Here is a 72,089-nt window from a genome sequence, read left to right as displayed (position 1 = left end):
GAACAGAAAATTAGGCATTTTGTGTTATTTTTTGATGAATGCTCATGAGCGATTAGAATGTGATTAACAGCACATAAAACCACACCCATTGTTTTGCTGGTACCCGAATTTAAATTTCTTATTAATATTTTTATTTTTTTTATTAACATCGATTAACATTTTGTACGTATATGAGCGAACGCGTCACTGAAAATGTATATCAGAACATTTTTTGCAGTAGTGCGTCACAGTGGGAACTTTTAAAGATGTGTGTTTATACTTATAAATACAATAGGAACCGAAAATGCAGTTCCGAGTCTTCCGAATGTGAGAGAAGAATGTGCACACGCAATCAAATTACCATAACGAGTATCCAAGAAAGTGTTTCAATAATCAGGTGTTTCTCACGTGAAACAAACGCATTTTGCACGAATTCATGGAAATCATCAATTATCGCACCGGTTAATTGTTATGTTTCGACCAAATATTGTTGGGTTTGAAAACTTAATGGTTCAACGATGGTCTTACAAATTGGTAAATCACGAATTGATCTTCTTACAAGTACAATTCGTACGCCTACTGAACGCTCTTAAATAATTGAACAAAAACTGATACATAAATGAAAAAGCGAAACTTAAAGTAAAAAGTGAAATTCACTCCACTTTTCTCTTCCTCTCTCTGTCTCTCTGACAAATAATCAAAGCACAAAAATTTCATGCGAGAAGTAACACTACCGTGCAATTGTGATTACATGAAAGAGGCCATAGACATTTGACGTCAACAGGAAATGTGCTCAGCAACGGCTAGAATAAATCGGCTATGAGACGAAATATGAATTGTTTCGCAGAATTCGTTTGAATTTCTCTCTCTCTCTGTCACTGAGTGTTATTGACAAAGTAATTTTGCGTGTACCACACATACACGCATATATTTTGTTCACAACAAAGCAGGAAAGAGCCGTAGGAGCGTTAATGCGTTGCTTCGTTGAAAGCGGAAATTCTGTGTTTCAGTCGACCGCTTTCACAGGCCGCACCACATATAAATCATGATTACTGTTTCAATAACTACAAAAAAGCACGTAAAAGCGGGAGAAGCCTATAAAAACTGTTGAGTCTGATCTATAATTTCGTTTCATCACCTTATTTGTTTTAAATAGTGCGAATTTCATGATAATTTTTTGTTTTAAATTTTCAATGTAAATCATGTGTCAATTTTAAATTGCTTTTTTCTCACTTTTTTATAAATGCAAAATAGCTGGGAGGCATATGTTAATGGGCTCAAAATCAAATTAACCATTCAAATAAAAATGTTCGATTTGATTGTCGAATTCAAATGGATTTTTACGTGTGATTTTTACGATCTTGCATAAATTTTACGCACATAAAAAAATGACGAGTGATCGATGGGCATACGGCCAGATACGACCCAACTGTGAAACGAAAATGGGTGCGTGTTTAAAAAAAAAACGAACTTGTTTTTTTTTCGGTTTCAGTTCTCTAACCGCATTCACAGAGCGTCAAGTTTCGTGTAACCGATAATTATTACCGATTTGTTCTTTGATTTCACCGTTTCTCTGTGGCAGCGAAGTGTACTGGGTGTCGATTGGCAGTTGTGGTGATTGAATTTTGATGATAGAGTGTGAAATGAAAAATGAAACAAATGATGGAAGTTTATTTGATTGGTCACCACAAGCCTCACCTCATTTACCCAGCAATTATTGGCATATTCTAACGGTAACACACACCATTAAATTAGAGGTTCATGCTCCGATAAATCCAACGTTTGAACTTCGATGGAGTGGGTAATCAAATAATTGCATGTATATTATGCTATCAAAAGAATGCGCTGCAAATAGGAAAAAAATGCAGCCTTTTTCTATGTTTTCATAGATATGCAGTGGTAGAAGTCCGCAAATGATTACACATTTGGATGGCGCTTCAATAATTATGTGTTTTAATGTGACAGGCTATACCGCAATCGTCGATTCAGCTTTTGTTGAATTAATATTTTCTATATTAATTTGAAAATCTCTGCGGTTGCCTATCGAAATGAAAGTCAATTTGACATTCAATTGAAACCGAAACACTTTTACTTCAAGCATTTTCGAAACATTTGTAGCGATGCATAAACGATGAAAAACAAAACTGGACAGAGAGTCTTATCTGTTTATTTGGAAAATTGTAGACAATTTCTACATTTTTTCTATATTTCTGTCTCTTGACTCTTGAAAAGAATGAAATGGACCGAAAAAACCGCCATGACGATAAAAAAATGAAGACTTCCATTCATTTCAATGGGCATCACCGCAGTTGAACAAAGACCAAATCCGCAAAGGAAGACTGTTCCAAGCAACAGGAATTGTATTGCTCAACAGAATCATTATTGTGGTTGGAAGTAAATTACAAGCACTACGGAAAAATTATGAAATGAAATCGCGGAAGGAAGGCCACGAAATGCGTTGCCAAACAATTCGGAAGAGAAAAAAATTGAACCCCTCAAAGAAAAACTGAAGTATTACGTTTTTTTCTTGCTCGCACAGATGCATGGAAAGTCCAATTTCTTGTAAAAAAGGAAGAAAATATATTTTCTATACAATTTTAACAACAATCAGTACACGGCTTACAAGTTTTTCCCCCAAAAATGTTTACGACGTAGAATGTATACATTTTACAAATTACTGCGAACAAATAAAAAGAATCTACATGCTTATATGTAGCTATTTATTTTTTATTCTCGATTTTTTTTGGGGAAGGGTGGGAGGAATAGTCAAAACTACCAAACCAATACCACAAATCACAAGGCATTCTTGAGCTTTTGGAAAAAAGAATAAAGAATATCAAGAATAAAGAATAATCAAACTTTGGTCTAAAATTCTCAATTACAAAATTTTACTTGTCTATTGGCTGCGTTTCTGATGATTGGCTGCGTAATAACAAGTTTTCACAAGAAATGAATCTATATGATTCCACTGAAACGTCCATATCATCCAAAATCCTCTTCCATGAAAATGATATCTCTTCTACTAGTAATAATATGTGTCCCAGCCATAATCGATTAAACATGACTTTGGCTATAAAAAATACCATCAAAATCGAAATGACAATCATATTTCATTTTACATACGTTTCATGGATAAAGTTCCATTTTGCTCAGTTAGATATTGAATTCAGCAGCAGCATTTAAAATCCAGTAGCACATCATGCTGAAGTTGTTCATTATTATCTATAATCACTTTTTGCAATTGAATTGCTTCCCATGTTCACAGAACCGAGAACGTTTCATATTCGATGTCACCGTTTATTTGCCGATCTCATTTCTGGATGAAAAATCAGAAGCATTTACATTTTACAGTAGAAATAAAAATCGGAATTTGTATATTGTTTGAATATACACTGACAAAAAATGACCGTAAAAATGCCAATTTTGAAAATAATGAAATGTTATAATGCACTTTGAAATGGTTGTATTTTTCTGTGTGTAATAAAAGTTCTTAAAGTCGATGTATCTTGCCATGAAACGAACATGCTCGTCCATAATTCATGCCGTACATATCAATACAAAGTGTTGTTTCTTGCCACAATTTTATTAGTTTCATTTGTTTTGCGCAAAAGACATCGAGCGGAAAACATACAGACACACACAAAAATAGAAAAAGATATTTAATATTCAGTTAAGATCGAATGATTATGTATGGAGAATTAACGAAGAAAACTGAAACGAAGATGCGGTGTGAGGTTGCATCAATTTATCGTTGTCGGTGTCGTCGTTCTATACCCCATCTTCTGCAAATAAATATATATTTTTAATATCACGACATGCTCATGGTTATGACGTACTTGAAACAGAAGCACTATGAATTTCTGGTGATGTTTCACAAACTACACTTATTACGTCAATAAAATGGTTGTTTATGCAATGCCATAGTCGCTATAGTTCTTTTTTCTGCTGCGTTTTTTTGAGGATATGCAAAATATCACGAAGTCTTAAAAGTCGTCAGCATGCGTTGAATGACACCTTTTATGCTTTTTTCGGTCGAGATGAATAATAATAATATATTGTTCGTTTAATTACCAAAGGTAGCAAAACCATTTCAAATGTGTACTTGCACTTGTTCCGTCAAAGCCACAGACTGTAGGGCATGAAAAAACGCATGCAAAAAAAAAACAAACCACCATCGTCATCATCATCACATACATGTACAGTGCTGTGTTGTCATCATAATTTGTGGATCTGAAGAATACCACATCTCTCACTAACACGAGAGGAGTAAATAATTTTCTTCGAGACCGCAAAACCAATAAAATCAATTATTTTAAGTGCTTTCTGTCTCACATGCACCGAAATTCCAACGTACAACAACAACAACAACAACAACACAACAAACTCTCTTGTGTTACGCGCGCACACTCATTCCATCGTGCAAATAAAATCATGCGAAATATTTACATCGGAAGCATATTTCATGAGTGAATATGAATTCATGTATATCAAAATATTCAAAGTAAAAAAAAAACGCACCGAAATTTTTCCACAGAATGGATACAAGTAAAATTTAAAAAAAATTCTCAGCTTCTTGATTTTTATCAGCGTTTCGCTTGATTAAATGATCATTTTTTTCGTTTAATGATCGGATTCTTTTTAAGGTGTTTCGTTAAAAAAAAAATTGCCGATCGGATATGGAATAAAATAAAATATGAATATTTGCGTGTTCGTATTATGGTAAATTTTATCTCCGCACATAATTCTGGGTCATTAAAATATTCTTTTTCATGAAATTTTTTTTCGCTATGGATAACTGGAACCAAGGTCCATTTGACCTTTTACATATTTCATTACTTTCTCGTTTGGCCACATTGTACAATCCAAACACTCAAAATTGAAGCATCTGATAAACGGTCCAACGTTCAACGGTTGGCCCCTGGCTACTTCCGGATTACACCAACTAAAAATGTACCTTACATTTTACCCAATATGTAAAATTCATGTTATTTTGAGTCGAAGCATAAAAGATCTCCTCCAAAAATTTGAAGAAAATAGAGTTTTCTCGGGTCTCCGTCGTCCATTTACAAAATTACTCCTCGATAGCTGTTGATAAGACATTGGAATTCATCACCTTTTTCAAAATTATATACTGCATCAAAACGTATGTTGAATAATTTTGTAAAAAAGTCATATTTTTTATTATCCTCTGTTTTTCATAGCTGCTGGCACAAAGAAAGGTCATTCAAATCGTAAGTGAAAACCGTGAACTCCAAAACGTATGGTTAAAGAAAAAAAAATCAATTGAACCGATTTTTGAAATCGCACAAAAGGATGTTATGCAATTGATTGTACGTTCTTTTCACCATGTAAACCGGATGGAAGATCGACATAGCCCACGGTGAGATACCTCGTACGCAGTTGTATAATTTTAAAATTCCCCGAAACCATTTTCAACTTGACCAAATGTTTGACTTTCACACTTGTTCGTGGCTTTTGCAACGGAATGTTTCGCACTTGCTGTGTTTTCGGTTGTGTTTCATACGACGTTTCATATGTGCTTCATATGTGCTGCTTTTGTCGGGTGAAAATATGGCATTTTTGCAACATGCGTGAGTACGGAAGCTGTTCAATATTTTACATTTTTGAAGCAGTTAACCAGATAATTACGTGAATTATTTCGCTTTCAATTACACCATTAGACGAGATCAACCACAACGAAGATGACGAACAAATCGTTTGCTCGTAAAATGCATATTTTAACAAATATCCCAAATGGTTTCTTAACGATTTGATTTTGATGATTCATCGAAAATATTCATTGCAATGGTGAAAAATATCAAGTCCAGTCTTCAAATTGTTCTTTTGGAACTTTAGTTGATTTTATCGGTTAAAATTTAACATTTGAAATTTTCAGATTTGCAAAACCGTCAGTAGATAAAAATGTTGTCAATGTCCCAAGTGAAGATTACTATTTGCTGGTGATGACATGAAAAGAGTCAGTTAAATAAAAGTTATGGAAAAAGTGCCGAACAAAGATTCTGTCTCATTAGCACGTTGAACAGGGAACTTATAAAAACAAATATTGAACAATAAGCAAACTTGATTGATTGACATGGAACTGTTTTCTTCTTGTCTCCTTCAGTGTCTTTCGCATGATAGAATATTAATATTTTCATTCCCATTCTTTGGATTTTTTTTACTCAAATTTTGTCTATTGTTTCTTGGAGAATTTCCTGAGCATAAACATCTATTCCGTTAGTGCAAATTCGGTTGGTGTACAATATCGCTATTGTATCTGTGTTTGAAGCATTCATTTAAATTGCAACATGATAAACTCTGATAATAAAATCAATCTTTCCATTGTTTGAAGCTATCTCGCACAGTGAATCTTTTGAAATAAAAAATCGATTAAACACATCAATTCGGATTAACGTGACTGCCTTTCTTTCGTTTTGAAGAAAAAAAAATCGGTTTTTAAAGTGCAAATCCAGCTGCTCATCGAGTTCAGATTGAGAGAGGCGTTGATTAAGTTGTGAATTTTGCTGTTTTATGCGCATAAATTGCATTATTATAAAAAAAAACCCACAATCGTTTCAAAGTTTCGTTTCCTGACTGGTTATTCAAAATTATTTAAATTATGATGGTACCAATCGAGCCCAAATGATGATGTTGATGCTAAAAAATTTGGTTCTTAGTTGATAAGAAACTAGATTACATTAACGGCTAATGGAAAAGTTAACTCTCAACACGTACGCACACACGCTTGGCGTTTACTCCATAATACAAAAAATAAAGAAGAAGAAGAAGAAACAAGGTGAGAAATCAACGATATTACGAACATAAGATCGTTTTGTCTATCGCACAGCGGCTTATTTACATCAAAACGACATAAATATATAGTGAAACACAAACCAAAAGAAGGCAATCAAAAGACATTTTAATCACATTAACGAATAAATAAATCAACTCTTTTTTTTTCTTCAAAAAAATGCCATGAGTTAACCGAAACAAAAACAACAACAACGAACGAGTGGATCCATTCATCGGTCGACCGGTGTTCATATTCGGCTTCACGATCTTGAACGTTTTTGACAACATTCAAAATGTTATGATATTTCACTGAAGTGGATCCATCGGGTATTTAAGCCGATAAAAGATAAATAAACATGTTCGAAAGAAGGAAATGAAAATATCTCATTTCAAAAACAGTGTCGACCATTGAATTTAGATCATGCCGCGACCAATCAATACCGATCACAATATCCAAGAAAAGTAAAATAGTTCAAGTGCTTTGATGCGAATTCGTTGTTGATTTTTATAAATAAATACAAACAAGGCGATCACGATAATAAAAGCAAATCGTGGCTGAAAATTACGGTAATGATTTATAACGTGTGCTCGCATTCGCGGGCTTTAGATTGCATTCATCGAAAGAAAAAAAATTATTCCGAAATCGTGATATTGCCAACAAAATGATAGATAAATAATTAAAGCGTGCACATAACAAAAAAGGGTGTGAATTTCAATAGAAAAACATTTTGCCGATGAGACAATCACTTCAGATCGACTATTTTTTTTTGTCTCAATCTTGCTTCGACCGATCATCGCCTTTTTTCCATTTTCATTGTTCCAAATGAACTAGGTTCTAGTTGAGAAAACGAGCCGCAGTTCTTCGAAGTTTTGTATTGCCACTTCATTTGACGAGTCATCATCGATTTGGAATAATAACAACTCAAAAGATTCGTGTATGAGAGCAGAGACCCAAAAAAAAACGAGAAGAACTATGGCATATTTGAGATGGAATTACGTGCGCGAGCCGCTTGTTTATTTAAAAATAACATCGCTGAACAGCGATTTGAAAGAGGTGTAACTATTCGGTTCGGTATAATTCGTTTCATCTTGATTGTCATTATTCAATTGCACTATCATCGCTGTCGTTAACGTTTAAACAGTCTCCTCATGTGCTCTTTTCATCTTTTCAGCCGCGCACAATGATTCTCCAAAAAAAAACGAACGTTAACTCCACCGTTTATTTGAGTTTATGATTATAAATGCCGACACTTGCACTTCAAATCGATATGTTCAATCACACATGCATGTATAATACGTGCTGTGAGCAATCGAAACGGAGATGCTCTCCTTCCGATTGAATCATGGCTGTATGTATGTCTTTTGTACAATTCGATTTTACATTGCGAAGAAAATTTATTTGAAAATTGAGTTTCATAGTCGCGTGCATGTACTTCAGCTTCCTTTTTGCTTGGATTTTTACGTTATTTCAAATTACACTTATTTTAAACATGCATTTTTGAATGTGCCTCATTTGACTCGAATCCAAATCGATTTATCAAAACAGCTGAGAATTGTCGTGTCCATGATAACTCTCGATCAGAGTGTAGTACGTTTGAATGCAAACACTACAACCGAAAGCAGTCCTCTGAATCAATACACAAATTTATGCACCCTTTTCCTCAGTCAGTCATCACTCGTCCGCTTCCACAGAATGCATTTTTTTTGGGGGCATCAAGTTGTATGATGGTAAATGAAGTAGAACGACCCTTTTTCACCAATCACGACAAGAACAATATCGATGATGATGATGATGCGTTGCCGTTGTCAGAATCGCGGCTGCAAAAAGTCGGTACATATCAAAATTGAGGGCGACGCACTCACTGTGATTTAATTGTATGGGAGGTTGTGAACGTTCGAATTGCTTCGTTTATTTTCCACTTTGGTGTTTTATAACTCACTTACTGCGGCTATTTTCATCATTACAACACCGAAGATTTGATTTTCAACTGATGAATATTTATTCAAATAATCAAATTTAAAATAATCGTTTTTATATTGTTCGTCGGTGCTCGTGTCTTGTTTTTTTGGGTTTGTTTTGCGACTGAGACATACAGCCAGTTTTTGGAAAGAGGGTAACAAAATCAGTTGATGAAGTTACATTTTGTGTAACGATTCGTTCAAGACAAGTCAATCAAAAAACGTTGGATTCCAGAAGGGGAGTGTGTACACTGATTTTGCCACCGATCCGTTGGGAATTAACTTCATTCCAAATGTAATACGGTGGCTGTGTGTTTTTCGAAAATTTGATTATAGCCCTTGAATTATGCATTTTCGGCTGGTGTAACGTACTTTCAAGCATTGTTTACGATTTATCACTCTGGATTAAAAACACACAAAACTGAAGCGAAGCATATGTTTATGCGTATCATTAATGGTTGGTGGTGCTTCTTGATAAATCGTTGCGCATTCGAATATTTTTATGATGAATTTTTTCGCATTCGAAAGGGAAGAAGAGGAAAGATTTTTGAAAAGAAAGATAAACACACTTTTTATAGGAAAAAACGAAGTCAGGTTCTAAAAGAACTTTTTAGTATAGTTACAGCTTCTAATTAAACTTAATATAACCGTTCTTCTGATCAAATCGAGGGTATGCACAAAGTTTAAAATTCGAATAGACATTTTTTGTTCAATTTTCACATCATTAGTACTAATTTCGTATCTCATTTGAGGTCAATGAATTTAAATATTCGCTCAATCCGTGACCATTTAAAATTCGCACATTTTTTCATGCCGCCTTTTCTGCTTGTATAAATTTAAATTAATTGTGATGTTACCAGATTGATACCAAGAAATTGGTTCTCTCGCTGCGTAAATTATGACTATATTTACGACAAAAAATCGACAACTAAACAACAAATTTAAAATTCATACATTTATCTGAGTAGAAATTGGAAACGGCTGCATATTTCAGTTCTAATTTAGCTTCTCCGGTCACGGTGATTTTGATAAGACGGTAAATATCGAAATAGAAATAGAAAACGAAAAAAAGAGAACTGAGTGATTCAATTTTTAGTGCGGAAAACCTGATACGGCTGGTCCATTCTATTGATTTAAATTGTATGCATGAAACTTTATACGTTTGATCTCTTCCACGTGCATCCGTTGTAAGTGATACCGTTTGTCACAGAAGTACCATCAACATCGTCTTTAAAAGTCAATTTTAATAGCCAAACAATGTACCGACGCTGATAAATTTATTTATTAAAATTGAATTTTTATTGATTAAAACCACATCCGGCGAATGAGGTGTGTATGGCGTCAATGTCTTTATTGCTCTCTCTTTCGACATCGGACAAAATAAATGATTGATATTCGATTCTAGAATTTAATGATTTTTTCTTCTCGAAATTCGGTGGTATATTCGTTGATGGAAAAACGACGATATTGGACGATGGAAACAAATTTTATTGGTCATAAGATGCGTATTAGAAAGTAAACATTTTGTCATATTCGATTTTATTGTGTGCATGTACACACATGTCATAAAACAACATTGCTATTGTTTTGTGTACGCATTTTGTAACCATCGTCAAAATGTCCAAACAGTGAAAATTGAAATAAAAAAAGAAAAAAACTGTTAGAAAAATGTTGTTGCGGTCAACAAAGTTGGAACCTATGAATTATGTATGTGTGACTGGCTATTTGCATTTGTTTTGTCAACGCCGAACGGCGTTCGTGACCTCGGCAACTATATTTAGTATAAAAAGAATAGACAACGATAAAAAAAAATGTTTCGCATTGCGCGCCTTTTTTTCTTCCACAGACGGCCGAGATAGAAATGCCGTTAACAAAGGAATCTCGAGACCGCTATTCATCCCGTCAGCGCCGTATTCTTTTGTTTTCAATAAAACTCAAAACGAAAACTCTTTTATTCAATGTTATTGTTTTTGTTGCTCGTTATTATCCTCACGGTTTTTGTTAGCCATTCGCTGGGCCATTTGTTATAAGGTGTAGCTGTGTATTATCAAAAACTCTTTCGTCTCCTCTAAAAAAAGCAGATGTCAATCGGCTACTGTTCTGGTCATTTTCATGTATGACCGAATTGATTGCGTGACACGTTTTTTTTTTAAATCGAGAGACCTATTTGTCGTTGCGTATTTTACCGAGGGAAAAACAAACGAAAACGCATCGAATTTCAGTTGAATGTTTTTCTAAAGAAAAATTACACGTTTTGGATAAATTAAACAAAGAAAAAAACGGTGAAAAATCGCCGACGATGCGATCGTTTCGCTTGATTACAATCAGTCGATTTTAATGTGGCATTCGGAAGCTGTGTGAAACTTAATATCCAACGTACTAAAATTAATAACGAAAATGACGTCTAATAATTTCAAAGTCAATTGCGACGAATGTGTGAGAGTGTTTTGTGTTGGTGGTAAATGAGGATGAAAACTCAGACGCCAAACACACGACCAAGAGAGTAATTCAAAAACAGCGGGATACCATGACGGGTAACAAATATGTACAGGCCACACTCCCAGTGGCGAACTGAAAGAATCGATCGACTATGCACACAGACACAAGTCCACATTATCAAAACATAAAATCAATCAAAACAATTCATTACTTTTCTTATGTACATATTCTAGTTGCCCTGCTCATATTGCTTTCAATTTAGAATCCGCCATTGATACTGCTGCTGCTGCTGCTGGTGTTACTTAAACGCGATTCATGTTACACAGTCACAATACATTCGACGACAAATGGAACGTTCACTTAAAAAATTGCACATCATTTATTCACATTATCTGACTTGATCGGCTGGGTGGATATTTCGCATAGATAAGACTACAACAAACCAAACAAAAAATTACCGACATTCATTTTTGTCACTTTCAATTTGAACTTTTACATATATTTTTTTTTACATTCCAAGTGATTCAATTTATAATTTAGAGTTAAAAAGAAAAAAATTGCAATAATTCTTGTTTTCAAAGGTGAATGTTTCAATTTTATGTTTTTTTTTTTTCAATTTCAAACATTTTACGAAGAAATTAAGTATCAAAAAATTTTGACGAAAGTTCTTCCATTAAAATGACGCCAAATGTTGTTTAAATACGCCGTGTGTTTGTACAGATGCTACCAGTATTAAATAAACACCTTAAAATGCAATTTAAATCCTCTTCCAATTGAAATATACTCTATGTAAATTTTTTCAATTGACCTCCGGCTATAGACTCATTTGTGTATTTAAATTATTAATTTCCGAAAAAAATAAAAATATATTTTGCTCGTCGCAATTATGTAATCATTTTTTTCGGTGCAATTAAAAATGTGCTCTTTGAATCCATTCACTCTTAAACGAATACGAAAAATCAAGAGAGAAAAAAAAGTGAATCAAGCAATAAATTCAAGGATGCATTTCTCTATTTGCAATGAATGTGCAAGTTGAAGAGATGGTATTTAAAGTGCGTCTCAAATAAATGTCTCCTTTCAAAATGCTCTGAATCAATAACATATCCATTGCATTGAGTCTGTATGTGAGTATGAAAATTTTAATTATATCCTGGCATTTAAGCAGATCTGTATAATATGCAATGAGTTACGTTTTAATTGCGTCTCATTAAAACGCATTCACATTTTGGTTTGTTTGGTTTTCTTCATCCTTCTTGGATTTTGTTCATTCAAATGAAAATGTATATACTATTAGACAAGAAAGTAATGGCTTTTGATAATAGAAGACACATGTGGAAAATTGAAAAGAATGTTATCTCTGAAACCATCTGAAACAAATCGCTCAAGATGTGGATGCCGGAATATTTTATCATTAATTTTCCGCTGTTTGATATATACTACTGTGAAATCCTTGTTTTTTTCGCCTTCGTTATCAGTATGAATGGCAATTTGTACACATTTTACGAGCTGGCCATGTCACATTCATTTATAAAATATTTATCAATTAAAAACTAGCATTCATTGTTATGACACACGCTTGCACACTTATTTAATTGTAAATTCGAAGACAATGAGTTGAATTCCATGGCAGACAAATTGGTTGGTTTTACTTTTCAGAACGGATGCCTACTTGAAAAATCTTCCTATAATCATAATCATAGATATGATCATATTTAATGATTTTGTTGCAAAGAAAAATTGATCGATTGCCAGGAATGACGGCAAACAGGTTTAAAATTATAATTTTTTTCTCGGTCTGTTAAAGTGTTGGCAAATGATTCCAATTTTGACACGTTACGCACATGCAACGGCGATAACATTTACATTGTAAGTGTTATCGGAGTGGATTGACTTCAAAATTGGCACGCATGACAAATTACACAGGATAATCGAACTGTCAGTATATGTTTTTTTTTTGTTGTTGTGTGCGTGATTTTCCCGTCCACTGTTCTTGTGCACGCTGTACGATTCTGTACTTTATATAATGTGCAGTTTTAAAACGAAACCAGCTAAAAACCAGGCAGCATGGAGCTGACTGTGTCGGCTACTGGAAAAAAGGTGATTGTAATTGTTTCTTCTTAAAATTACACCGACAATTATTATCGGACGAACTCGTTTGTCGTTTGAATGGGGATCGTTTGCGTGCGATTGGTACACCTATTAAAAGGTGCTAATTGAGTGTCGATAATTTTATACAAAAAGAAACCGACCAAAGGTCGATATTATAATTTGATGAATTAACGCAAATCGGTTTCACATCCGATGTGAAATGAAAGCACATTTGAAAATGAGATTAAGGTTATCGGCAAAATGTCAATGAGCCAATTTAAATAAAACTGGGCATTTCAGCAGAAACACGGTGAAAGCATGTATTTGTCAACACATTCGATCGGCTCTGTCTTGTTAGCGATAAAAATGATTTTATGCAGTCGGCACTTTTGATGCCCGCCTTAGACGAAACACACAATTTCTTCCTTGCTGGAATTACATTATGTTTAAAGACGACAAGTGCTGACGACAGATATTTTGCGAAGTAATAGCGTTTGGGGTGAACAGATTTATTCAAAGGAAATATTCAACAGCAGAAAGCGATTCAAACAATTTAACGCTTGTTCAAGATCTGTCAGTTTTAAAAATTAAATACAGCAATTTGAAGTAACCAAAAACACAGTAGAACGAAGAAATGATTCACAATGACACCGTATTTAGTAGTTGTAATTTTTTCAAATGAAAGAAGTAATGTTACGATATGTGTGGCTAGTATGAGAGTTGATGTTCTTTCTTTTGATTGTCTTTGAATTTTTAGTCATAGTCGAGCAAAGAGATCACAAACCTTAAAAACCTGCATCGCATAAAATTCAACTCAGACCGGCTGCAATTATGAACTGTAAGACACCAGATTAAAAACACGACATTTTCTACACAAAGTAGTTACAATTTTATTTAATTAATTAATTTCGACATGATTTTTGAACTTGTTTTTTTTTTGTTTGCAATAAACTAAATGAAAATTGTTGATATTTGTCTCTTGACATATCTTGAGTCAATTTTTGCAGTCGTTTGATTCATTAAACCACTAAAAAGATGTTAATTTGACTGACTTCGATTCTGGGATGAATTCGTTCCATACGTAGAACAAGTATGGTCAATAGTAGTTGCGGTTTTTATTCAATGATATGAAAATTGTCTTTCGAGACGATTTCTTGAACTCTTTCAGAGTTGTGTGTATTCAATAATTGTTTTTGTTTTTGTGATAATAAAAATAAATGAAAATGGTTGATACTTATTGACTATCTTTCGATAAATTTAACATGCTTGTAGCTGTTTGATTTGAATACACACTCTTATATTGTAGGGATTACCCCAAACAAATTTTCGGATTTTTTTCTAATGTTACCCCAAAAGTAGTCAAAATGACTCCAAATGGATTAAATTATTATTTTGTGAACATAGAACTATTTTTCACAATAAAATTATTTTAAAACACCCAATAATGTACTGACAGTACTAATGTGGTGAATTTTACAACAGAACGTTTAAAAAATCTTTATGTCAACGAACGTTGTGAATAGTCCAACAATCGTTGTCGTTGTGAATACGTACAATATACAATGACATATGTATATTCACAATGACAACGATTGTTAGACAATTCACAACGTTCGTTGACATAAAGATTTTGTGAACGTTCTGTTGTAAAATTCACAACATCAGAGATGTCAGGGTGTTTCAAAAGTAATTCGTGCTTCCGTAAAACTTCAGAAAACAATATAAAAAATTTGACTATGAAAATTATTTCTTTGTTTACAAAATAATAATTTAATCCATTTGGAGTCATTCTGACTCCTTTTGGAGTAATCATGGTAAAAAATCCAAAAATGTGTTTGGGGTAATCCCAATAATATAAGAGTGCAATAAACAAAAAGTTTTACTTCGATCGAGGGATGAAGTCTTCCCGTACGTAGAACAAGACGTATGGTGTAATCTTCGTATCATTGATCAGTTGCTGCTGGATCTCTGTCATTGCGAATCGTCGTACTTCTTCTTTGCCATTGAAAATGTACCATGGGTTGATGGCCGGCTCGGGACGAAAGAACTTTTTTGTAACAGACTGACAACACTTCTGATATTGACATGGCGATGCTGGTGGTGGGTTGAGATCATTTTCGGCTGATCGAGCATAGACGATGTATTGACCTGAATTCGCTGTCTCACCAGTATGACTGACGAAACTAACCAAACGGTATTTGTGATTGGCCTTTTTATCGATGCATTCATTGCAGAAACAGTCGATTTTGAATGGTAAATCGACGGCACGTTCAATCTTTTTGTTTTGGTTGTCAAAACATTCCAATCGTACAATCATGACCGGTGGCAATGCTGGGTATGTCGTCAAATGTTTTGCTTCAGCCACTTGATGACAATTGTGACAATGATCCTTGCTGATACCAGTCAATATCACTTCAGCCATGCATGAATCCTATATCCAATAATTTTAAATGTACATTCACTTTTGATTCAGCACAATAATTACCCGAATAAAATCCTTCTGCAAAAATGGTCCGTTCACTTTGAAATCAAGCACGTCTTCTTGTAGTACACGTTCATCCTTGCATTGCATGCAAATTTCCTTCTTGACACGTTGCACCATGAAAAACTCGTGAACAAAGTCAAAGTTGAGCAATGAAATTACAGCTGAAACATCGTCGTGAATGCTAATTGAAAAATATAAAAGTTAAAATAAAAAAAAAAACAAAATTTTCAGTTCAAAATCTAACCTTTTAACCATGTTCGGGTTGTACGTGAATAAGTTCATGATGTCTTTGTTCACCGATCGAATGGCGTTCACCATGAACATCAAGAATGCATATGGATCATGTTCCGTTCCTATCTTGAATGCTGTTGAAATTGCATCCTTCAGTTTCTCTGGCTTGAATGGATCTCGGCACTTGTGATCTTCGTATCGGTGCAATTCGGCAAACATGAAGTGCAGTGCTTTGATCAATTCGACCTCATTTGACTTCAATTTGAGAACTTCAGCCAGTTCATCGGTTTCTGCTTTTGACCATTTGTCTCGATTCGATTCGAGTTTGTTGGTTGCATGCCATTTGGCGCATGATTCTGGTGTCAACTTTTCATGACATCCATGCCCGATGTATTTATCGCGTTCGCCACCGAGAATCAGTACATTTTTGTACAAATGATGCAATCCATGCATGAGTTGTGGCACAAAGCGTAATGCGTACAAGACGGCATTCATGTAACTGACATTTCCAACGTTTTTCAATACGGACGTCAAAAAGTCAGCAGTCAAATAGCCAGACCGTGTATCCTTATTCGGAAGCATATGATCAGGGAAACGATGGCTTTGACGATTTTGTGCGCGTTGCTCAGGTGTTATCTCATAAATGAGTTTCAGTTTGGCGATTTCACGTTCCAATTCGGCGTTGACTTCTGCTTGTCGTTGAAGATTGTGAAGGATCAAAATTTCCCGTTCACGTCGGGTCAGTTTGTTGTGATCTTTTCGATTCTTCGCTTGAATCGACTCTAATTCGGCCAAGAATTCTGGCGATCCGACTTTCGGTATGTCCATTGTTTTGCTTCGAATGTCTGCTTAAAATGACTCAAAGACCTATTTGCGAAATGCGACAACGAAAAAACGTTCCGAAAAATATGCCGAATCAACAAGTCACAAGCTGAAAATATAAAGATGCTGTTCACGTATTTCAATGTGCAAAAAAATGAAAACTTAAGATGGCTTACCGATTGGAACAATATGCACGATAAATTGACTGAATTTTTTTTAATTGTTGATTTTCCTCAATTTAATTGAATGGATTCGATGTTTTCAGCATTCCAAAAGTACATCAACTATTTTTGCAAGTGGATGTTTACCAAGCGCCAATTATATGACTAAAACATGAATATTTAATGAATGACTGTACTCTTATATATTTGCGTCTGCTGATTGTGCAAAATAATCAAAATGTCTTACCATACAAGCGTTCACATTGATCAAAGTTTTTGCACCACAATTTCACTTTAACTTCTTACAATACAATTACTCTTATTAATATATATATTTTTTAAATTAAATCGCAATTGGCTTTATTCTTCACTGAATTTTTTTTTCAGTTACATTGAAAATATACAAAAAAAAGTTCAATTGAATTGATCCAAAAATGGTCTGTATGTGTCGATGATCGGTGCAGTTGTGATGTCGTATGTCTCCCTCAATTTCGCTACTAACTGTTTATTAAAGCCGGTGTATGGCAGCACAAGTGTGTGGAATGCAATCGAACTAATGACAGTAAATAAAACCTTAGTAGGTTTCAACGGTACGTTGAAGTGTTTTCAAAAGCTTCACGTGGCGCCCTAATACAACGTGTGGATTTCAAACCACATCATTTGTCATACTCTACGGTACGACTTGTAAGACGTCAAACTGTCAGACTGAACAATATGTGCATTTATACATCGACCCACAAAAACTAACCTTTAATTTCGTAAATCTCATTTTAAATAGAATTCGTGTCACAATAAGGCACCTGAAAGAAAATCGGTGTTTGGGAGAAAACTGAAAATCCACCGACTAACAAAAATGTCCAACAAAGATGCATTCAATAAGTGGTTAAATAACAAATTGAAGAGTTTAAACACCGACGAAAATGTTTTTGGATCATACATACTGGGAATACTTGAAGGTGATGAAACAACGGATGAAAAATGTGAGGCTCTCGAAGGAATTCTATCTGCAATAATCGTACGTATTCAATAAAATACCAGGAGAAAAAATTCAATTTTTAATTTTTTTTTTAAATCAATTGTTGTCTTTGTAGGAAACTGACCTTGAAAATGTGATAAAAGAGATAACCGATGAATGGGAAAAGTGTGAACCAAAAAGCGATACGCCCGCAGCGGAAAGCGAAGATGTTGACGCTAAATTGGCACGATTATTAGAGACACAGCATCTAGCGACAACGGTTCAACGCCAATACACCGAAGAGGAGTTAAAAATTCGCGAACAAATCCTATCGCAATACAGTCAGGTCGAGTACGATGATGGCTACGATGAAGAAGTCGAAGAAGCGGCTGGCACCAGTTCAACACATGATAACAATGATCCGCTTTTGATTAAAAATACAAATGCCGCTGATGTTCAACAATTGGCCAAAGAACGACGTGAACAGGCCAAAAATGATAGTAAAGCCAAAAAAGAAAAAGACAAACTTGATCGCGAAAAACAAAAACAATTGCGCGAAGAGAAAAAAGAAAAGCGAAAAACTGTGAAGGGCGAACGGCGACGGTAGCGTGATTTTTTTCTCGTTTTTTTTTACTTTGGCATTAAACTCGAATCAAAATATAATTTTTCACCCCTTTTACGCGGTATTTCACTCATTAATGTGTGATAGACAGAAAGGACACGAAAAAAAAGGAACAGTGACTTGTGATTTTTACAAAGCAATTTCTGAGTAACTTTATAACACAACGTCATTCATTTACTCATATAAAAAAAAAATCAATCAACAACAGCAGCATTTTGAATTTAGTCGCAATTTGAGTAGAAACAGAGATAACATTAAGCTTATTTTAACACATTTACAATTAAAAAAAAAAAATGTTTGATTTGCCAACTGAACCGGATGAAATTGAATAAAAAAATAATAATATTGTGAACCAGATTTTGAAGTTAACCGTTGCATTTGTTTCCACCTAATTTTAATTCAATCAAATTCATCAATCAAGCGCAATGCAGAATTTTTGAGGCGATGTGGTTCCTGTGTCAAAAATGTATACATTTAGTCAAATACCGAGAGAAACATTTCATTTTCGTTGTCGGTAAGTACAAAAATGCAAATTGGGAAAGGTCAACCATTACTTTTAAGTGCTCTTTTGCGGTTAATTCAATTGCCGAATAGAAAACACTGATTTACAAAGCGAACATTGAAAAAAAAAATCATGTTCGTCTAATAGCCATCATAAATTGGCCTGTCTAAATTCAGTTCGGGGTATTTGGTTGATCTGTGGGAATTTTGTTCGTATTCTAAATGTAAACAACGAAGAAATCGAATGAGCAACGTATTAGAAAACTACGAGTTGATCGTAATTTTTATGCATGTTGAATGGGCAATAAATATACAACTCAATCAATGTTAATATGTATAGCCGGAACGGCTGTGTGTCACATAGTCAGTTTGAAAGTGAAGAAATACAGAACGGCACAGCCATAAAGACGCTTCAAGAAACAACGAATTAGAAGTAGGAAAATAAAAAAAAAACACGCACACATTCGTGTGTAGCCGAATCGGCACAGGCACTCCCCCGAACTGAAAGGAAACAAGCGAAGAATCGACAAAGAGCAAGCAACGAAGAGAATGCATTCAAAAAAGCATGCACATCTAACGCGCGCACCCAAAACGATGAAGATAAATCGATGGTTTGAAGAAAAAAGAAACACATATGGTTCATTGTCGCGAAAGTCACTCTTCAAGTTCATTTTAATTTCATGTTGTTTCTTTGAATTTGTCGTTTTGGAAAAAGATGCAGCACAACAAAAAATGCATAATGATCTAATCAGAGTTGGTCGGAACATTGTTTTTGTTTTTGTAATTTCTCGGAAATGTTGCATCTATCGTATTTGCAATCAAATTACTCTTTCAAATTTCACTGTGTTGAGTGAGGACCAGATGTCATACAGAATGCATATGCATGTGATCAACTGATCTTTGTTGAATGATCCCGGTCTCAACTAACCGTTACTTGTGTAAGATGCGTACACACATATGCCATGAACATCGACGCACCCTAAAAAAATGTGTTTCTCCTCTTTTCGTACTCCGCTCGGTTCATCATATGGTTCATTGTTTTAACAGCAACCGATCAAATATACGGTTTGTGCGCATGAACACGGCTCTCTCACAGAACACTTTAGCGTGCAGTCGATTTCTCTTGAAATTGTGTGTTGTCTTTAGTTCGGAGAAGTGTGTTGTTGTGAGTGTACACGCTAAATTTGGTTTCCACTGAAAATTGTATTCAATCGTTAATCGTATTTAAATTGGAACTATATGGTTATAGTGAAAGATCGATAAATTTTGCTTAATAAAAATCGAATTAAGTTTACCATAGTGTTTTGTTGATTCAATGGCATGAATGCCAATTTGTATTGATTAAGTCGACGCAAGAAAATTTCGTTTTGAAACAAAACTAGACCGGCGACGAGATCGAATTTAAGTGATTTTTTTGAAACGATTAAGAGAAGTCAGTCAATGACATTAATATGCATGACATACGGATGTGTTTGAGTTAAAAAAAATATGACGATCTGAAAAAGGAACAAAAACACATTTTAAGAGGATTCAAAGCCATCTCGAATGTGAGTGAGTGCATGAGTAAAGAGAGATTCGGCAAATGAATGATATCATACTAGAGTGTATACGCATTAAGAACAAATTGACTCTACGCGTCGTCTTCGTTGATTGTTTTTTTGGCTGCTCGTCTCTTAAGTGGAAAAGTATATGTTTTCGCGCATCGAACAAAACCCGACATTCATTCAGTTGCAAGTGATTATTTTGCGTGCGGGTTTTTGCTTCTTTTCACAAGAAAAATAAGAACGATTTCAGTTTTTTGCCGTGAAATCCAAATTGAGGTGCATGTATGTGTATGCCTTTTTTATTATTCATATTTTGTTTACGAGTTTTGTGCAAATAAGTCAAGTGTGTGTTGAACAATATAAAATAGAATTGTAGGCAACGATCTTGAATCCCGGTTGGGTGTAATACAGAAAAGCAGGCTGATAAAAATGAAAGAAATCAATTTTAAATCGATTTCATGATCAATTTAAATGCGAGAATTGTATTTTTGTAGTTCCAAAAGGTCTCAATTGAGCTGAAATCATGAGTGTATTTCTTCGGTTCGAAAATGTCGTGTCTTCGGCGCTCACGGCATAAAAAAGATAAATTGAGTCACTTTGTCGTAAAAGTTTTATTTATAAAACACACCAACACATCCCATTTTGAATCTATTCTGTAAATTGAATGAAATGACGAGAGAAAGGAAAAAAATCCCCTTCTGTAAAGCACCGCGGTTCTCGATTTAGAATTTTCATTTTCCACGATGTGTGTGTGTGTGCGGCACTTACGCTGAGAAAACGACAAAATAAACACAAAGAAGAGAAAAGTGATCATCGCCGTTGTTTGAATAAATAACATACGGGGAAAATTCAAGTGAAAACAAAATGCGATACGAATTCACTGCTTGCTCGAAATCGTTCGAGTCAATCCAAACAACAAGCATAGAGTAGTCACATAATACATATACCAAATGACATGTTACGTACATATCTTGGCGTCTCGATGATGCGGCGATGATTTATGACAGATGAAAAGTGTTTGATGTGTATGTTATGTCTATATGCGTTTTGATCCAGAGACACTTTCGAATTTTATGCGCCACAAAATACACAGGGTTATACTAAACATGCTATTTCACTATTTTTTTTCGTGAGCAGAAGAAATGAAGAGATAAATTGTATCAAACGTTTATTGGCCGCGAAAAGAGAATTTCTTCAATCGTTGGCAGGGAAACTCATCGCATTTGAAGATAAAGAAAATTTAACAAAAAAAACACACACATTTTTAGGATCTCATTTCGAATTTGATTTATTCAATTTTTTAACAAATCGCAATTTGGTGTATGTGTCGAATGAGTCGGAAACAATTTTCAACCATTCTGAAATGTCGCAATCAGAGCCGGGCACGAACAGTCGGTCGTTCGTTTGTAAGGTGAAATAATACTTTTTTCGATCGTTCGAAGAACAAAAAAACACTATTTTTGCTCGTGATTTGAGTATAATTTAATAAACTAGGTCCGCCGGTGGTCGAAAATCGAATTCTGAAAAAGGCAACCTAGATTATGCGCTGTGATATAATAATGCGTAATAATTGACGCTATTTTAGATAATATTTTTTGGGTAGCGAACATCTGTATTGCCACTATTTTTCTCATCGAATCAATTACAACTCTGCACCCGCACACTGATATCTCTTATCATAAATCCTTCCACACTCGCCATATTTCTATACTTATTATAGTTAGTGTGAAGTGATATGGGAACATTTCAATTTCTTCGAACGATCGACTGACCATTATTAAATTCAACTAACGAACGACCGACCACAAAAATGGAAAAAAAAACTTATCGATCGTTGATGTTCGTGCCCAGCTCTAGTCGCAACTAAAATGACTCAACATTGTCAATTTTTTGTTTTCATCGATTCTTTGTCATAGAAAAAAATATTAGTTTCTCACAATGAAATATAAAGCATAACACGTCGTCACGTTTTGTATTAATATGTTTTCGGGCCCAACGAAATATGTGTCATCATTTTCATCGCAATTGAATCGAAGTTACTCCGCGTGCCTCACGCCACACCACAACGCAACGAATAACGGAAATCGTACACAATTTGCATATTTATCATCGATTTCAATACCTTAACCAGAAATTAATGAACTGTTAAAAAAAATTCGTTCGATACTTATTTTTGTTTTTACTTATACAAAGAGATACTTTCAGCCATCGTGACGAAAGACTGCTACACTTTAAATATTGTTTTTCAAACAAGATTACGATCAAATGGGACCTTTTTCTGTGAGACAGAAAGAGCGTCATGTTTGTGCGAGTTTCCCATCGAATAACCGATATTTATTGATTTTTTTTATTTTCAGTTTTTTTTTTTATTTATACATACATTGATGTTTTTCGTAGTAGGAAGCGTTTGTATAAAACCAACTGTCAATTAAATTTAATTAATTTTCGTATGGATTTCGATTTCTTCAGTTAATACTCAATTTGTGCGATAAGACTCGGTTTTAATTGAATTTTAATGCTCACAATTAAACACATATAAATTGAAGACGGTGCTTATCATCGTTGAGTCAATTACGCCCTCTTCCATTAAATTAAGATTCGAATGGAGTTGATGAGCACTTATCACATCATTTCCATCATCTACTTATTCGATGTAATTGGCTCATGCTCACTGAGTTGCACTGAATGACTTTGTCCATTTCGTAAGAGTGATCGTTGTCGAGAAGCCTGTAATGATACAGCACTTGCTTGCATTAAATCCGATGCAATCTAATTATAATTTTGCGCATATACGAAAAAAGTGTCATTTTTGTTTGTCATTTAACCAGTCTGGTACATAGTTTCTTTGCATAAATAATTTCTTTTTCTCTCTCTCCAAATAAGTGTATAATTCTGAATACTCCATTACACCGTTAAAACCCATAAAATTAATAATAACTGCTCGCATATGCCCGACTAAACGGTACACCCGTAGAAAATTGATTTTTCGTTGTTGTTGTCGTTGCGGCTCAGTCTCCTTTGATCCGTCCTGTTTTTTTTTTTTTTTAATTGAAAGGAATTGTACCGTGAGTTGCAATAGTCTAGTTTGTTTGTTCAGTGCTGAGATGCTGTAAAGAAAACGCAGGGAAAAATGATGGGATCATAAAAGTAGAGACAGTATGTGTGTATATACGTATAAAAATAAAAGCGATCGCATCGAAAGAGGCTCTTGTTGAGTCGCCACATCGAGTAACGTAAATTAAAAGTGATGCTTTGCGTTTATTTGGTGTGAAATTGTTGTGCATTTTCACTTGGCGCGGTTCGTCTAAACAAAATGCGACATGAAAATGTTCCCTTTGAGACACACACGAGATATGGACGTGGAGCACAAGATTGACGATGTCTTCTTCATGAGAGGCATGTAGAATGTACGATGGAACGACTTAAAGAGAAAAAAAAGAAGAAAGCACTTTCCAAACTAAACATTCACGGTTAAAAATAGCAATAGCATTGTCGTTTTAGATGCAAATGCCCATAAAATGAAGTAAATGAAAACAAAAATAAATTGAAACTGACAAACGATCGGCTTTCTTCTGGTTTGAAATCTCCTCGTTATAAACGAAGGAGCCGTTGGAGATTGTGTCGGAAGCATAAATCGCCGTGAAGTTAGAGCAAAAAGACGATTCCACTTTCAAAATCTTTCTTCATTTTTTTTTTGATAATTTCAATTTGCTAGTTTCCATCTCGAATCGGAATTTCAGGCGATTTTTTGGTGAAAATTCAAATTAATTTATAGCAAAAGTATGCCTGACCCATATGCTCTATTTTCTCTAAATTAATCGAAAAACACATGTTCAAAAATCGCGATCAAATTTCTTTTTTGTTTTCTCAATTAAAATTTGTGATTTCAAAATATCAAATCAGTTCAAGAAACGCAGACGCACCTAAATCGAAGGTCAAAAATTTCCTTATGCGATCTATCTTTAGTTACATGTGTCATCAGAAGATAACGCAAAAAAATCGTGTATTCAATTCCAATTGAGTCATTTAAATACTTGATTTGCATAAACAAATTTAATGGTCTTTACACACTTAAAACCATGCTTCACAGACCATTTGGGATTGGCTAAAAAGCAATTAAGCAATGCATAAAATGCAAATCAAACTACCATATACACAGAATGAAAAAAAACCTACGGTTGCAAGACACTCATTGTTGTTGTTAACTCGTTAAGTTGTTGTAAAAAGTCCGAACAAAACAAACATCCTATGTAAAATAAATACACTCGATATTGTATTACATATACAGAGATAATCATGAAATGCCGATGAGGCGCTCACATTTGAACACATGTTGTACGTTCACTCTTTCGTTATTCCCATTTAAAAAACAACAACCACAACATATAAACATGGTGCACGCACGCATGTTTGTATCCGCATTTAATTAATGGATCTCAATACACATTTTCAGAAGCAATAGAATCTAAATTGAATCTAACGATGTGAAATGTACAAATAAGCACTAAATCTATTACAATTAATTTAATCTATAACAAGGGACATTTTCAGTACTGGGGAATTGTTAAAACCATTCCGCCTTTTTGCCCATAAAACCATCTTTTATGCTTTAACAGATTTCAATGTATCTAAAATTTAGATTTATATCTAAATTGGAACGAAGAAATATTAAATTAAGAATTTGCCATTTTTATATTCTTATTATTAACAGATTTAACAGCGAAAAAAACTAACTACACTACACGCACTCCCCAGCGATTCGAAATTACTACGGACTGTAGCGTACATTGAGAGAAATAAATTTGAACCCGACGAACATTTTTTTCGTCTCGAATATAAATCGAAATCGTGCAATGGAAAAGAAGAATGCAATGGTGTAATGAACAAGTGGAGTTTTTATGAATTCGCGCAACACATCAGTAGTAAGAATATAAGCAATGGATTACTTTTTAACGATTCTATGGATTTGCTCAATTACTTCGGTGGGATCGGCTAAAGGTGAGTGGAAAAAGTTCATCGTTTTTATTTATAAATATCTATAAGCATGTGTGTGTGGGGGGAAATTTCCTACGCTCAGTTAGGGTTTTTTGAATAGAAATATCCCCTAGAAAAGGTGTCTTCTTGAGGTAATTTTTGATGATTTTAACCAAAACCAGTCTATTACGAACACAGTGATAATTTATTGTTAATGAAACAGAAAAAAAAACATGAACCGCATCAACATTGACCGGTGGGCGCTGGTATCGAAGATTTTTTGTTGAAGATTCAACGAATACGACATCTATTAAAATACATAAAGATTTTTGTTACTAAAGAACACACTGACTCTGATTTTGTGTGTCCGTTTGTATTGCAAATTCTGCACTCAGTCGTCAACCGAAGCTGCTTGTACAAAATTTACAACACACACGCATACACAGAATCGGTGTCAGTACTAATACGTTTGCAATACAGCTATATAGTTCGCTAGAGCTGTGTCAAGACAGCAGTAGTAACGAAAATCTTTATTGTCTTCAATAGGTGGCGTATTGTTGAATTTTAAACAAATATTTCCATACAAAAAGTGCTTCATCAGCGCCCACCGACATTGACATCTGCTCAAGGTGATATGATAAAGCCATTATCTTTTTTTGGTTTGTAGCACATTGAACATTGAATGTGTCTACGACGCATAATCTCATTTCTTGAGTCTATTGAGAAAGTAAAAATTGCAATCTTTCAGTGATATTCGGACAACTGAATAAATAACTAAGAACTAACTTTTTAATACACATGACAATGTTACACAGTTCAATGTGTGTGCTTTTTTTCTGGCTAATCAGGAATAGTTTGTGTAGAGAGACTGACGAAGCGCCTCAACCAAAAAATATAGAAGGTGATCAGAAATGTAGTGTTTTAATAAATGAATTACATTGCTTTATAAAAGAAGCGTATAACTTTCCTGAACTAACTCTCGATTGGGTTCATCAATACATTGTTATCGAAAATAATATTAAAGAGTAAGGAGGGGTTAGGGAGTCAAAACCAATCGATAGAGGATAGAGGATCAAAAAATACCTTGAGTTTGGGGGGTGTTCTCCACTCTAAGGCCGGTAAGGCAAAAATTTTTAGAGAAAAAAGTGCAAGCCTTCATAAGGAAGATAGGGAGGGACCAGGAAAAAAATTATAATTCCAATCGATAGAGCGTCAAAAATTAAGAATGACACTTCTTTTCATTTTAATTCCAAAAAGCCTAACTGAGCATTGGAAATTCCTCCCATATGAGAATGTATGTCTATTATGTAAAATTACTATTGCTAGATTTTATTGATGGAAATTTCTTTGGAAAGGCACTTAAAGTTTTTTATTAGGAAAAATTACATAAAAGTGATCAAGATGATGCTATTTATAAAGGAAAGTTCAACATTCTAATTTTTATTACCTTTTGAATTTGCAGTTTCGTTTTTTGGAGACAGTCATGTGGTGATGCCATTGCAAGAGGCAAAATTATCTACAAATTTACGCCTTCGTTTTCGAACACGTCAAGACAATGGCCTTTTATTCTTGGCTGCCGGTCGAACTGATTACTGTTTACTTAGCATCGACGATGGCCGAATCAAGCTGCAGTTTAAAATCAACGAACATTTTACAGAGGTGGATTTTATATAACTTTCTTTTCGGCTTTACATGAATACACTAGTCGACGGCTACTTTTTCGCTCAATTAATTATGGCAATAGAAATGAGATCGAACTCCGAATGAATTTCCTGAAGAATTTTCGGAAAAATTTCTATTTTAATGAGAAATGGTTGTTTTGGTGAAAACACAAACTCTTTCGCCATGCAAATTCAATTGATTAAACCGAAAATAAACCAATTGCATATTTTACGTTTGTCAAAAACGACTGCCGTTCGGTGTTATCGAATCAGAGCTGTTATTGGCGACGTGCCGGCACTTATTACATGTAATTTTTCGTGTGCCGCACCTCTGCAGTACCAATATCAGCTCTGTATCGAATGCACAACCAAAGTTTGAACTTTAAAATAATTTACTGTCTCATTCTCTTAATATGAAAAATATGCGTGGATTGTTAATTAAAATAAACCAAATGCTTATAGGTATGGTCACCATTAAAAGTGAACGATTTGCAATGGCACGATATCTCCTTTCAGCGATACGATACGAACGTAACGATCCAAATCGATGAGCCAATTATAAGGTAAACATTTGATATTTAAGGTAATTCAGAAATGATTTAACGGTAACCGATTCTCTCTCCTTTTTTTTGCTCTAGAAAAATGTTGCCGCCACAGACTGGTGAATTGAATGTGCATTTCGGTGTATTTTTCGGCGGTTTGGGTGACTACAGTGAAGCCTATTTAAATTCAGTGGATAACTTTCGAGGATGCATGTCAGATGTACGTAAGATAATGGCGCACGATTTAACTGCTTTTTTTGTTCATTCTTTAGATTTCATTTCCACTTTAAATTTATCACGTATCTTCGAGTATGTTTTTTTTCGGTTGTTTATTTTTAGCATGCGAGCATTTGTGTTTTTTTTTTTTATTCTTCTTTGAATCAATGTAGATCTGCAGAGTTCAATTTGCTATTTTTAGATCATTGTACTAATTAATTACTGTTTTTTAACCGTGACATTGCAGTCATTCAAATAATATGATATCATTTTACATGTTTTATTTCCCCGAGCGCATATATTATTGGAATGCTTTATTTTATTTTAGGTATTTTATAACAACATAAATGTGTTCAAACGGGCCAGAGAGCGAACATCGCATGTGTCGAGCGTACATGTTTTGTGGACTTGTAGTTCGGAATTTGACGCTGATCAGCATCAAGGGATTAGTTTCGTACGTGACGATTCATTTGTCATGATTGCTAAGCCAGCCGTTCATACCGGCGAAAGGTATCATTTTGAATGACAGTGATTATGATTTATACAGAGTCAAGAACAACAATTTATAATTCATTTTTAACTTTTACAGTTGGAATATGGAATTGAAAACAATAGAGACGGTTGGCATGGTTCTGTATAATAGTGCCGCCGATTTCATTGCACTGGAAATTGTAAATTCGAGAATACGATTTTTAGTGGGCAAAGGATCAAATGCAGTGGAATTGGTATCCGAACGAAATATCACCGATGGAAAGTGGCACAATGTTTCCATTTCATATAGCCCATTTCTAGTTGAGGTATGATATTTTTACTTTGGGCCCTCTCGATTTTATCAATTTTCACCATATTCGATCAATTTCCCCTCCCCTCAGTTGGTCGTCGACGAAACAGTACACAGTGCCACATTTGCAAGCAAAAGCAGCAATATATTGGAGATTGGTGAAGAATACTTTGTCGGCGGCTTAAGCAGTTTTCGGCAGAGAAAAGCAACGCAAAGAGGACTCAAGGTACAAAGTTTCAGCGGTTGCATTCAAAACTTGATGGTCGATAAGCACGCCGTTGGATTTCCGCACATGAAAGTGACTCATGCCGTTGAAGTAGGTTGTGTCTGGGCATACCCATGCTTAGAAAAAGATCCATGCATTTCAAGTGGTACATGCCAACAGCATGAACATGATGACTTCATTTGCTATTGTGAGCAGGCATATTGTATAAAAGCTGATTTTAATGATCATTACAAGCTGTTCACGCGCATCGAAGAAAGAGAATTGTTATCAGTGAACCCATTGCAGTTACTCGAAGGCGATAGCATTTTTTTATCGACATCAGCGATCGATGTTTTAATCGATTACACCAAACTTGGTATAATGGAAGCTGGAATCGTATTTAACATTGTTTCGCCGCCAAAACATGGTAAAATAATGATCGCATCTGAGGGTGGCGGCAATAATACGGTATCAGGCAAAGTTTTTTCGTTGATCGAATTGAGTACGGACAAAGTGAAATACATGCACAACGGAGACGAACAGTCAAACGACCACATGACCATCGATTTACAATTTATATCATCAAATCGTGAAGTTATCCCTGAAGCACTTTTTGGAAAACATCGATTCGTTTTACATGCCAACATAACACCGGTTAATGATGCCCCAGTGCTTCGCATGAACTCAAATAAAGTGTTGAGATTGACACAGGGCATTCCGAAAATTATAACACCGGAATTGTTAACAGCAGACGATCCGGATAGTCCACCGAGTTCATTGCTGTACTCAATCGTAACGCCAATCGAACCCGATTCACCTGCACACAATGGGGTGATTGAAGTTTCGGGCAAAAAGTCAAACACCTTCACTCAAGAAGATATTAATCAAGGTGTTGTCACTTATTTGGTGAATAGTCAAACGGCCGATGACAAATCATTCGATTTGACCATACAAGTTTCGGATGGAATGGAAACTAGCGAAAAAGCATATTTGCCGATTTCAATACTTCCACTGCAATTGCGCATGATTAACAATACTGGAATGGTCTTGGTTCATAAATCCGTTGCGTTTATTACACCATGCAATCTTTCATTTGTTTCGAATTCAGACGATGACAACATTGATGTTAAGTGAGTTTTCTTTATTATTATCTTTTTGCACTTCTAATTTGGAGGAACAGAGCTGTTTTAAAAATAGAAATACCGCACTCCTTCGGTGCCAATAACAGCTCCGTCTCCAAATCATCAAAAAATTCTGTTTTTCATATTTTTAACGCAAATTCATCGATTTACAGATATACAATAGTGAAGCAACCTCAATTTGGTAACATTCAAAGACTTCGAGCGGTTGATTCGTCTTGGATAAATGTCGATTTTTTCACAAGCAATCAAATACAGTTGGGTCAAGTTCGATACATTCATAACACGGATTTCCCAGTTCATGATGATTTTAAGGTGGGTTCGCTTTCGAAAGAGTCCCTTTTTTTCCTTTTACGCCAAAACCTTCTTTATAAATAAATCGACGAATTTCAAGTCCCTTCTCAAATAATAAAAAAAAATCCCATTTTTCTTTCATTTTAGTTCACCGTATCGTTTGGTCCGATAAAGAGCAACAAATACGATTTTCGTTTGACATTCACCAAACTAAAAATCGGCATCCAAATTCAAAACTCGCTGCAAATTAACGGAACCAAAGAAAAAACGATCACCAATTCGAATCTTTTCCATCAAACAACACCATTACAAACATTTCCCCGAAATATAATCTACACCGTAATCACACCGCCGCGATATGGCTTAATCTATGTGAATGGTTACCCGGAGTATGCAAAAGAAGGTGATTCGTTTACGCAACAAGACATTGACAAGCATTTGATTCGATATCGAACGTATCAAACGTGTTACTCGAGTTTTATTGATGTCTTTGAGTTTGTTATATCAGTTCCCGAATGCGATGACGTATTTGGTAGCATTAAAATAGTTTATAATCCACCGGAGGAACTATCAAAAATGCTATCTTATCAAACTCGTGAGTTGATTCATGTTAAAGAAGGTGATCGAGCCCAATTGAATCGAAAACAATTCGAAGTATTGTTCAACAAATTCAATTTTCTAATGTTAAAGTTATCAGTTCCACCACGAAATGGTGTATTATGCAATGTGAATAGTGAAACCATGAAGGTATCACAAATCGATTCATTTTCATTGGACAAATTGTATTTGGGCGATATTTATTATTGTCACGACGATTCGGAAACGACAACCGATTCAATGTACTTTTTGGTAATGTCCGATTTGAACAAAGATTTTCAATATGTTTGTGAGATTCTGGTCGATATAACACTGGTCAATGACAATGCACCGTATAGACTGGACGATAAAGTTTTTCATGTAGTTCGAAATAAGAATAAAATCGTAAGTCCCGTCGATCTTCGTTTTATCGATCCCGATATCAATACGAATGCTATCGACATTATTTATACGAAAATCAATTCGTCGACCGTTGAATTTTGTAATGCTGGCTCTGGTCGATCTTTAAGCGAATTCACACAAGAGGATATTGATCAGGGCAGAATTCTACTGAAACATTTGGACAACACGGAAGTGAATCAAGTTTCGTTTGTTGTGACTGACGGACAGTTTCAAGTGCCAAGTAAATTTGATGTCATTGCTGCCGATCCATTCATAAATATTACGGAGAAAAATGCAACCGTTGTACAAGAAAGCAAGTATATTTTAATCAAAATGAGCGATTTGGCGATTGAAACGAATCTGAATATTATTCCGGATGAAGTCGAGTATACGGTGCTTGAGGGACCAAATTATGGCGTTTTGAAAATTTTACGACGGAAATTCAATGGAACTATTATGGCTAGATCCAATAATAACATAACTTCGGTGAAAAATTTCACACAAACCGATGTCATGAGAGAACGGCTCGTTTATTGGAATTCGGACGTAGCGTCGATGGATAAAATCAAGTGAGTTTTTCATTGCTTTATTTAGATAAACTTTTTTAATTGAGAGAAAAACGACGTTTTCTTATTGATAACGATGTCAGATTAGTTTTTTTTAATTATCAGAAAATCGTAAATTTCCATGTTACTTTTCCGCACACACCTAGTGTGAAAGGGGAAAGTATTGCAATAGGTCAAAATTTACGAAACTTCAAAAACATGTTTTCTGGACGTTTCTGAGGTCAGAGAACCCGAATCAGGCCGTTTTGAGCATGGTTGTTGTGGGTCTGTTCCACGTCGTACGTCGTACGTCGTACGTCGTACGTTGTCCGCCGTACGCAAAATTTGTCCATCGATTTTCTCACCACCCAGAAAAGTTATTTGAAATCTGACTTCACGGGATGATTTGGGGTTCCCAGGAATAGAAATCATCAGATTTTGAGCGACTTTGGTTAATGGAAAAAAATTCCATGCCTGGAGTGATACCTATGAAAAAGAGTCCAATTTTCGTCCAAAAGTCATACTTAATGTAGACTTAAACACTCAAAAATATGTATTGGGGGGTTTTTTGGTACGAGAAAACCGAATCCGAGGTTATTTTTGAAATACAATCAATTTTTGATACAGTTTCCTTAAAAAAATCTCAAAAAATTGAATTTTTGTATGGGAGCCATTCCTGTATGCTACCTTAATGACGTGAAACTTTGCACAGACTATTTTTTACACAAAAAAATAACATTCTGAAAGTTTGAAGAGATTTGAATTAAAATTAGGGGTACCTCCCATACAAAATTTTCAATTTTCGGCTCAAAAACGAATATTTTGTATGGGAGGTACTCTTAATTTTGGTTGAAATTCCTCCAAACCCTCCAAATGTTATTTTTTTGTGAAAAAAATAACCTGTACAAAGTTTCACGCCATTAAGGTAGTATAGTTAGTTATGAAAAGTGTTTCAAAAATAATTTTTATGGCAAAATTAACGTCAGACATATATTTTTATAGTGTTTTGTTAGAAAATGAAATACTTTCAAATGTCGTACAAATGGGTTCATCATGAAAGTGTGAAAAATCTTTTCTCGAGTACTTCTGTTATTAAATAAAAGAATATTTCGATGCCAAAGTTGAGGGTTTTTGGTCTCGAACTTTACGCCGCTTGAAAGGCTTGAAAAATCGAACAAATATTATTTTGAACTTGCTTAATAAAATACGCAAATACCACAGTGCGGAAAAGTTCGTCTTACTCCTGTAAGACTCTTTATTTATCCATAGGTATCGAGTGACAGCCAAAGGAATCTCAGCGGAGGGAGAGATAATGATTCGAATTTATCCGCCAGCTTATTGGGATCTACTTCAAATTCGACGAAACAAAACTCTGTATGTGGAAGAGTCCACCAGTGTCATGATTTCACGCGATATTTTAGAGGTAAAAAACGAGACCATGCAGGATTTTTTGGTTATTTTTCTAATCATTTCACTTTTAGATCGTGCATCCAAATATTTCGCCTGGCGACATAACCTATTTGGTAACGTCATCGCCGCAGCATGGCTATTTGGAAATTCAATCGATAACCTCTGATGATGAATACAATTGCAAAGTATTCGATCAGTCGACAATCAATTCGGAGAAAATGTTTTATATTCAAGCTGGTGTGAATCAATCAGTCGATCACTTCATATTTGATGTGACGAATGGCATAACTTGGCTGCGAGGGCTAATGCTAAAAATCGTCATTATACCAGAGAATTTGTACATTCAAACTCAAAACGTTTCGGTTGAAGAAGGTAATTTTTGTTCTCTTAAGCTTCATGTTTTACTTAAAAATCATTGCAAAATAATTCACATGAAAAAAATATATTTCAAAAACCATTCAAATTGAATTTCCCTCCAGGAAAATCATTGAAACTAGAGCCAATGGATATGGTTCCATATTCGGATTACTATCGCGGAAAGATCCTTGAGTATCGAATTTTACAGCAGCCATCATTTGGTGATGTAAAATCGGAAACGTCGAAAGTCAATCGTTTCACACATAAGCAGTTGGAAAGTGGTACAATTTACTACATCCATGACGGAAGTGAAAATTCAACAGATGTCATTCGCTTGGTGGCTGTTTCACGCAACAAGGAGAGTGTGCCATTTGATTTCTACATTACGATCATTCAAGTAAACGATGAAAAGCCACAAGTCGTAACAAATACAGGTCTACAGATGTGGGTTGGCGGAAGGTCGCCCATCAAAACTACGGACTTAAGTAAGAAAAAAATCATTTTGATAAAAAACTGATTTTTTTATTCCAACTAACTCTTTTTTTCTTCTTAATTTCAGTGGCACAAGACTACGATACACCATCCGACCACATCAGGTTTTTGTTGGTAAATGTAGTTGGTGGTGTTGTTGTTCATCAAGATGACGTCTTTAGCATGCCATTGACAAATTTTACGCAATATGAAATCAACGAGAATCTCGTATTTTTCCATCATACATCGAACAAGCTGAATGGTCAAATCGACTTTTATGTAACCGACGGCGATCACAGTAGCCCAGAGCAAACATTGTTCATCACAACGAATCCGGTGAATTTGGAGCAAATCCACAATGAAATATTGCACGTATTTCCATTGACACGAAAGCAAATAATGCCAGAGCAATTGAAATTCAAATGTTCCGATGAACTTCGCGATGTCATTTATGAGATAACAATAAATCCACAATTTGGTCGAATCGTTTATGATCACACAGACAATCGAAGTTCACAAGAAGTCAGTGAATTTACCCAGCACGATATAAACGAAGGGCGAATTGTTTATGAACATACACATCCAACCGTTGAGCTGAAATCAAATGATTCATTTTACTTTGATGTGAAATCAAAGTTTGCCAATAGTTTGATCGATCAAATATTCAATATTGAGATATCGGTGTCATCGGGTGGTTTGGTGCGATTTTTACCGGTAAATCGATTGAATTTAGATGAAGGTGAAAAGGCACCGATTAAATTGGATTTGTCAAAAGTTGTCGAGTATTTAACGACTCGAGCGGGAATTCCATCGCCTGAATTATTCATTGACATCTATCAACCGGCACACGGTATAATTGCGCCAATTGATGGTTCACGAAACTTAAGCCGAGTCTCTTTAGATGATTTTATTTCCGAAAAAGTTTACTATTTGCATGACCATTCCGATACCATCGAGGATAAAATTCGATTGTCGGTGTATTTACAACAAGGCAATATATTCCTGTGCAATCTAACGATTCCTGTTGTCATCAATCCGATCAACGATCATGAATTTTATTTGGTCACACAATCACCGCAGATGACAATAATCGAAGGAGAAAATCGCACGATAACGAAAAAGGAGCTATTGACTGAAGACGCAGATACGGGACCGGCTGACATTATTTATGATATCATAAGTGCACCCACCATTGGAATTTTGATGAAAATTTCAGACGAAGGAATTGCACAAGACATTATGACTTATGGCAATCGATTTTCACAGTTGGACATTAATGAAAATCGAATTCTGTACGTTCACAATCATTTGCCACAGCTGACGACATTTTATTTTCGAGTTTCTGACGGAAAATTTGCACCAGCGTCGGAGATTTTCAATTTAAAAGTAATACCGGTCACTGTTGGGCCAGGAAACGAAAAAGACCTGGTTTATATGCAACAGGGTGCAAATACAACGCATATTCGTGAGACACATTTTGCAGTTGATACAAACGCCGATCGCAATCGACTGGTGTACAATGTTACCGATGCACCAAAAAATGGTGTTTTGCTGTGCGAAAATCGACAAACGAGCCGATTTACATACAATCAATTGGTCAACAAGAAAATTGTTTACTTTCAAAGTGATATGTCAAAATCGAGCGATAAATTCATGGTAAATATTGGTTTTAGAGAAAGTATTGCTAGTTGGGGCAGAGCTGTTATAGGCACCGACGAAGTGTGTGGACTGTTCCATATGATCTTTCAAGTGCCGAACCTGAATATACAAGAGAGAGAAGAAGACACATAAGAAAAGTACACACACCTCCACGGTGCCCAAAACAGCTCTGCGCCGGGAGATAGAAAAGTTTTCAAAGTACTACTAAAAATAACCTAATAAAACAAATTCCATTTTCATTTCAAAAATAAAAATTCAGGTAACAGTGTACGTTCCGGATACGAGTCAAGGAATACTCGAGAACGTCGAGGTGAAAATAATCGTCGAGCCTCTAATCAAACTCAATGGCATATCAATTGCATCAGAAGATAAAATCCGTTTAACAACATCGTTCATGGACGAGAATCCCTATCAAATGAAATTAAATCGTTACAATCCAAAAATAGTGATCACCCGAAAACCGGATCATGGAAAAATAAAGAAGATCATTCGAAATACAGGCGATCTAGAGCATTCAAATGATAAAGACATATCGTCATTTACATACAAAGAGCTGAAGAGTGGTGTTATCTATTTCATTGCTCGCAAGCTACCCGAAGACGTCGTCTCAGTGAATGATTACTTTGAATATGCTCTGTATGTGAAGCCATATCAGCCAGGCCAATCGTTTGTTTCGATTGAAATACACAAACTGAAATCACAACTAGTCGATAGTATTGATAAGAATGACAATGTAAATATTGCATACGAAGCATCATGGACGATAAATTACTTATTTTTAATCGCCACATTGGCGGCAATGTTTGTTCTAGTCTTAGTTTTGATCGTCTTTTTGAGATGCCATTCGAATTCAAAGGCAAACAAAAATAACATCGACAAAGACTATCCGGCACTGCCACGTCCGCCCGATTTCATGAACATCAATAACAATCGCATGTATTCACCATCGGATGGCGAAGACTCGGTGACAACATCACTGCCTGTGCTTAGCAGTATACCACATTGCAAAGTGATTCCGATCAATAATGTCGACGATTCAGAGTCCGACGAAATGATCGACCTGAATAATGTAAGTGCATCACAACAGCTCCATCAATTGCCGTGCTATTCACCGTACGGAGATGAACAAGACGAATGGAGTTCATCGTGTGATGTGGCCAACGAAGTCAATTACTCATCGATATTGCAACCCACATTACAGCGACAACAACATTCAAACCCGCTTTTACGTCGCAATCAATATTGGGTGTGAGGGGTTTCGATATATTTTGTAGCCAGTTTTACAATGTTTTAATTTAAAATTTCATATTTTTTTTTACAATTAATAAGATAATTTAGTTAGGAAAAAAATCTACTTAAATCATCTTTGCCATTGAGTAGTATTTTTTGTCGAAAAAAATAATATTACGATTTTTGAATCGTCTTTCATTTTAAATTTAATTCAGCGTGTGAAGACAAATGGAAAATAAATTCATATTTATTTAGAGCTATACAGATCATAATTGAAGCATTAGGATTAGAAAAACACATTAAAAGTCATTTAGTTTTGAAAATGCGCATTTTTTGTGCACGTAAATATGGATTAAGTTCACTAGATCTTAAAATATTAAAAAAATAGTTGGTTTTCTCATTAAAATCGAAATAAGTGCGTTTCTTTGTTAAAATTGAATATACACCAAATCAAATTCTCCAACGTGTCAAATTGTAGTTTGAATTTGAAAACTCTCATGTGTAAATCGAAAATTAATTTAATAAAATTAAAGTGAACTTGAGTTAAAATAAAGAGGCTTACGTACGCAAGCTGACTTTTCCGCATGGAACCGAAATTTTGGCAGAGTATCATTATTTCCTGCTGCTCAGCATATAACTGAGAGCTGAGTAATGCTGAACTCGTACGGCTAACGCATACGAAACGGTTGCATATTCCCCTTTCGCTTCGTATGTGCTGCCGTTGACGTGCGATTTAAATGATTTTGTATGCAACAACACAAATACATTTTTATCACAAATAAAATTATCCATATGGTTTACACCTCGAAATATTTTCAAATCAAATAAAAAACCAACATTCGAAAACCTATTTATCATTTTATGAACGTATTTTTATTTAGAGAATGTATTGCGTGGCTTTTGTGTAAGGAGCATTATTTAGGAAGGAAAAAATCAAAAATATTTTTGTCTATATTTGACAAATAATTGTAATCACCTACACACATACACGCGTACATATATATTGTTTACATTCAAAAAGTGTTGCAAGTCAAAATCCAAACAAAGGAAGACCCACCAAAAGTGTAAAGTGGTACTCAGCTAATGCTGAGACATGTTGTCCTTGATCCAGTTAATGTTTTCACCAACAGGAAAGTACTTATTGTATAGCAACCATTGTTCGCTATCCGAATGAAATTGTGTCGATTTATTAGGCGCAAATTCATACTATGTAAGAAATAAAGAAGGTCAAATTAATAGTCAAAAAATTCGTTCATAGTTTTTTTAATTACTCGGAAGTGATAGTAGCTTCCGACACCAACCAGCTTATCTTTACCACTGCTCTTATCTATGATAGGCGCACCTACGAAATTATAAAAAATTACAATTAAAATTGTGTGTTGATCAACAGCTAGCTTGTTGGGTTGAATACTTGTAATATTAGTAAAGTGGCAAACAAGATTTTTCAATTTTGGTTCTTGTTTTGGTCACGTTTATTGCTTCTAATATCATGATGCCTACACCTTTTGCCACTTGAAGAATACTTACCCATATCGGAAATGGCTGGTTGGACTTCCGGAAAGTCGTCGTTTATAGTTGTACAAATACCTCTGAACCTGTCTGTTGGAGCTTTACAACTAAAATAGCTCACCTTCCCGTACTTTAAGATAGGGTGGTGCTATTTATACAGAAACAAAAACAAAAAAACAAAGTATTTTTCATCAAAAATGAGTTCTCAACAAATGGTATTTTAATAATATTCATACATACTTTAGGTACTTCTTTGAACGCTTTATCAGTATCAGCACCCCAGCCGAAAATATATCCAACAAAATTATTTACTGGTCCTACAGGCGTATTCGACATTTCAATGTCAGTGACATTATCTGAAAATGGAATGCCTTTTGTATGTATAATCCCCAAGTCAAGTATTGTATGTGTGAACGTTTTAATTGCGTCCATTTCAACATAGCTCTCGTGCCAAACAGTGCTTTCAATTTGGATCTCAACGCCACCATCATCAACGTTGACTCGTCCAACGTATAGCTTGCAATGTGGTGGATATTGACAAGCTGAAGCACAAAGTGCATTCGTCAATATGTCATATTTTGAAATGATCGAACCGGCGCAAATTGGCATAAATATTCCCATATGCGGATGAAGCACTTTTATCAATGCGATGTAGGGTATATCACCGATTTTTGCATCTTTTGCTTCACCATAATATCCGACTATAGCTTCCGTTAGCTGTACAAAGTTTATCACAATAAATGTGATTGAGATCACCAAAAATATCAAAGCGATCTTCATTTCTTATATTCTTTGAGTTTTTGAATATTGATTTGTTCAATTCGAAGTTCAAAATACAATTGGCACGAATTTTGAAATGAGCATTTTTAATGCTTACTTCGATTAATTAGATCGCATCATTGATTCAGTACTAAGCACCGAAAAATAAAAAAATATCGACGATCGGATCAAGTATACTTTGAAATATGTAATGAAGTTTTCCAAAATATTGAGACTACATGATTACTAACTTATGTATCAAAATATAAAATGATTTATAATACAGCGTTTATCAATATGTTTAAGCAAAAGTTTAAGGTTTTGCAATCGAAGAAAATATCCATTGAAATTGGACTCAGGTGTATTCAATTTTGTAAAAAAATTAAATTTAGAATACATGCTGGGGATGTAGAGGTAACAGTTGATTTTATTTTCTTTATCCGGCTCATTAATTGCGGCGGAAAAAAGTCATTTCCCTCCAAATAATACTTGAACATAAAATAAAATGTCTTACATCCGTTAGATGAACTTTTCCGCACTGTGATCCACAACATGCATTCATTACAAATCTTTTACTCAAAGAATTCAAGAGAAAACTGAATCTGACATTGGTTTTACGATACAAATAATTTTCGAAGCACTTTTCATACAAAAACTACTAAAAATGGGAATTTTTGTATCGCAGCCATGCCTATATGATATCGTAATCATGTGAAAATTTGCAGAGGTTATTTTTTTCACAAAAAGTTAACACTCTGACATTCTGTTTGAAGAAATTTCAATGCATATTAAGGGTACTTCCCATACAAAATTTCGTTTTTGAGCGAAAAATACCAAAATTTTGTTCAGGAGGTACCCCTGATATGCGTTGAAATGTCTTCAAACTCTCGGAATGGTAATTTTGTGTGATAAAAATAACCGGTGCAAAGTTTCAGCTCATTACGATATCATACAGGCATGACTTTCATACAAAAATCCAATTTTTTTGAAATTTTTGTATGAAAAGTGTGTCGAAAATTATTTGTATCGCAAAACTAACGTCATATTCGGTTTTCTCGTACCAAGAAACCAAAATTTTTTTTTGGATATTTAAGAATACATTAAATATCACTTTTGGAAGAAAAATTGAATTTTTTCCATGGATGGCCATGGGCATCACACCAGACATGACACTTTACTCTATCAACCAAAGTCGCTTAAAATCTAATGGTTTTTATTCCTCGGCACCCCCAATCATCCTGTAAAGTCAGATTTTGAATTATTTTCTTGTTTGAAAGTTATCGTGTTAACAAATTTTACGCACAGTCGCACATACATTCGGACATCGAAAAAACGCTAGATTCGTGTTCCCTGGCCCCAAAAACACCCAGAAACCACATTTTTGATGGGTGTTAATTTTTTGACCGATTCCAATACTTTACCTCACACACTAGATGTGTGCGGAAAAGTAAAAACGGTTATTTTTAAATAAAGGCAAAAAAATGTTAAAAAAAAGTTGTAGTTGGTATTTTCGAATTTAAATTGAGCTTCAGACTGAGATAAGGATTTCCTCTTATTCCTTTGACACGTTTTTTCTCTCATGAAAACCTGTTGATTCATTCAAATGACAAAACCTGTCAACGGTCAAATACTGAAACGTAATGACTTCTTTGAATTATCTTTTAATTTATTTGGTTCTTCGTTTGAATTTAAAATTTGATTTAAAAAAAAATCCTTTCACGATATTTTACCTTTTTTTCGTTTTTCTGCGCAAAATAAAATAAAACTATGAGCATTTTTCAACCGAAATAAACTTTAGTGTTGCAAGCTCTCACCTCGAAATGTCAAAAATGCTCACACATTGACGCATTAATTGTTGTTGTAAATACAGTGAAAAGAAATCAAAACAATGTTCATTGTACACACGTAATTCGTATACGAGTCGATTGTTGTGTTCTCTTCGTCGTTCGTTTCTTATATGTTGGTCGCATAGGTTGTGCGAGCTGTCGTTGTTAGTCGTCATTTAAAATTCAATACATGAAAGTGTACAAACGACGCTGTTCACCTTCTCTGTTGATCAAATTACAAAATAAGACGAAAATAACATGAGTAGCTTATTTTATCTAACACAAATTGAACAAAAATAAATGTTTTTGTTTTTTTCAAATCAATTTTTACTTTGTTTTGAACATTATTTACATATATGGTGTAATAAAAAGTGTTTTTATGCATGACACCGAACGACTAGTGTCTCTAAAGAGATGAAAAATATAAATTAAATCGTTGAAAGTGAATTTCTCTTAAGATAAAACTAATCTTAATTGAAGCATTTCGAAAATTGTGCATTTTGGATAAAAAGAAAAAAAAAAATCTGGAAAAGTAAAGAGAGAAAATGACGGAGTTGAACGAGGCAGCCTTTCCGAAATCGGGCCGTGTTAATGAAGGTTAGTAGAACAAAATAATCAAATGATTCGCTAGACTCGGCAGCCATTCAATACCATACACAATAACAATATCAATGAAGGCACAGCCAAGCAATGATAGGCACATTAGTCATTCTATTTTATGCGTTGTTATGATTGTGACTGAGAACAAGAACCTTTTCTTTTTTTTGTTCGTTCGCTTTACGGTATGCAGTAAAAAGAAATATGGATGATTTTTTTGAATGTATGAACAACTACGAGTGTTTGAATTAACCAAACCGGATTGTGATTTACATACGACTTTCATAAGAAAATGAAAGGTAAACGATGTACAAAACCAATTTGTAAAGATGTCGAATCAAAAACCACAAAAGTCCATTGAACTGTGCATTTCTTGATAGTAAACACATATTTCTCGATTGCTTGTGCTGCAAACAAATTAGCACATTGGATGTGTTTTCAAAACAACTAAACGCGTAATTTCAGATGCATTTGTTTCTCAGATTTGTTTGTGTTTGAATTCAATCAGGCGTTGTGAAATGAGCACAGGCCCAATTATGAAAAAAATTCACACAAATTTGAACCGCGCAATGAGGCATATTGCAAGTGCTCATTTCTATTTAAATTTTCCGCAGCGAAAAAAAAGTACATGAAATGAATGTGCAGAGAAAGATGGAGAGAGAAATAAGTAGCCGATGATGAACAGATGGAAACGTTCCGATAAGTGTAATTAAGATAGAGCTTGTGTCATTAGTTGCAAGTGACTGTGGCCCCATAAGACCGGAAAGCTGAACTACAGTTGCAAAATCGAATTAGTGACACATCGAATTGACGAGTTTTTCTGTGCCATTAATTGAAAAACCACTTTCAGCATCAGCAACTTTCATTTTTCTTTTAATTCGTTCAAAAAAATAAAGTCAGTGCGAAATTTCATCTTGCTTATTTAACTGCCATTGAATACACAATGTCAGCCATAAGTATCGCATTGTTGAGATGAGTATTTTTTTCTCTACGTCTGTGGCATTTTTTCTTCGGTGCATATTGTCCGAAGAGATATTGTTATACAAATCTCAAAAATGCTTCTCATAGAAATAACACGATTAACGCGCTTCTTTTGTTAAAGTGATTGGTGCGTTTTTTTCTGTGTTATGTGTATCGAATGAGAGACTCACTTGACTTCATATTATTTCCTTTCGCTTTTCCGCCAAAAACACTTTCCAATATGTCAGAAAAAATGCCATTCGAGCAAAAAAAACAACAAAAAATGTCCATAATTTCTATAAAAATTATATTGCACAGCACACACACACAGTGCGTACGTACGGTGTACGCTACACTTGTTCGACCACTATTTATATATATACCTTTAAATACACATATGTGCCGAATATGCGATGCATGTGCTGTTATTTTGATCTCTCTCACTCATTCGCTTCATTTTTCATTACCTACTACGTCGTATACACATTGCAATGGCATTAAATCACAATGGAATTTGTGCGACTGCACTGAACAAGCAATGCGAGCAAATAAAGAATGCAGAAAACACAGTGACTCAGTCATTCGGTGAGAGATCGAGTCTCAGGCGCAAAAATTGGCGTGTGTGACACCATATATATAATCATAATTTATTGCAATTTTCCATTTATTTTGATACTTATTTTAGCTTAGAGTTTTTGCATCTTGCGTGTATTTTCCACGCATTAATATCTCATCTACATTCTATCAAAAATTAGCATTTACGAAACGCTCTATTTGGATTTGAGAACAAAAAAAAAGTGTAATAATATTAAAAACCCGCGCTTTGATCGCAAGCTGTTGGTGCATTCACTCTCCATTGTTTTTTGATGTGTATAATTTTCTGGATACGTACTGAAAAGCAAAAACAAAAGCGTCGATATTATGCAGTCCGCCCGGTCATGTTCATTTCATTACATTTTGCTCGTAAAGTCATTTTCTAAATAAAAAAAAACAATTCCAAGTCCGTGGCACAACACATTATTGTGCATTGCACATATGACTTATAGTCTCTAGTTGTTCTCGTTTATTAAATGCATTTCATACAAAAGGTTGATGCAACGACAGCAGCACAACAACGACATTCCATTGTAAGCCTATTTCGTTTCCTTGTTGTTATTTTTTATTCTTACATATTCGCTGTATACAACGACGCACCAAGTAACTCTTTGTATGTGTGTGTGTGTCGAAGAACAGCGAAAAAGAAAATGAAATTGAATGCATTTTATGTGATCAGATAGACGCACACACACACACACGGTCAATGAGACTGAACTAAAAACTTAATAATCATGCTATTATAGATGAACCTAGAGAGAACCACGAACCACATAAATGTTTACATTTGTCTTTGAGTATGTGTGCGTTTGTCCGTGGAATTATTATACGAAAAATGTTATGCTCTTGACTCTTGTTGTTTTGGGGAATTTGTTTAACGGAAAAAAAAATTCGTGAGAATTATACAAACAATTGACTTTTTGGAAGACGCTGTAAAACAAACGGTTACACACCAAAAAGAGTAACATGAAAAATTCATGAAATCCAAACGCGCAATTTCCGGTGCTTGTATTCGAAGCGCCGTATTCGTCACTCACGACTTATTGAATTCGCCAGCTCTCAGTTGGAACGGGCACATTCTTCGTACACATTGCAAATGCCTTCCTCACATCGATTTCAGCCGATCAAATGAATTCGAAAAACAATTACGTGAACGTTGCTTTTTTTATTCTTTCGAATGTTTTTAATTCCTTTCGTTTGTTGTCGGTGTTTGTTTTTTTTTTCTTCTCTTTATCGTTTTAAATTTGCAATCAAGTTCAATGATGATAATAAATCGTCCGCATCGCAAATGAAACCAGTTCTTTAGGGCCGTTTGCAAATATTTACCTTGAATTAAATTAAATGCTTTTTTATTCATATTATTTCGCATTATGTATGTTTTATTTTTGTTCATTTTTTGTTTTTATTTTTGTTTTGCAGTGTGTCGCGAATGGTTGGTACGCGAAGACAGCGCTTTGGCACAACAATTACAGTCGCAAGAAAGTAGGTTTTCTCTTTTTTTTCCTCTTCGTTTTCTAAATAAAACACAAACATTCATCCAATCCACTTTACATCCATCTTACCTTTCTGTATTTTACAATTTACGTTTTTTTCTTCTTTTTCATTGCAGTCAACGATCATTATCGCGGCAATCGCTATCGAAATCAAGTGGTTCGACAAGATTTCCCAACCGCACTCTCGGAACAAATAAAAGAAAAAGAAGTGGCCGATCAACAGGCTGCACTTTACCATCAAATGCTTAATGCTCAAACGGAAGCCGATGCAATTGTCGCACGCCAAGTGGCTGAAAAATTGCGACGCGAACAGGACGTCGAGCGACGTCGAAATATCGAACAAAGTGAATATTTGGCGCGCCAACTTCAAGACGATTTAGTGCTTCATCCAAAACATACATCACCGGTGCCGGCACCGTCATCATCACGTATGCAACAGCAATCGTTTCAAAGTGCACTCGAACCGATTGTCAATGAATTGCCCATTCCGCCAAAGAATCTGGGCACTAAATTCAATGGGCAGCAACGTCGAAATTATAATGAATGCGATATTGTTACAAATCCATCGTATGTTACAGCCGCACCGCAAGTATCGCCACAAATTCGTGATTCGCCTCAGTTGAACTACGTTTCGCTGGAATTGAATATACCAAAAGATAGTCAAAAACGTTTGGCAAATCATCATGCAACACAATACACCCAAGTGTATGCTCATAATCCAAGCACACCACCGGCTCCATTGTCACCGTCCGATTCCGATAGCCATCATTATGAGCACATTAATTTACATTCGCACACACCAGAAAAGAAGGCCAATTCACAACCATATGCTGCTCAACGTGACTATAATTTTCCAACACCACACGAAGCGATTGTATTACCACCAAAACCAAATAAACAACCACCAACATCACCATCAAAAGCAATGAATAGCAAACAATATGAATTGCCAAAATTACCGCCGAAAGCGAAGGATTTATCACCGAAAAATCGTGGAATTCAAATGCTCACCACAGACTCATTTGATATGCTGATGGGAAATCGAAACTCGTGCGAAATTCCCGATGAATGCGATAGTTTGGCCGTTGGCGGTGTCGATCCGAAAGGGGCACGTAATTTACAATCGGAACGCATTTTTAATAGTAATACACCAAATATCAATCGCATCGATTCAGTCAATGACATTTTGAGCTATGATGATGCGGTTGAAGAAGCGGCCAGCAGTTCGGTTAGTTGTTCAGATCGTATTCGGCAATTGCAAGAGCTGGGCGTTCCAGCCGATGAAATACTCGAAATTGATCGACGTCTTACACAACAAGAGAAGGATGAAGAGTTGGCGCGTCAATTGCAAGAGGAAGAAGGTCAGGTGTGCATGACACAAGAAGAGAAAGATCGTATGGTTGCCATTGAAGCACAAGACAAAGAATTGGCCAGGATGTTACAGGAACGGGTGAGTGGAATAGCTTGATATGCTCCTACGACCCAGAGCTGTTATAGGCACCGTGAAGGTGTGGGCACTCTTCATATAAGTTCTGCTCATTTTTGGGTCACTTGAAAAATTATGTGGAATAAGTGCCGGCACCCACTAGTGACCGCATTCCCCGGTTCCGATACCAGCTCTGCTACGACCACCCAATACAGAAAGTTCGATTTAAAAAAATGTTTGTTTTTTTTTTCAGGAGAAAGCCAAAGCTCGTCGAGCTAAAGAACGTGCGCGGGCTCGAAAACAGCAATTACAAGAGCAATTACAGCAAGAGAAAATGCAACAAGATGCGGCCGTTGAAACAGTTCAATATGTGGAAAATTCATCAGCTGTATCAAATTCACGTAGCCATTCCGATTCAAATGATATTGAACACGATTCATACTCCGATCCAATCGATTTGATAAATGCCAGAGAAAATGCAAAGCAATCGTATCAAGTCGGTGAATACTATCACAGTAAACAGAGCAGTGGTGCATCACGCGACTCATTGTTCCACAGTGATGAAAATTACTCGAATCCAGTTGATTCATTGCGAAATGCGGTAATGAGCGATTTAAATCATAATGCTTCACCTCCAAGGCCCAGTAAAAAGCAGTCCAGCAAACCACCGAGGTGAGTAATACATAGAGAAAAAAATGCAAAAAAAATCCATTAATTCCTCGCTTTCATTTTCAATTTCAGACCAAAATCAGCCGAAAGTTTGGACGATGTAGAACATTCGTATCCAAATTCATCGTCTCCCGGGCAAAATAATTCAGTTCCAATGCCTACAAACGAATCTCAAAATTTTCTACCGGCCCATCTAAAGTACACAACACCGGATCAAAATTCAAATCCAATTCCGCCATATATGCCCATCCAGGGGGTGCGTCGCAATGGAAATGTGCAGGCTGACAAAAAGAAAAAGCCAAAAGACAACAGATGCACACACCAATAAAGAAAAAAGAATTTAAAATATAATATGTTTCGAAATGAGTTTTGAATATGTTAAAAATGGTTAAATATGTGTATTTGCATATAGGGAGTTTAATGCTTTCAAAATGTTAGTATGAATTTATGAAAATCTAGCTAAAATACAAATAATTCAGAAAAATTCAATGTAATTTACTCGTGATTAGTAACAATGTTTTTAATTTATTTTACATTTTGTGAATAGTACATAGAATTGGAATAAAACGAATTTAAATAGAGAATCTCGTCTCACCATCATTTCCAGCGATATTCGACATGTTCGATATGGTAGCAATAGATGGCGTTTCTTGTTCGGATGGTTGTTGTCAAATCTAGTTGGAATATGGTATTTCTTCAAAACCGTCTGACTTAGTTTAAAATGTGGATTTTTTGTTCAGGTCAACGGACTTTGCCATGCTGAACCATTTCATCATTCGAACATGCAAACTGAATGAATTGAAAGAAAATCCTTTAAATTCATCGCAAATTAATGGTTTTTCTCATTTTTTAATTTATTTTATTTTCGGTGTGTCCAGGTGATGAAAATAGTGTCGTACTTGAAAAAAAAAGAAGATTGATTGCGTCGGAGTTTGAATAAGAAACCGACTGAAATATTACAATTTTTGGTCGTTGAGCTACTATCGGTCGTGCATTTAATGGCAGTGAGTGAAAGAGAGACGCATATGATGCCCACACACATCCATGTGTATTCGTGTGATGGGTTGAAACATTGATTATACTCCGATCTACAAACACGACATTGTAATTTTACATTGTGCGCGCGGAATCCAAAAGTCCATTCACATCACACGAATTGAAAACGACACAAACAAAAACACGCACACACAGAGAGAGAGAGTCACACATACGTTGCACACGTACATTAATGCAAATAATATTGCAAAAAGGCTCCAAAAAATGAACCAATGCCCGAGTCGGGTCGGGTTCGTGTACGCGTTGCGACTTGAAATATGTTATATACATAGATATAGTGAATTGAGGCAAGGAGCACGAGAGGGTTACAAAAAAAACTGAAGCTGAGAAAATGTGTGCTGCGGTCGAAATGCGCTGCATGGAACGCAATGAATATACAATAATTAACAACATGTATATATCAATATGATATAAGTGTAAAAATGATCTCTCTGGTTTGCGGCGCATAAAAATACATGCATAAATAAGCACACACATACTCTGTTGTAGTCATCATCGGGCTGGCATATATGCATATGTATGACACTGAATGGAGTTGAGAAGTTTATTGCTTGCACAAAAAAAATTGAACTGAAAAATACATGCACAAGATTCCGTCGCTTGATATATTTCTCACTCTTTCTATCGTTTGCACACTTCGTTTGACATTTGTCGTTTTTTTATTGTTGCTTGAGCAGCCGTTGATATTGTCTGTTTCATGTGATTTTCGAAGACATTTCAGTTTGGCCGTTGTTTGTTCCATCGTTGTCGTCGTGGCCGTTGGGTTTTTCGGACCTACACATACATTCATCGATTCTCGATTGCGATGAGCCGAAATGAGGCAAAAACTACAATGCAGTATGAAATGTTGAACGGCACAATATCACGATACGGTATAAGGTTAACCGAATTTAGCTATATGGTAGAAGTCGAGCACCTCTATCGTCGTCGTTGTCATCGTCCGTGTTTGTGCGAAAGCGTTGCGAGCGTTCAATTTTATGCGTTGTTACTTTGCCATGTTCGGCTGTATGTGTCCGTGTGTCTACTCACTGAACGATTTCATTTCGTTGCACTTTATTTTATTTTTATTTTTTGCACGGCCATTGACGATACCGTGTTCTTGTGTCTCTGTCACTCTTTCGGTGTGTGTGTGTGTGTGGCAGCGAGTTGCATTCAATGTGTCAATGTATGTGGTGTGTGATATCGCTTCGCAATAAACATCATCGCCGTAGAAAAGTCGAGCAGTAGCTATGGATTTTCGAAAATTACGATATGCGATTAGTTCACTGTGAGCTGTGTTGTGCCAAAGTCATACCACACATTCACGTCTCTATCATCTGATGGAATCATGTGAACCAAGTCAAAATTCGAACTCAAAGTTTTTTTTTATTTCTTGTTACGTTGTTGTATTTGTTGTTGTTGTTCTTTCTCTCCTTAAGGTTGGTGTGTACAGAGTTGAACGAACGCACGAATTTCTCACCCATTCCCGAAATTTGTTCATCCTCGTGCGTTCACAAACGAATCGTTATTTTTATTTTAAATTTTTCTTGTGAGTTTCCGTGTAGTTTGTGCATTTTTGTTTCGCTTAATAATTTTTTTTTTCGTTTTGTTTCAAGTTAGCATTTTCTATATATTAAGTCTAAATCCTGGAGCGCGTTACAAATCGATCACGAAAAAAAAAAATGTTTGAACCAAATAAAAGAAACAGGAGTTTGTGATGAAATAAAGTGAGAAAATGTTAATTAAAAAGTCAGTGAATTCAATCGGAGTGATAATTGAATAACGCATTTAATTTTATTGTTGATCCACTGCACCGACTTCGTGTGATGTCATCAAACAAAGTATGATGGAGCCAAGAACCATACAGAGCTTTTTTCTATCGTTCGAGAGAAAAATCGCCGAACCACATATCACACCATCGCGATAATTGGGATATTATGTTTTCGTCTCTGTAGGTCAATCTACTGGGCAATTCATTACTGCCACTTAAAAAAGTCCAACATTTTTTAGTTTTATGTAGCAACACGACATGGGAATGTAATCAAACAAAAAGAAGCTTAGTCCCCCGAAATAAAATCAACGAAAAGCTGCTATGCACTTCTCGCTTTGCCATATTCGTAACGTCGCCAACCAAACAGAGATGAGAGGTCGAAAAACGAGTCAAGAAAATCCGCGTATGTTTGGAAATTATTGATCATGCGCAATTCAATTAATATTTTTTCATTTTTTTAAAAAACTTCGACACACAAAAAAAAAACACGATTCGAAAAATTCGTCTCTAATTTCAACTTTTGATTTTTTTGTGCAGTATTTGTGTATGTGGGCTTTTTGAAACTCTCTATTCTTAATTGATAGATTCCATAATTTGTATGCCTGCTGTTCGGTTTATTCCCCCCCGAATACAAATTGCACTGAAACGAACACTACACAATTGCAATTGTATTGTGCATGACATATGCACACGAAAAAAAATGAAGCACAAAGTGCATTTGTGTTGTTACGATACGATACGATATGGAATTAATTTTACACAAAGACCGCTGTTGTGTATAGGTTTCAATCGTAACTCATGCACTGATATTGCTTCAGTATGTGGAAATTTTTTAGAATTTTCGAATATATTCTACGCTGCTTTGGGATTTTCGACGAAATCATGCACACACATACGCACACACATCGCATTAGATTCCAAACGATGAGTAATCGCATTGCAAAACGTTTTAAATAAACCTATGAATTGAATTTTGAATGATATTTGAATGTCAATGACGATGCATTCAAGAAATCGTAACTTGAAAATCCGCTTATAATTTATGAATGCAACGATTTTTCCTTTTCGCATTGCGAAGAAAAAATGACGTTGTGACAATTTTCGATGCACATTAAACGTTTACTTTTTTTTTATTGCTCATCGCTATTCATAGATAATAAAAAATAAGCATTTAATGTATAAAGAACTGCATCATTTCGATGGAAATGGTTATTTTTTTTATTTTCATTGCACTGGAAATCCTTTTGCAAAATGGAAAATTAAATTAATGAAAGTTTATGTCTTGCGAAATTTGGATTTCATCGTTTCTACGGTGAAATGAAAGTTATGCAGCAGTCATTCATTCGCAAGATATGCATATATTGCACAGTTTCTACGTACTGTTGTTGGTTTTTTTTTATTGCGATTTGTTGTTGCATCAAAGAAAGTTGCATTCCAATTCGTTTATTCTCCATTGTTCGCCTTTCTCTTTCGTAAAAAGTGGCTCAATTCATTCGCTCCCACTTTGCGGGTGATGAAATGTTACTTTTTTTCATCTTCAATTTTTTTCTTCGTCTTTAATTTAGACCCCTATTAAATTTCGCTCTCTTTCCAGCTGCACACAAATTATTGCACATTTCTGTTCAAATTATTAATTATTTGAAAATTGTGAATTTTGTGAATGAAAACTACCAATATTTTGATATTTCGATGAAAAAACATGACAAAACTTGCTCTATACGTAAAATGGCATAATTTTCGTTGACGAAAATGCCTCATTTAGCATTTATCGTCAAACTCCAAATAATACGTTGTCAATTTTCTTGGCAGGAGACCTGAGTAATCGCTGAAATTAGCATTTTTGTGCTCACCTCGCTTTCTCTTCCACTTTTTCCCTTGAAATTGCCATGCATCGACGGCATTTTTCTCTTCAAATCCTTGAATAGTTCAGGTTCAGTGAAAAAACGGAAAAGTCTCTCTTAGTCATTTACATACTTAACCACACAAAAAGAGCATGTTAAAAAAAGGCTTCACTTTATCTAGTAAAAAAGCACATGTTTTAAATTACGACATGCTGAGAGTAGTAAAAGTAAACAGTTGAACGGCATATAAATTGACGAAATGACTATGATGTGAGTGTGTACCACGGATTCCGAAAATAAAAAAGAGTAATGCGATAAAATGTAGCAAATATAATTGAAGAAAGAAAGAAAATATTAAGTGTGGCAAATGCGAAATGTGAGTGTGAGAGCCAGAGCGAATGAACGAAATGGAATGCGTGAGAGGAAGAGAGGGAAACACACCATCAGCATGCAATGTGACGCCATTTTGAAATAATTGTGTGCAATTTTGTTGCTGGTGCATCTTTGGTTTTCCATTCGCTGCCATACACCAATTTTTCGCCAAAGCATTCATCGTACTGTACAAAAACCGAGAGCGTAGAGAAATTTTGTGTATGCATTTATGCCCGCAAAAACCAAATACGAACAGCACGAAGACCGAGAGAGAGACACACACGCATGCACCAACGACAAAAACGGTTTGCACACACGATGCGTTGCATCGTATTCAATTCAATGTATCACAATTTTTTTTTTTGGGTAGATCTTGTACAGCTCATTCGCAGCATGCACCAACGACTACAATTGAACTTGGTATGGTCGGTTTTTGTGTATATCTTATTTATGATTTCAATTTTCATTTCAAACTGTTACAAGATCTCTCTACTGGCGTTGCTTTCTATACGCCGTCCGAATGGCGATAAAATCGATCCCATCATTAAACTTCACTATCACATCAATACACTTCGCTTGCATTTTGTTTGATGATGTATAATTGTTAATCGCTCTGCATTTCTATGTCTTCGATTCAATTCACTTAGATAGACAATGTTTCTATATTATTATGTGAAAAGGATTTTGTTGTTGCAATTGCTTAATTTATGAAGCAACGAGAGAGAGAGAGAGAAAGAGAGAGAGAAAAGAACAACTAAAATAAATAGAATTGCAATGTGTAAATAAAAGAGAGCGAAATATTCAAGTAAATAAACGTTTGTTTGGAGCGATAAGAGGAAATTGGTGTGCCAAAGCGGGTGAGCGCGAGCGACCGACCAAGAGAAATGAATAAAGACAGCCGTTGAACCACACAAACGGCTAAACGAACGATTGAGTTGGTGCAAAGAATGGAGAATATCGCGATTCGTATGCCGTGTCTCGTATACGTTGCATCTTTTCATCGCATTCGATTTAATGTGCTGGCACACACACGGTGTGTGTGTATGTGCTTGGCATTCTATCTTTGTATGTGCATGCGAATTACTTTTTCCAAAGGAACAACGACAAAAGTCACAACTTGAGAATGGTTATGAGAAAGAGAGAGTAAGAAAAAATAAAAATAAAAAGCAAAGGATAGAATGAAACAGATACAGGCATCAAACAAATGTATCAACCTAATGCAGAAAATGAAATGTCGAATGTTCTATTGCACCAGTGAACGATCATATTGGCTGATTCATAACGATACATCAATGATTTGTGATTACTTAATCATTTTGACAAAAAGTCAATGTTTAACTCTGCTCCAGAGAGCACATACAGATCAAAAGAACTCGATTTTGGGGACAAAAAACAGAGCAATGCCATTGGAGCGTAATTAAAGGAATTGACGCCAAAATAGAAAAAAGACAATGTCGCTTTTCCGTTTCTGTACGAGATATTCCAAGCCATTTCAAATAAGATTTGCACGTCTATCTCGTATCCGCTTCGCAGCTATTTGCTTATAGTCGGCAGTGCTGGCTAGTGTGCGTTGCACATCGAGATTTTGCTCGCATATTTATATAGTCACTAACAGAAGGAAAGTCGCTCTCTTTTATCTCTCGGTCTCTTTCTTGCTCTCTCTCCCTGCAAATGCATTTTTTCTCTGTATATACCACCAATATATAATATACATATTTTTAACGCGTGCTGTGTGTGCTTTCGCTTCTTAAGGTCTTACATTCTCTCGGCACTCTCTTTTGCTGTTGCCGCTGCTGCTGCTCTCTGTCTTTTAGCAAAAACTATAAGCAACTGCATATCATATATGCAGTGTGTGTGGGTCTGTATGTGCTTGTGTTTGTGTGTGTGCCTCTTCGAGACAATCCATTGTGTATTGCTGCGTTTTCAATTCAAAATAGTATATATATTGTATAAATCGCATTGCACGGATTGGCGTATCAAACGAATGAACGCTTTCGGTATATGTGTACGCGTTATATGTAATTCTCTTCCTTTATCTCTCTCTCTCTCTCTCTTTCTCTCTCTCTCTCTCTCTCTCTCTCTCTCTCTCTCTCTCTCTCTTGCTAAATGTTGCATATGTATGGCTCTTGGTTGTGTTGTTCGGTTCTCCACACACAATGGTTTGTGCAGTGAGACAGTGCCTTTGCCTGTTTGTTATTTTGCCAGAAAGAGAGACGTCGCGTTATAAATACACGATTTTTCGAAGTTCAACGACCTTTTGCTGTGTGCGCAAAATATATATGAAAGAATTTTTGTTACTAAAGTAGAACTTGTAAAGAAAAAAAAAACACAAAAACCGAAAACAAATATTAAAAAAATGACAAAAAATGAGAAAGAAAAACGGAAAAAATATCTAAAAACTTCGAATGTCTTAAATAAAGTTCCAATTATTAGTTATACGAGAGGAAATGACAACAAATGAAAAAAATCATGTGAATGACGGCACGTTCCACGCCATTAAAAATGGGATAAGGCCCAATGATAACATTTTGGATTTAATTGATTCTTTGACCTTTACAAAGTGCCGAACATTGAAGTGAGCTTTCCACCTACGAAACCATGAAATTAATGCCGGTAAGTTGGTTTGTGTATTATTTTTTTTTACCTTTAAAACCGTTTGTTATCAATTAAGGGTCGATTGAATTGTTAAATGTTGAGATTTTAGTTGTTCAAAATATGGAAAAACTGATGGCTTCTATTTGGAATTGACACCCAATTTCATTGATTCTGAATGCCATTTCATAGAATGCCAAAATCATAAGAGATTGAAAATAAACAAAACCGTCCACATGGAGATGTTCGCGATGTCTAATTTAATAAGCACTTTATTTTATACTTCTCACGATGACAAATGAAATTGAAATCTGAGAATTGCCATCAAATTAATCCAAGTGAAATATCAAGCGCGTTGAGATACCAGAATCATCAGTTCTACATTATTCACTAAACTGTTTGCAAAACATATATTTTATGTTACTTATTTCTCTTCACCGTTAAGTGTGTACAATTAAAAAAAAATATTCATTTAAATTGGTTGGCATCGTTTTCGTGGTAGATCGTCATCAAAATGACATTTTTATCTGTTCATTTTTCAAAATGATTTATGTGCAAGAGACGGTTCAGTTTGGATATTGATGTGCTGTGGGCAGCAGCGAACACAACTGAACCATAAATCTAGTTGAATTAAGTACATTACTTAAGGTCGTTATTTTGCGTGGCTCATTTGTCAATATGATGCTACTTGTAATGTTCCATCTCTCTTCTTCTTTTTTTTTTGAAACAAAGAATGTTTCTCAAGTGAGAACCAGATGCACATTTCTGCAGAGGAATTAATTTAAATACTAAATGGCTAATTTTCAACACATTGCATCCTTAGCTATTCAAGAAAATGATTGGCAAAACAAAACGGAAAGAAATAAAAAAAAGAATGCGAACCGTATTGAAAAGTGAGCGAGCATATTCCACTTGAATGGCAGAAAATTCAAATCATCTAGTTGAAACTTTGTAACGTAAAATGTGCAACAGCAGCTTTGTTCAAGAGCAAAGTTGAGACGCATAATATAGCACTTTACGTGTACCATCTTATCGATTCACCTCATCAATAGCATTTTAATGTTGTCGTGGTCGTGAGAGAGAACAAAAATTATCTGCAAAAGTTGTTGGTTGGTGTGTTTTTTTCTCGTGTTATTTTCAGTTCGTGCAGTATCGGTCGACTGCATATAGCACACTCACACCGTGCGAGCATATTTCGTATTATGTTGGTTTGATTTGGTTTTTGTGTGTGTTACTTTTTTTGCCCCATTCAATCTGCATTGGTTGGCTATACAAGTTTTTCGAAGAATTCACTTTAGTCTTTTTTTGTTTTTTTTTTTCGTTTGTTTCTTTTGTGTCTGATGGATTCTTGCAGGTAAATAGTGCATTCAACCAATTTTCTGTACGTAATGAAAACACAGTCAAGTTTTTGTTTTTCTGATCTATGCATCTCCGCATTTACTATTTCTATCTCTATTTTTTACTCGTTCCTTTTTTTCTATCTCACTTGCCACGGCACCTATTCCATATGCCTTTTCTTCTTTTACGTATACGTTGTGGTTGGAACAAGATGAAAAATTCCAACAGCATCAAGACCAAGAACAATGGCGAAAAATATCATTACGCGTCGTGCAAAGTACGATTTATAACAACAACGCATACACACATACATACATTTCATCGAGAAATAGATGGGAATACCTTGGGAAAAGTGCTAGACGAGGATCGAATGAAAAATGGCCGAAAGCGTCTCATGATTACATTACAACGATTTCAATGAATCAAGTATCTTGTGTGCTGTGTATTTTAATGGGAGTTTGAGTTGATGGTATCGACTCTATTTCAAATATACATGCTTCACATATTCGTTGTGTGAGTCATTTATTTTGATGTTTTCAAATGTTTTTCCATCGTTGAGTCCATTTGAAATGAAATCTAATTAGATATATATGATTACATTGTATAGATCGATCGTGACGTAATAGTAAACACTCGACTTCAATTTTCCCGGAATTTAACGGAATGCGATTAACAAGAGAGAAAAAAAAGCATCGAACCATATTTGAGACCGTTCTTAAAATTTCGCCTCCAAAATCCGGAGAATATCTCATCGGATTAAAATTGAATAATATTTTGATGCTATGTATGTTTTGCCACGTTGATTTTTCCGTCTAAATGTACGCATTTTCCCTGGGTACATAGAAGCGATAAAAGTCGAATTGCCAAACTGAAGTGCACGCATTCGAACGAAGGCTCCATGTTTGTGCGGTTGTGTATATCTTATTCGGTGTGTGTTTTTTTTCTTTGGTGTTTTTGTTTTGACGTAGGCCGTTTGAAATGCGTCGTTGCGTTTTATTTCTTTCGTGATATCCCTTTCCCTCATTCGTCGTCGGTGACTTCTTTTTTTTTTTTTTCATTCCTTTCCTATGGAAAAAGTATTGTCGTTCATTTTGCTGGATGATAAGACAAACTCTTCATTCCAGTGTACAGAAATGCGTGTGCTTCATTGGTGCTACTTTTTTCTGACCAGACAGTCAAGGTTATTTCAGTTAACCGAACGGATTTCGGGTGCATGTGTTAAACTACGTCATTTTGAATGAGCGAAAAAGAAACCGGGCCACAAAACAAATGACTAATTAGAAGAAAATGTCGCATTTCATTTGGCATTTGATAATGTGATTAAAGTGTAAAATGTGATAAAAAAGCATGGTTAACGTGGAATCGGTTCTTATTTTGGGACAATTTATAAAATTGTGTTTTATTTTGTATGTTAAAAATGAGTTCGTTTTTATCACAACCTTAAAGTTTATCAAAAAGCTGAAAAAATAGCAAATATAATCTATGTAGTCAATGGCCCACGCTTTTTACATGATAAAGTGTAACGACGACAATGACTCATTGACTAAATAAAACGGTTTAATTTATTATGAAACGGCCATTTACAACAATTAACATTATTTTTGCTTCTTGTCATGTCAGCTCGTCGTTGAAAATGTGCAAAGCAAATCTTCATTGAATTTTTGTCACACATCGGGATAACGTTTTCTCGGTCGAGATGGCTAAATTATTTGAAGAGCGATACAAAGTGTGTTTTTTTTTCGTTGTGAAAATGCCGGCAACAGTATCGACATTGTCAATCGACGACATCGTCTCAAAATTCATTCTCTCCCTATTCTCAAACTACTAAAAATATCGTAGATAATTTATTTATACGCAAATTTTCATCAAATTTATTTTCCCGCATTCATTGAAATATCGTGTGCAAATGAGCTAAAACGAGACAAAGACCGATTTCATCGTCACTGGTGTAATGTTCTTCACCAATTTTTGTCACTGGTGCAATATCTATATGCGATTGCGTATGTGCGTATATATTTGTAAGTATATGCACTGTGTGAAATTTTTCGGTAGCGGCGATTTAACGTGTCTGGGCTCGATTTCTCTTTCTCTATCTTTCTATTATGTATATTATTCGTTCGTCTATATAAACCAAAAAACATATGAGAGTAAGATGAAGTGTGCAACTTATATAGTCCTTAGCCTTGTGTCGTAAACGTAAAGCTTTTTTTTCATCGTGTACCGAGCGATTGTATGCGTTGGTGTGTATAGCACCATGTATAACCTCGCCTATATGTATATATCTGCTGTGCGTAGACATTGTCAAAAAGTATACGTTTTTATTTGATTGGAAGAAAAAGAAAAAAAAAATACGATTTGTTTTCGGGTTGGATATTGTTTGTGTGTCTGGTACGCACACTTTTCACATTTCATGTTCTGATATCTCACAGCATGGTTCAACATACCTTTGATGTGTGCAGCACTCACTCTCTCCATACACTCAACATCTCTATTCCAAATGAGAATTTATTGAATGTTTTTATATTGTGGATTGAGTTGCACACGCAACAAATACAGCTAAATGGAGTAATATTGTTTGGAAAATTTGTCGTAAATCGTCGTTACAACACCGCCACCACCATGATATGCATTTAGTACAAACGTGTGCAAAACTTTTACACACACACACACGCACCAAAACGACTGACGATGATGGCCTTTATCAAACACAAATACTCACAATCATCACTTGATGATGTGAAGCCCAATCAAAGCCAACATTCCAACTCATTCTTTTCTTGGAATTTATTTGGGTTTTTCGTCTACAAAACGGCGGTTAATCTTATGGTTTGTTTGGCTAAATGTAGAAAAGCGCATTGGTGACTACCCAAATTGTTTCTCGCTGTGGCTCTTACCCTCCTGCGTAAAGCTGTCTCTTTCCTTACTCCATCTGACGAAAAGGCATAACAAGATTATGTGTTTGCCTTTGTTTCAAGGGAGACACATTATTACCACTGACAGAAAGAAAAACGACAAAAGAAATAATCGAAAACATGTGCCACCGCAACTGACTAATGTATTTAACCTTTTCATCAATTCATGGATAATTTCGGTTTTGCTTGTCGATGGTTTGACGGTATCCCTTTTTCTGTTTGTGCGGTTATCGTTTTGATATCATGCTCATGGTTTCGTCACTTCGATTAAAAACAATGAAAAGAATGCCAAGATACAAACAAAAAAAAAAAACAAGAGAAAAAAACATCAACAGAAAGAGAATGGATTTTTCCTCTAAATCGATAAGAAATGTCTGAGACGTTTCGACGTACACTGTACGCAGTGTGGAAAACAACCATCGCATGAAATCTATTGCTGCAATTTCTTCGAAATAAGCTCGAAGACGAATTACACCACTTGCAAACAAGTTGAAAAGTATTGATAATGTCGAGAGTGTCATTTTCGGAATTTCGTTCTTCGATATTTGAATCACGTTCTTTATGCTGTGTGCTTTTCCATTTATTCAGAAATGTTTTTTCTTCGTCTAAACATTTTTTTTTTAATTCGAAATATCGACTTTTTCTTGGCTCTAACTGAATATAATACCAAATACTTGACTGTCACATACATTAGAGACTATGACAGTAGACCGAATCTGGCCATTCTTTGATGCATGATTCTTCTTAGGTATGTAATGTCTCAGCCTAACTCCCGATGTGACTTATCTGTCGGAGGGAAAATAAGCCATTGAGCAAACAGATGTGGTTAAGCCTCGACGATCAATATAACATGTGTATGTGTTGCAATGAAATTTAAGTTTTTTCTCATTTTGATCCGAAGTTATATAAAACGTCCAGAAAGAAAAAAAATCGACGAAACTAACCAGGAAAAGACTTTTTTGCGTGTGTGTAGCTGTATGAAATGTGGCATATGTTTTTTTTAAACGTGGAAAAAGTTCAATGCGACGATACGGTGGAATACATTTTCATTTTGATGACGAAAGTTCAATGAACATACTCATATTAGTGCATTCATCGTTACAGTGAACCCATCGATTTACGGATAACATTGCCGCAACACTTTGAATGAATGAACAAACGTGTGAGAGATAAAACCGATGGATAAAAAGTTCATGTGCATTGCCGAAACAACAACAACGAACAAACTCTGAACAGAAAGAGAAAAAATGTGTTTTATGCGCACATCATTCGTCTATAATTCATCTCGAACAATAATCTCAATTTTCATGCACAAGCGATTTCTGCTTAAGATTATATTTCGTAATCCATTGGAACCGAATTTTCTTTTTCGTTGCTTTCTCATTCTTTCAATCTCTCTCTCTCTCTCTGTCGATCTCTCTTGATCTCTCGCTCGCATGTTGCAATTTGCCGGTTCCTGAAATACGACAGAAAATCCGGTTTTCGAGGCATATCAAAATCGAGGAATTTGAATCAAAAACACACAAAAAAAAAGTTGCATTCTGCATGACCCGATGCTCGGTTCATGCTCCGGCACAAAGACGAGTGAGCAAAAAAATGGCATAAACAACTTTTCCTGTGAAAGTAACGAAAAAAAAAATTGAAACGAATGGGAAAAAAAGCAAAAATTCAAACGGAAAGCCGGATAAGCGGTTTTTTTCATTGTTGCTGCTGTTTTATTTGTGCATGGTACACTTTGTGGTTTCTTAATAATTTATTTATTGCGTATAACAAACTATCCGGTTGCGAAAATGCCACAACTCTATTTGTCTGTAGCAACTGTTTTTGCTCTTTCTCTCTCTCTTTCTCTCTGTACTGTATGATCCCGCATCGGTCGAGCAATGCAATTCTTTAATGTATTCTTCATATTACAGTGCTATATAATTTGAACGGATAAAAGTGCAAGAAAGAAGAGTGCCCAAGTTATAAAATATGCATGTCTTCACTACATATTCCGATAATTAAAACGCAACAACGAACTACCACACGCATGAGAATGAATGTGTGTGTGTACAAGAACACGGAATTGTAATGAGAGTGGCCAACCAGCGAACGACAGAACAGTGCCCATATTGACTTCGGAAGCGAATAACAACCACACAAGAGACACACAATAAAACACCGTTAAATAAAAAGGAAGAGAAGGCAAAAAAAGCACGTGTAAAATTATGTGTGTAACATTTTGCTGCATAAATTTCATCGCTCTTTTTTTCGGGAGGGCATTTTTTTTCCTTTGATGATTGAATAACATGCTGTGTTCCAGATAACAACGTATTGCAATTTTTGTACTGTTTAAGTGCGCGTGTGTTTTTTTAAACAAAATTCTATATCGGATGCATTGTTTGCCAGTATGCCTTTCGCCATTCAATTCGACGATGTTCGACTTTTACGCACAATTATGCTCTTTCTCTTATGTGAGAACTCTTACTCGCTGGCAATTTTCGAATCAACGACCAACTGCCTTTGTATGTGAACCGAACAAAAAAAAACATTGCACGCAAACAGCTGTTGTGTGTGTGTTTTTTTTTTTTTGCTGTTTTATTTGTATCAACTCATTAGTGATGTGTATGATCTGTCGCGGTGAAACCACGAAAACTAACTGAATGTTTGTATGTGAAATCATTGAAAAACAACCAGGAACATGAAAAATTATGCCATGCCGGGTATTATCGTTCTAATTGGCATTGGTCTTGAGGGTAGTTGCAGAAAAACCGATATAATCACGCAAAAACAAACGGACGAATTATACAAAATAAAAACGTGTCTATACAAATTACTATATATCGATTTGATCTCGATTTATAATTCATGGTTTTGAATTGCGTGTTTTGCCGACTTGCGAATAATTGTCGATTGAATTTCATTTCAATTAAGATTTGAACGTTGTATCCAGAAAAAAATGTGTAACAAAGTGTTTGCCAATGGTTGATTTGATGCCGTTTTCGTCACCTTTCAATTATGTGTTGAGACACATGCTCAAATTGAAATTGTATACATTTCGAAAGACGTTAGTGTCAATTTTCAGTTGGTCGTCCACAACGTAAAACAACAACAGCACGAAATGAACAGAGATCAGCCCATAGTTTTCTTGGAATTTAAAAAATCATTTATTACATTTTATATGCATGCAGCCATGAGAAAATAATACGCAGTAAATTTTTGTAAGACGAGAAACGTCTAAGCACTGCACATCGTTTACAATCTCAAATTGACATTGTTTATTGGCTATGACTAAACATCGGTTACCATCGCTTTTAAGTGACTCATACATTATTCGAATGAAATTGCTTGTTCATATTACATATCTCTGTGTGTATGTGGCACAAATACAGCAAGAGAGAGAGAGAGAGAACTCACATGATAAATTCCGTTATGATGAGCTCATCAAATAAATGTAGTTAAAAATGTGCTTTGATAATCTGGTAATCGCATCTGATCCTGCGCTATGGTACATTTTGCAAATGTGGTCTCTCTCTCTATCTTTTCGCTCCCTCTTTCTCTCGTGCTTTACCTCGCTTTCTCCCTTTTTCTCCAAAAAGCCCATAAAGTTACTTCAAATTAATGTGAATTTCATTTATAAAAACCATCATTATGTATATCCAATATCCAGCTAATGGAAAACTTTCAATTGCGCGAACAAATGAAATATTCAGCCAAATTCAAGAAGTTTAAGTGTGTTGATTTTCGTGCGCACTGTTTGGTGGGTACCTGGAAAACTTTTTGATTAAATTCCACATCATGAAATTGAATGAAACAAAAGGGGAAAAATATTTAATTTGGATAATGTAAACGAAATGAGCGATTTTTTTTTAATTTTCTTAAGTTTTTCAATTGTATTTGCTTCTCGCAAAAATGTATTCGTTTCACGTGCACTCTCATTTCGACGGTGGAATGAAATGGAATTAAAATATACATAGAAACATTTTGATACAGCTAGAAAAATAGCGGTGGTGGTATCGTCCGTCAGAAGATGTGGAACGGAATTTTCGATTGCAAGAAAAACGCAATTGGCACATTTCTAAGAATTGTATACAATGTACATTCGCGTCGGAAGCGCACGTATAATTACAACTTCTGCTCTTTTTTTTCTTCTTTAAATGGGATTCATGTCGATAATAACAAGCATAAGAACATGCAATTCATTTTAATTACACAAAAGCATTTTCAATTCGGCATACAAAATTATTTATCGAAGAAAATAAACTGTGTGAAAAAGAAAGAGCGACCGATGAAGAAATACGTGCAGATGGAAAGGCGTTAACACAATCGTATCGTTATGAAATTGCCAAGGAAGGTATATTACTCTTTCATTTTGATAATTACACCAGGCGTGTGTATGCAAAATAGACCTAGCACCGACGTCAATATTTCAATTTTTCAAAAAATGAATGAGTTTTTCAATTTTCTCTTTTTTTCGCTTCCTTTTTCACCGCTTAACAATCCATCGAACATCGTCTAGGTTATCATGTCGTTGCATGCACTCAAACCAAGGTGTCGAAATGAAAATGCATACAAATATGGTGGTGGTGTCGACAAGTACCGATATTCACAAATCCAAATAAACTTACAAAACTGAATGAATACGATGTGTTGCAAGAAGGGTTGACGGCTATTGATGTATTATATACAATCTTGTTGTATAAATTTGTTGCAACAATAAAGCAAACAAATAGATGTGTATTCAGGAATCAACTCTCCTAATACATTTTCACACAAATTTTAATCGTCCACAATGGCAGCGCCACTTTGCAAAATAATGCGTATCCAGACCAATTGTATCCTTTGCCGTTCACTCTCCATTTGGTTCCGTAAAAACCCAAGTAAACAAATAATAAGCAAACAAAACCAAATTTGTTTGTACTGAATGCGGAACGAGTGAGAGAGAAAAAAAAACACGAAAATTGAAAATTTGCACCAACGCTCCTTGAGTTGCACCAATTCCAAATAGAGACACATACGGTCGAAAATAAAAAGTCTCGGGAGCAACAATGAAAATTGGGTTTCACACAGATGCAAAATGGCTGCTGCTGGCTACAAGACCTATTTCAATATTCCGGTGGATGTGTGCAATTCTCTCAAACAATGATGAAATCAGAGTTTTTTTTTTTTGCTGATATTGTTTTTGCTCCGTTTCATTGTGTGTATCAGTTTGGCCCGGCTGGTTTTCCACCAGCAATTAATTCGTCTATGCTAGCACTTTATATATACATTTCCACTTGAAATTGATAAAATAGCGATTTGCCAAATGTATAAAACAGGAGCAACTGGTCTATGATGGTGTGCGTGTGTGTGTTGCACAGTATTTGTGTGATCGAGAAGTTAACGCTCTGGCAAACTCTTACTCCGCTCATTTTACTTGATGAATGTATCATTGCTATTAGTGTGAGTGTGCATGTGTATATGTAACTCGGGCCAATGTGAACTGATTTACTGCTTTTATGCAAATGTGTGCACGATATGAGAGAACAAGAGAGAGCAAACGGAGCTGAGTTTCTTTGCCAAAAAAAGAAGAGTTTCATCGAATCGCAATGCAAAGTACATGTGCCCATAGAATGTCGATGACCTTTTCCCATACAATAACATGCATCAACAACCTATATAGAGTAGAGTCAGTTTCTTTGCCTTTACCTCCTGGTTTTTTTGCTTATTACATTCTGTTTGCTGTTCCGCGTGTCTTTTCAATAATAAAATGTATGATTCTTGTTGGCTTTTTTCTCTCTCTCTCTCTCTCTCTCTCTCTCTCTCGTTTCATTCTTTTCATTTGGATTCTTCCGATTGAGACTGTGAGATAAACGGGCGCATTACAGGTTCGATTCATTTTGTTGTACCTTATGCGATTTTTTGTCGGGTTCTGTTTTGTTCGAAATTCATTTCTGGCATTCGGTGTACGTGAATTGTTTGTATTTGGGATGATTTTGATTTGTGTTCAATTTTACGGTCATGAAAAGAAGAAAAACACGACGCGGAAGATGAACTTTTTCGCATACAATTGGTATAATAATCTCTATGCTGAACAAAATGAAGTTCAATTTATGCACTTGAATCCCCTCGAATGTGGCTAGTAAGGTGTCTGCGTCTATGTAAACGTTTATTAAACACTTGAAAGGCAAATAATAATGATATGTCATTTCAAAACCGGCGCAGATACTTTGCTCGTGAACAGTGTGAAAAGTCAACATATTTTTGTCATCAGTTGGTAGTTTACCTGTTCAATTATGATTTGGCGTTTTACTATTCAAATGTGTGTATGTTGGTTGTTATCGTAACCTTTTATTACAGTGCACCCACTGTCACAACTTTTTTATTTCTTTTTTGCATGCATCGCATATTTCATGAATTCGTTGATTCTGTTACATTTTTATCGGGCTTTGTGTTTAAATCGCAGTTTTTTTTTGTAGAGGAAAAAAATGTTATGCAAAGCCATCAAACATTTATTTTGTGGATGATAAAATATGTTGGCGTAATAATTCCACAGACAAATGAATACAATTTCCAGAAAAAACGTCTGCGACGGAACGAAAAAGGTTTGGATTCAAAAGCGTCGCCCAAGATTTACCTAATATTGAAAAATACGGACTCGCTGAATTTTTAGCCGAAAAAAATCGGTTCCTTTCTACGCAGTAGCATGGGCGACGTTTTTTACGTCCAATCATACGTAGCAATTTTTATGAAATTGTTTTTTTTTAATTCTTCATAATTGATAATACAAATGTTTACGTACTACGTAGTTTTGAGCGAGAAAGTATGAGTAAAGCATATTTTATGGATTGGTTTGCATTTTACATATCAAAAAAAGCATAAGAACATGTTTTTAATCAATGATTTAAAGCGATCAATGTCAATCATTAATCAACAATTGAATATGTGGTCAAAAATAGATTATTTTAAAATAATGTGGGCCAATGAGAATTATGAAATAATCAATTTTGAAAACCGCACAAATTTCGGACTATTTTTACCCCGAAATATCATGCAAATCAGAGTCGTCAGCAATATGTGACACATGTCATTGAACGCTTCGGTATATTGTGTTCCGATTTTGTCCGTCAATTTGACTCTCGACACAAATCGATTTGGTCTCATTGTATTGCATTTATGCGTGAATGGTAAATTACTAAATTTGGCAACACTATGTCTGTGTTTAAAATGAAGGAAAAATGAAATAATAACAACGCACATTTTTAACAAAATCTATACATATATTTATAGTACACCACGAACTGAAGTATAAAAGGCAAACAAACAATCCACAAAAAAAGGCCGATATGAGTGAACGAGCGTGTGCAACACGACACAAGAGCGAATGTCACAGTAGAAAAGTAAGAAAGAGTAAGAAAAAAATGTTGATTATGAATGGAGAAAGGGGGACAAATATCAGCGATATTAATAAATGAAATAATCGTACTCGTGGAAAAAATGTTTTTTTCTTCTACTTATTGTGTAGATACTCTCTTGTTTCATTCTTGGGGGGTTATGTTCGTTCGGCAAAATAACAAATCAAGCACCGATTTCGGTGGACAAAATAGAGGCAACAATACAAACAGCCTAGATGTCATACGGTGTATCCTGTTTACACATCGTTCAAATGCACTAGACACACTATGTTTGTAAGCCTGTGCCATCAACAATTCAATTTGCAAACTGTATTTTATCCGTTCAAATTTCGTGCGGCAAATATAGTCGCCGATGTATGTGTACCGTGTGTGCGTTTGCATATGAGACGATGTTGAACTCATGCTGTGCCGACACATCAAAACACACGCAATTCGATAGTATCGTAGACAAACGTAGGCTTCGGCCGCATCTTTGTCGCCGTACATTTATGTGTATGCATATAGTACGAGCGCGAGAGTGTGTGAACTGAGCGACTGAGTTGCCGAGCATGAGAAGGAGATAGTGGGCTTAATTCACATGCATCGAATAGGCGCACACAGCGAGAGTCTAGTGAGTATATCACAACATGGATATGCGTACGTGTGTCGCGTAAATTTCGTCCTATGTAACGTAAAAGCGTGGTGTCTATGGGATTATGACGATGTTTATAATAAAAAAAGGCCTATCATATAACCGTTCGTATATAGTGCAATATGTATATATGTATTGTCGTAGCGCCTATTATAATGTTGTTGTTTCGTTTATTCCATCGTGTCTGTTCCGATGCGATGCGTGTACGAACTTGTATGTTTTTGTTTGTGTTTATTTGCTTACATGCGTTTTTCTGTTTGCTGCTGTTCGGCACACTCAGTGAATTTGTGACCGCCACTCGAAAACTTTTTTTTTTGTACAAAAGTTGAGCGACCTTTGGATTACACATTGCAACAACAATAATCGCATCAAACGGTCGCATGCAAGGCAACTACGTTACAGAAAGAATATACAGGGTTGCGTCACTGACAATTTTTTTTGTCTTGATTTAAATTCCCCGTAACATTCCACGTACACACAAACAGCTAATTCATCATTTAGCTCCTGGTGGCTCATACATTTGAGATGATGATACTTAGTTTAGAGTAGTCGCATTCCTTTGGCCACCGTATCCTTTTCCATGTCGTTTGGATATGGTTTGAAAATGGATCGACGATGGATCCAGCAGCAAAAACACACCTCTCACGGCATTTTGTCCAGACTGGAATGAGCTTAAGCTCTACTTTCACAATAATTGCATCATTTTATATCCATATACATTTTTGCAACACGCTTTTATTTTATCTTTCTAAGAAACGCACAGAGAGAGAGAGAAAAAGAGAGAAAGAGAGAGAGAGAGAAATAGCAAAACACAACCAAGACTCAGAGTCGATAAACTAAAAGGATATTGCCCTGCTTTTCTGTGGACATGTTTTAAACTTCCATTGTGTGTCTGCATATCAAATGCGATGAGACTTTTATTTCTCTTTCGTGCGTTTTGTCTTGTATTCGCATTGTATTTGAAATAAAAATAATATATATATGTGTGTTTTTATATGTACACAAATGATGATTCTCTTTCTGTTGTTTTTTTTTTTGTGCAAAGAGAGAAGCATCCTCTCCGCTTATTTTTGCCCCGACTTGAATTTATGCAGTGCAACGACACCAAGAAAGAAACAAAGGCAACAGAAAAATACAGAAAACAGCAAAACGAAAAGCAAAAAAAAAATCCAACACAAAACGCGTGTGTTGTTTATTATAATCTCTGCCATATATAGATAGTCAAGCGCTTTTTATATCATCACATTGTATTCCTTTGCTCGCATTTAATGCGTATGCGTTCGGATAAAAAAATAATAATTTTCTTCTTCTTTTGCGTTTAGATTTCTCAAATGGTCATACACGCATTTTTTTCCAATATCTTTCAATAAACAGAATTGAACATCCATATTTTTTTTCATTCGTGAATAATCTTCCTTCAGCCCCTTTAGCCATTAAGCACAATAGAAAAACTTTTAATTCGATACTTCACATGATTTGGTTTCCTAGCAAAATCTAGTCAAATTTCTAGAGAAAGAAATTCAATAATTGAAGTTTTGATATGAATACGCGAATTCATGGCGTTTCCATGCAAAAATCAAAGGCATGAATTTATAGTCGATGCAAATGGTGTTTCGTTTTTCCACTGTAATTGTATTTCTGATAAAATTGCCTAGCTCATCAATTTTGCCATACGTTTTGGTCTTATATTTTGGTCGGTATATGGAAATGTAATGCATGACAAATCGCATTTTGGGCTCGTTTCGATAATAATTGGCTCCAACCATATATGCATGATTGGTGTATGTGGCTTTTTTATTTACTTCAAATTTGACACACGCGCCTCAAATACATATTAAAATGCAAAAAGCCGTTGTACATTGACGGCACGATCGGAAATGCGACGCGCGAATATTTACAGCATGACCTCAATTGGCAAAAATTAAAATTGACATTTTGGGCCGAAAAGTTATATATGCACAAAAATAGGTACACACAAAAACCGTTCACCATTAAAATTGATATGAGATATGCAAAAACCGTTTTGTGCGCTGTAATTTGATTATCTCGCCATTGACATTGAATTCGACGTGTTTGTGTGTGTTTGTTTTTGATTTTTTTACTGGCGAAATTGGAATCGAAATTGTGGCTGAGAAACAGTGCAAGAGAGAAATGACCACGTTTTCATTTAGCAAATTTATGGCGATGACTGAATATGCTGTAAAATCATTAGCGACAATTCATTTGTGCTAACGAAATATCTGGATTTTTGGTGAAACTGCAAAAAATAATCGTATTTATGTTTAATATGCTTTTTCGCACTACATTTTTCGCAATCGAGCAAAAAAAATATGTTTGGAATTGAAATAAAAAAAAAATGATGAAGAAAAATAAATATTATTTCGCTGTCCGACGGCCAGAGACATTCAATAGGAGAATTAAGGCAGAAATAAAAATCAATGGAATTGCAAAACAAAAAGAGAAAGTTAATTAAATCAGCAGAAAATCTGTTCCGTCCATTCACATATGTGTTTTGCTGCTGCTGTTGTTGTTGTTGTTGATGTAACGCGCACGCAACGATGCGACACATACGGCAACATCGCGAAATCAAATTCGAAACACAATGCAGAAAAAAAAGAGTAATAATCGCGCAATACAGAAACAAAATGAGGCAAAAAAACATTCTTGTCGGTTTCTGTTGTCGTTGGATATGTGCACAGTAATTTGAGAAAGTCAGAGCGGGAGAGTTGTAGAGAGAGAGAAGAACAGAATGAATGAGATAGAGAGAGAGTGTGTGAGTGCGATTGAGAGGGAGATAGAAGAAAAGTGTGAGAGGAGGGCAATTCACGCGTGTATTATGACCAGTTTTATTTGGTTGAATGCGTTCATAAGCCTATTAAAAGGCAAAAATCTTCAATATTTCGAGCCGAATGTAGGCAAAAAAATGAGATGCAGACACATCAACTGTATGTGTTAATCGAATCGCGACGTCACATATCTCTCTTGTCATTACGGTGCCTTACAAATAAATGTGCACCAAGTCTACGTCATATCAGTGGCATTGTACACTTTTTTCCCTTTTTTTGGTTCCATTACAATTTTTCCAATCGTTGTTTGATACTTTTGCACGTTTCAATTAGGATTTTAAATGTGAACACGTCACCGCATGAATGTTAATAATTCTGGTTTGTTATCCACTTATATGCATTCCAAAACCAATACAAATAAAAAACAAACTCAAGTGTCTCTCTCTTAGTACATAATAAAAATATGAATGAATAAACTCATTGCAACGAGTTCAGCCACGGGCACCATTTAAAACTGTCACATACGTAATTTATTTTTATATTAAAACTGTTAACCCCGACTATGTCAAACGCACGATGACAATCGTTAAATATAGGCAGATAATGTAAAACGGATATTTTTTTCTCTGTAATTTCCAGCTCCATACACCTGGCGTTTGTTATATGATCTCGCACGATTTTATCTATACACTTTATATATTCAGTCATTTGACCTGTCAAGAAGGAAGCAATGTAGTTGCAACTTTCACTTTGATGCCATAGTCAGTCAGATGCATTTATTGCAATTCATAGACGGCGCTTTGGGCGCTACCAACGAAAAAAAGTGAAGACCAAACAGAAAAATGCAACAACAAAAAAGTGAAAGAAAAAAAATACGTTGACAATGAGATTGCAATCAACCACATTCGAAGAAATGATTTTTATCAGCAATATTTTTATCACTTCCGGCGATTCCAACGTCTATTTTGCACACATAAAAGGGTCATACAATGCCAATATCCACATTTCATACAAACCATAAAACCATAAATTTTAATGTAATTAATTCGCCTCTGTCTATCATTTTCTGCACGATTATTAAATGTTCATATCAAATGTGCATAGCATTTAATTAATTTAAAACACTCGCTTTTTTCTTCATTTCAGATGGACGCATTTCGAGCGAAAAGCTTCGTTACAATGGAAATAAAACGGTAACAATTTTCATTTTGCTGATTTCTTTGTGTTATTATTGTAAAAAATAATTGATAATTGCAAAGAGAATAAAATGTTTCAAGGGATTTGCCACCGTTCAAAAGTAGCTGTTGGTGTGAGAATTGCAAAAAGGATAATTGATCCGGAAAAAAAAATTCATTTTACAGAAACCCGTAGATCCGAACTTGTGCTGCATTATTTGAGTTTCGCAAGTACGGAATTATGGGAATCTGTTGATATTGAAAATGTTCAACATTGTATCCATCGAATCGCCATGGTAACACTGCTAAGAGCAAAAGACATTTGCCGAATATAGTGTTTTTCTATCCATCATCAAGTTTTCATTTAATCATTTGACAGCACTGTCAATTTTATAGAAATTGCGATCAAAATGCCAACGCGTCGCTTTGTGCAGAATTCAAAATTGTTTTCATGTGGTTTTCAGAGTTAAGCTACGGAGATTCAAGTTTTTCACTTTTGTCGCATAGTTTGATTTTTTGAAACAAACTTCATACACGTCAAATATAGATACATTTTCTAAGTAAACTTCATGAAACTTTTATAGAAACTTTGATAATGGAAATATTCGTGGCCGGTTTAAATATATGATTTTAAAAAAAATAATGGATGAAATTTCTTTTCGAACTGTATGCGGCGAATATATCAAAACTACAATAGAAGCACGTAATAATGATTTTAAAAATAATTAATGGAAAATGAAATCGATCCGCCAAATCGGTTGGGATTAATGTTGTTTAAAACTATAACCCGAAAATGAATATATTTCGAAAATCTATCGGGATCTGAATGCAACGAAGTTAATTTGTGAAACGATACCGAAGCTGTCAATTTTTCACTCTGAAACGTAACCGAACAAATTGTGACAGTTTTTTGAGTGCCAGTCAACCTTAAAAGAAAGTTTTTAAAATGATGTCAAACATGTTCTATAAAAACTATTGATTTGATCGATTTCTCTCATCAAAAATTCTCGATTTTGTATTTATTTACGGCACTTTCAACATTGTATCAACCCAAGGATTGCCATTCTTGAAATTATGCAAACTTGCAGGAATTACGTAATGAGAAGAATGTTTTGGAATAAAATACATGCAGCAAATGTATAATTCTTGTCAGCTATGGAAGGACATTGTTGGAAAAAAGTTACCCAAATGAAGTATATACAAATGAATTCGGAAATAGGTAGATATTCAAGTTCCATCGTTTTTAATGTAGATTGCAATCTGAGGTAGTAGGTTGTATAGTATGAAATTGAGCTACTATATGACCTGCTAACTTGCATTGCGATCCGCTTTATCATCAACTTGATATACTCACATTTTCATCCAATAATAAAAAAACACATCAAATTTG

The 72,089-nt window shown here is 35.2% G+C and overlaps 5 protein-coding genes across 9 annotated transcripts; 3 read left to right on the top strand and 2 right to left on the bottom strand.

Annotated features, from left to right (window-relative positions):
* Window positions 1–14,171: 14,171 nt before the first annotated feature.
* LOC116337052 lies at window positions 14,172–17,412 on the bottom strand. 2 transcript variants are annotated; one of them, XM_031761343.1, is made up of 6 exons: window positions 17,204–17,412; window positions 16,972–17,121; window positions 15,987–16,904; window positions 15,743–15,923; window positions 15,123–15,688; window positions 14,172–14,547 (listed from the first exon to the last, which is right to left on the bottom strand). In XM_031761343.1, exons 3-5 carry the CDS (start codon window positions 16,799–16,801, stop codon window positions 15,137–15,139), a joined length of 1,548 nt encoding a protein of 515 aa, XP_031617203.1. In that variant the 5' UTR covers window positions 16,802–16,904; window positions 16,972–17,121; window positions 17,204–17,412; the 3' UTR covers window positions 14,172–14,547; window positions 15,123–15,136. The 2 variants fall into 2 exon arrangements, with proteins under 2 accessions (XP_031617203.1, XP_031617204.1); XM_031761344.1 differs by having other exon boundaries at window positions 15,987–16,840.
* Window positions 17,413–17,652: 240 nt separating this feature from the next.
* LOC116336937 (coiled-coil domain-containing protein 43) lies at window positions 17,653–18,902 on the top strand. Its single transcript, XM_031761169.1, has 2 exons — window positions 17,653–17,971; window positions 18,048–18,902. Exons 1-2 carry the CDS (start codon window positions 17,810–17,812, stop codon window positions 18,516–18,518), a joined length of 633 nt encoding a protein of 210 aa, XP_031617029.1. The 5' UTR covers window positions 17,653–17,809; the 3' UTR covers window positions 18,519–18,902.
* A 50-nt stretch (window positions 18,903–18,952) lies between these two features.
* LOC116336935 (chondroitin sulfate proteoglycan 4) lies at window positions 18,953–37,803 on the top strand. Of its 4 annotated transcripts, none has more exons than XM_031761165.1 (15): window positions 18,953–19,047; window positions 25,290–25,576; window positions 27,015–27,211; window positions 27,676–27,776; window positions 27,852–27,975; window positions 28,300–28,481; window positions 28,561–28,768; window positions 28,844–30,087; window positions 30,252–30,411; window positions 30,538–31,937; window positions 33,183–33,336; window positions 33,395–33,695; window positions 33,803–34,165; window positions 34,240–35,807; window positions 36,070–37,803. In XM_031761165.1, the coding sequence occupies exons 2-15, from the start codon at window positions 25,516–25,518 to the stop codon at window positions 37,060–37,062; spliced, it is 7,056 nt and encodes a 2,351-aa protein (XP_031617025.1). In that variant the 5' UTR covers window positions 18,953–19,047; window positions 25,290–25,515; the 3' UTR covers window positions 37,063–37,803. The 4 variants fall into 4 exon arrangements, with proteins under 4 accessions (XP_031617025.1, XP_031617027.1, XP_031617023.1 ...); XM_031761167.1 differs by lacking the exon at window positions 18,953–19,047 and adding an exon at window positions 20,202–20,581; XM_031761163.1 differs by lacking the exon at window positions 18,953–19,047 and adding an exon at window positions 20,202–20,860.
* A 136-nt stretch (window positions 37,804–37,939) lies between these two features.
* LOC116336936 lies at window positions 37,940–39,431 on the bottom strand. Its single transcript, XM_031761168.1, has 4 exons — window positions 38,790–39,431; window positions 38,568–38,697; window positions 38,312–38,382; window positions 37,940–38,246 (listed from the first exon to the last, which is right to left on the bottom strand). Exons 1-4 carry the CDS (start codon window positions 39,327–39,329, stop codon window positions 38,121–38,123), a joined length of 867 nt encoding a protein of 288 aa, XP_031617028.1. The 5' UTR covers window positions 39,330–39,431; the 3' UTR covers window positions 37,940–38,120.
* Window positions 39,432–41,355: 1,924 nt separating this feature from the next.
* Window positions 41,356–47,343, top strand: LOC116337111. The gene is made up of 5 exons (XM_031761439.1): window positions 41,356–41,731; window positions 44,705–44,767; window positions 44,895–46,228; window positions 46,458–46,876; window positions 46,946–47,343. The coding sequence occupies exons 1-5, from the start codon at window positions 41,680–41,682 to the stop codon at window positions 47,199–47,201; spliced, it is 2,124 nt and encodes a 707-aa protein (XP_031617299.1). The 5' UTR covers window positions 41,356–41,679; the 3' UTR covers window positions 47,202–47,343.
* The last annotated feature ends 24,746 nt before the right edge of the window (window positions 47,344–72,089 follow it).

The sequence above is a fragment of the Contarinia nasturtii genome, unplaced genomic scaffold (genome assembly GCF_009176525.2).
Source record: "Contarinia nasturtii isolate CC-2019 unplaced genomic scaffold, AAFC_CNas_1.1 Cnas_scaffold_220, whole genome shotgun sequence".
NCBI classification, from domain to species: domain Eukaryota; kingdom Metazoa; phylum Arthropoda; class Insecta; order Diptera; family Cecidomyiidae; genus Contarinia; species Contarinia nasturtii.
The sequence above is the reverse complement of the archived record's forward strand: the minus strand, read 5'-3'. Positions and strand labels throughout refer to the sequence as shown.

Coding starts and splice junctions, on each gene's coding strand:
- LOC116337111 (XM_031761439.1), top strand. CDS start 41,680: ATGACGGAGTTGAACGAGGCAGCCTTTCCGAAATCGGGCCGTGTTAAT. Junction 46,229..46,457: donor CCAGGATGTTACAGGAACGG/GTGAGTGGAATA, acceptor TTTTTTTTTCAG/GAGAAAGCCAAAGCTCGTCG. Junction 46,877..46,945: donor CAGTCCAGCAAACCACCGAG/GTGAGTAATACA, acceptor TTTCAATTTCAG/ACCAAAATCAGCCGAAAGTT.
- LOC116336935 (XM_031761165.1), top strand. CDS start 25,516: ATGGATTACTTTTTAACGATTCTATGGATTTGCTCAATTACTTCGGTG. Junction 25,577..27,014: donor TTCGGTGGGATCGGCTAAAG/GTGAGTGGAAAA, acceptor TTGAATTTGCAG/TTTCGTTTTTTGGAGACAGT. Junction 30,412..30,537: donor CAGTTCATGATGATTTTAAG/GTGGGTTCGCTT, acceptor CTTTCATTTTAG/TTCACCGTATCGTTTGGTCC.
- LOC116336936 (XM_031761168.1), bottom strand. CDS start 39,329: ATGAAGATCGCTTTGATATTTTTGGTGATCTCAATCACATTTATTGTG. Junction 38,698..38,789: donor CGTTCAAAGAAGTACCTAAA/GTATGTATGAAT, acceptor CTGTATAAATAG/CACCACCCTATCTTAAAGTA. Junction 38,247..38,311: donor GAAGCTACTATCACTTCCGA/GTAATTAAAAAA, acceptor TTTCTTACATAG/TATGAATTTGCGCCTAATAA.
- LOC116336937 (XM_031761169.1), top strand. CDS start 17,810: ATGTCCAACAAAGATGCATTCAATAAGTGGTTAAATAACAAATTGAAG. Junction 17,972..18,047: donor GAATTCTATCTGCAATAATC/GTACGTATTCAA, acceptor TTGTCTTTGTAG/GAAACTGACCTTGAAAATGT.
- LOC116337052 (XM_031761343.1), bottom strand. CDS start 16,801: ATGGACATACCGAAAGTCGGATCGCCAGAATTCTTGGCCGAATTAGAG. Junction 15,924..15,986: donor AACCCGAACATGGTTAAAAG/GTTAGATTTTGA, acceptor TTTTTCAATTAG/CATTCACGACGATGTTTCAG. Junction 15,689..15,742: donor TGCAGAAGGATTTTATTCGG/GTAATTATTGTG, acceptor TATTGGATATAG/GATTCATGCATGGCTGAAGT.